Source organism: Triticum urartu, chromosome 7A, assembly GCF_056163025.1.
Source record: "Triticum urartu cultivar PI428250 chromosome 7A, HENAU_Tu73, whole genome shotgun sequence".
In the NCBI taxonomy this organism is placed as follows: Eukaryota; Viridiplantae; Streptophyta; class Magnoliopsida; order Poales; family Poaceae; genus Triticum; species Triticum urartu.
In genome coordinates this window covers 158,958,581-159,030,669 of record NC_141879.1, presented here as the reverse complement: position 1 = coordinate 159,030,669, position 72,089 = coordinate 158,958,581, and the positions used below count along the sequence as shown (strand labels likewise).

Sequence of the window (72,089 nt, the reverse complement as noted above, 5' to 3'; positions counted from 1 at the left end):
TGTCGGTCGTATGTCAACCTCGGGAAGTACCAAGAATGGTGCAAATCATCCACCAACGGCTGCATAAACACACTCAAATTCTTCCCCGGATATTCAGGCCCCGGAATTATAAGTGACAGGAACATGGTCTTGCGTTGCATTATGGCGCCGGGAGGGAGATTCAGCGGAATAACAAATACGGGCCAACAGCTGTATGGATTAGACGACATACCATATGGATTGAACCCATCACCTGTTATAGCAATTTTGACATTCCCAGCCTCGGCTGCTTCCTCCGGGTACTCTATATCGAATGACTTCCATGCTTCACCTCCTGATGGATGTACAATTTTTTTTGGATTGTACCTTTTCCCTTCCTTGTGCCACTTCATCATTTTGGCAGACTCCTCGGTGATGAAAAGGCGCTGTAGTCTTTTTATAAAATCAAGATACCGAAGAACCTTCACAGGGATTTTTAGCTGCTGCTTCTGACCATGCTTATCGACCACCTCAATATACCGAGAGGAACCGCACTTCCTATAGTACTTGTCATCCGCATACTCATGCCTAAACAAAAGGCAATTCTTTGGACAAACATGTATTTTCTCATAGTCCATCGAGGGCGCCTTCATGATTTTCTTCGTACCGTACATGGTTTTCGGCAGTTCATGGCCCTCAGGCAGGCTGTTAGCCCACACTCCCAGAAATGCTTCGAAGCAACCTCGGCTACAGCCGTACTCAGCCTTGACTGCCATCAGTTGCGAGATGGCATCCAGCACAGACAGCTTGGCACCCTCATAGAGAGGTTTGTTTGACGAGGCCAAGATTTCCAGGAAGGCCTTTGCGGTTTCCTCCGGCTCCTCCGGTTCATTCGCTGAATGTGACGGAGGTGTCGGCTGTGCAGCAAAGACATCATCTAGCATGTCTCTAACCCCATCGTCCTCATAACCAGCGACGCGTTGTCGTATCACATCCTCTCTACCACGGTCCCGCTGGGCAAAGTTTATCGGCATATTAAAGTTGGGCATAAATCCATGCGTGCGAAGGTGCTTAGTCATCTCACTCTTATCTCTGCGGATACGCCTCTTACATCTGGCACACGGGCATTCTGGCACCATCCTCATTGGACTACGGAATATCTCTTTCAAAAACACATCAGTTTTCTCGACCCACTCTGTTGTTACTTGATTCCGACGGAAAAACCCACTATACATCCACTGATTATCTGCCATCTCTACTTTATTGGAAGCCACACAACAAAATTAAGGATTCATTTAAATTACTCACATCAATATTTTATTTTTTACAAGGTTGACGAGAAACGACATTTAATCCACCTACATCTCTAATAGGTAAAGATGGGTCCTAATCCCACCCGAGAATGTGTAGATTGAGTACGTTGTCCATGCTCTACCCCATTCCGAGACAAAATTTCGGCAGCACCTCCCCGCTGTTCTCCAAATACACGTCTCGGCAAAATGCCGAGAGAATGTGCATCCGGAGAACAACAGGGAGGCGCCGCCGAAATCCTGTCTCGGAACGGGGTAGAGCATGAACAACGTACCCAATCTACACATCCTCGGGCTGTCCGTGGAAAGCGCTGGACAATCCGAAAGAGCTGCGGTGATAAATATGCAATTGAATGCATATTTATTGATGCAACCCTTTCGGACGGGAGACCTAGGTTACGCGACTTGATGTGAAAATTTAATCTAGTTAAAAGAGGCTAGGAGGTGAAGGTGGATTCGTAGCTCACCCTCCGCTGTAGAGGAAGTAGTCGAGCAGCGGCAGGATCACGGACCAAACCCAGACGACGAAGGCTCCAGGGAGATGAATACCACAAAGCCTGTAAATTTTACCGAGTCAAAAAATTTGACGGCACCACATCACATAAAGCATTGACACTTCAAACTATGAAAAAAAATCATATTGCTAATGACATCTTGATACTTCAAATCCTAATTTTCATGATACTTCAAATCCTAATTTTAGATCATCATGATACTTCAAATCCTAATTTTCATCAAGGGTCAAATTTTGTTCTTCAATTTTTTAGCAAGATCATCATGATAAAATAACTACTCATCAGATACCAATTTTGTCAACATCACAAAATGAAACTATAGCTATTTGACAACATCTCAAAAATACCAATTTCGTTCTTCAAATTTGAAAACATTTGACAACATCACTAAATTGACCAAAGCTATAACAAGCAGTATACATTAATCCATCCATTCATCCATACAACATGCATCTATCACAAAACAAGCAGTAAAAAAATGCAAAAAAATGAAAAAAAAAGCTCACCGGGGCGGCCGCGGCCGGTGAGGCAGGGGCGGCAGGGGACGGTGAGGCAGGGGCGGCCGGGGCAGCGGCGAGCAGGGGGCGGCGGTGGAGGGCCGAGGCGGGGCGGCCGGGGACGGGCCGGGAGGGCAGGGGCGGCCGGGGACGGAGGGCCGGGCGTGCGGGCCGGCAGGAGCCGCGGCCGGCGCGCGGTCAGGGGGAGGCCGGGGCGGTGTTGGGGTCGGGGGAGGCCGGGGCGACGCAGCGTGGTCGGGGGAGGCCGGGGCGGCGCAGCGTGGTCGGGGGAGGCCGGGGCGGCGCAGCGCGGTCGGGGGAGGCCGGGGCGACGGCGGGTGGAGACGACGACGGGGGAGGCAGGGGTGGAGACGGCGGGGACGGCGGGGAGACGGCAGGTGGAGACGGCGGCGGGGATGGCAGGGGCGACGGCGGGTGGAGACGGCGATGGGGGAGGCAGGGGTGGAGTGGGCGGCGGCAGGCGGCGGGGCCGAATGCGGCGGCGGCGGATCGGGGTCGGGGGCGAGCTGGGGTCGGGAAACGACTGGACGGGGAGCGCCCGGGTATGGATAAGTTGACCTATGCCGACGGCTTAGCCGTCGGCATATATTAATCATGCCACGTGGCATGTATGCCGACGGCTAAGCCGTAGGCATAGGTATATTCCTTTTTTTTAAATATACGTTCTTGAATTTTTTTGAATGATACATGGTATATAATTATATTAAAAATGATACATGGTATACATATTTTTTACATGCATGAACATTATTTAAAATGTACCATACATTTTCTTTAATGATTTGAAACATTATTTTTAATTACATGATCCTTTTTTTTATATTGTACAACAATTTTCTAAAATATCACGTATATTTTTTTCTGAACCAGATTTTTTCTATGGTCAGCAACATTTCTTTATGACATAATTATTTGCTAAATTGTACTAACAAAAAATGTACATTGTGTTAATATATTTCGAAATAAATTGAGGGGGACAACATTTCTTTATGATATAAATATTTTATATGGTCTCGTGAAAGGTGATACATAGGAGAGCAACTGACTGAGGGGTACCGTTACCGAGTACCTGATCCGGTAACTATGCGAGTGCCTGATCCGTCTACTACCGTGTCATCGCCGTCCGTGAGGGGGGGGCATGCCCCGGAGACGCGTGCCGCCTCTTCGGACATGCCACCACACCACCCCGCATGTATGAGGGACCGGTGCGATGCTCCGGTGGCATTGCTACCCCCCAGGCCCCCCTCCCGCCCAACCCTGTAGCGTTTGACCACGGGATCTAGCCCTTTGACTTTGCACGGACGGGCTTTGACCAGCGGACCTCCCCGTCCGGTTGTGTTAGGTCAGCCCATAGGAACACTTTGGAGCAACAACCGGGCCAGACCCACAGCAAGATCCCCTCCATGTAGACACGACACGCCCGTTTCCCCCCTCCAGGTGCCGGCGGCGGCGCCGTCCGTGAGGGGGGGGCACACCCCGGACACGCTCCGGTGGCATTGCTACCCCCCAGGGCCCCTGTCCCGGCTAACCCTGTAGCGTTTGACCACGGGATCTAGCCCTTTGACTTTGCACGGACGGGCTTTGACCAGTGGACCTCTCCACCCGGTTGTGTCAGGTCCGCCCATAGAGACACCCGGGAGCAACATCCGGGCCAGACCCACAACAAGATCCCCTCCGTGTAGACCCTACGCGTCCATTTCCCCCCTCCAGGTGCCGGCGGCGGCGCCGTCCGTGAGGGGGGCCACGCCACGGAGACGCGTGCCGCCTCTTCGGACATTTCACCACACCACCCCGCATGTATGAGGGCCCGGTGCGATGCTTCGGTGGCATTGCTACCCCCAGGCCCCCCTCTCGCCTAACCCTGTAGCGTTTGACCACGGGATCTAGCCCTTTGACTTTGCACGGACGGGCTTTGACCAGCGGACCTTCCCACCCGGTTGTGTTAGGTCAGCCCATAGGAACACTTTGGAGCAACAACCGGGCCAGACCCACAGCAAGATCCCCTCCATGTAGACCCGACGCACCCGTTTCCCCCCTCCAGGTGCCGGCGGCGGCGCCGTCCGTGAGGGGGGGCACACCCCGGACACGCTCCGGTGGCATTGCTACCCCCCAGGGCCCCCGTCCCGCCTAACCCTGTAGCGTTTGACCACGGGATCTAGCCCTTTGACTTTGCACGGACGGGCTTTGACCAGTGGACCTCTCCACCCGGTTGTGTCGGGTTAGCCCAGAGGGACACCGGGGAGCAACATCTGGGCCAAACCCACAGCTAAATCCACTCCGTGTAGACCCGATGCGGTAGTTTCCCCCCTCCAGGTGCCGGCGGCGGCGCCGTCCGTGAGGGGGCCACGCACCGGAGACGCGTGCGGCCTCTTCGGACATGCCACAACACCACCCCACATGTATGAGGCGCGGTACGATGCTCCGGTGGCATTGCTACCCCCCAGGGCCCCCGTCCCGCCTAACCCTGGAGCGGTTGACCACGAGATCTAGCCCTTTGACTTTGCACGGACGGGCTTTGACCAGTGGACCTCTCCACCCGGTTGTGTCAGGTCCGCCCATAGAGACACCCGGGAGCAACATCCGGGCCAGACCCACAGATACATCCACTCCATGTAGACCCGACGCGTCCGTTCCCCTCCTCCAGGTGCTGGCGGCAGCGCCGTCCGTGACGGGGCCACACCCCGGAGATGCGTGCCGCCTCTTCGGACATGGCATAACACCATCCGGTTGTGGTAGGTCATCCGATATATATGAACACTTGGAGCAAAGTCCCCTTCGTATAGACCCGATGCGGCTGTTCCCCATTCCAGTTGCCGGCTGGCGGCGGCACCGTTCGTGAGGGGGGTCACACCGCTCTGTACAGAACCGAAAAATAATGTATGTATGCTTATTAACACATACTATATGTAAGTTAGTTAAATAATAATAATAAAGAAAACAGTGAAGAAAAAGAAAAAAAAACTATATGTATGCTTACTATATGCTTATTAACACATACTATATGTATGCTTATTAACACAATCTATATGTATGCTTATTAACACATGCTGTATGCTTAATAATAATAATACTATATGGAAAAAAAGAAAAAAAGAAAAAAAAACTATGCCAGTGCAGATGGACAGCGCCCCGGATCGATGACGTGTCATCTATGCCGACGGCTGCCGTCGGCATAGGTCCTGGTCGGTGCGCTATGCATCGGTGACGTGTCACCCGTATCTATGCCGACGGCCACCCGTCACGGCCGTCGGCATAGATTTGACGTCGTTAGCCGGCCGTGATGAGTGTTGTCGGCGGGCCCGCATCTATGCCGACGGCCAGTATATGCCGACGGCAGCTGTAGGCGTAGTCCGGGATAAGCCGACGGCTGTGTTGTGCCGACGGCTGCTGTCGGCGTAGACGGGGATAGCCCGACGGCCATTGTACGCCGACGGCCAGGATCTAGCTGTCGGCATAGCTCGGATTAGGCCGACGGTGGCCGTCGGCATACATTTGGCTGTCGGCTTAGAGCCCTGTTCCGGTAGTGCTTATTTTGAATTAAATTCCAGATAATTCCAGATATTCCTATACCACACACACACAGGAGATGATTTGTTCACACTTCACAGTCTCGAGCATATGCTTTATAGAACTTTAAAAGTGTCTAATGGTATTGCGAAAGTAAAAAGAGATGGAACCAATACATACTGCAACATCTAAGAAAAATCCTAGTAACTAATAATACAGCGTAACTAGCTTAACTCAAGGCTCTGGAAAAAGCCAAGTTGGAGACCATGGACCTTCGCCGGCTGTGGACTCCACTACCGTCTCCGACAGCAATGGCGTCACTGTCCGGTCTCTCATGTTGTATACCCCAGAGTCTTGAAAGGCATTCTCACAATTCCCCCCGTTTATTTTTGAAACGAAGGGCCTGCCCGGCTTTAAGTTAAGAAAGGCCAAACCAGGCTGACTAGATCCTTTCTTCTCCTTTAGAAAGTAGATGCAATCTTCTTCGACTCCGGTGCCGCTAGATTGACCTCCGGCACTGGCAGGGAGGGACTCGGAGCACCCTTGGCTGACGAAGAGCGCGCGCCCCATCAATGTATCGACTTCGGTCCAGCGTGCACAGCCGCTGCTGCTCAGGTCCGTTGCTTCCAATACCTTGAAGTGTCGAGTCAGCTTCAAAGGTCCCCAGTCTCTCGGCCACCGCTCGCTGATCCTTTGTTCGACCATCAGCAGCCGATCGCCGGAGACGACAAGGTAGTTCCGCTGCAAGTAGAAGTCGGTCAAGTTAGGATCATACCATGCCTCCTGCCCTACTAGGGTGCCGTGGATGGTTGTCTGCTCGTGGCCGTCGTCCAGGACACGAAGCTCATGCTGACGATATCGCCCCACTTTTGTGGTGAGGAGGGCGTAGATCTTTCCTTTGAAGATGGCAATGTCGCTGACGAGGCCGCCTTCAGGCTCCGCCAACTCCATCGTGGAGCACCTCGTGATGTCCCATGGCTGCCCACGAGTAGAGATGATGACTTTTGCGGTCCCGGAGTTTTCTGACTCCACTAGAGCGGCGATGAGGTGATCGGACGCCACCACCTTCCGGACGACGGGCTTTCCCTGGAACCATAAGGCGGCCTCGGGGACAGGGGTCGTCGCCGAGGGGGAAGGGTTCATCAGGGAGCACCTGCCGTCGCCGTGCACGAGGAAGAGCCTGCTGCCGGTGGAGGCTCGGACGGAGACGCCGTCGTCCGCGACGGGCAGGCGGTGGACGGCGCCATCGGGGAGGCTGCGGAAGGTGCCATCGCAGAGGGCGATCCACGGGAGCAGCGGGGGAAGCGGGCGCAGCAGCCGCGCGTTGGAGCGCCATGGGCGGCAGACGGCGGCGAGGCGGACGCGGTCGGCGTGCGACGGCAGCCGCGAGAGCACGACGCCCAGCAGCTCCGGCTGGAGGTCCGGCCATGGGCACCGGAGAGACGAGCTTGATGACGCGGCCATCGTCGTGTGGTAAGTGCGGATGCGTCCTCTTTAAACAGAGCGATCGATCTGAAGACGAGTCCGTTCTAATTTAGGAAGTTGTTTTTCTTGCGGATCTCGTGGTTGGTTCAATCCCGCTTTCTTCGGTGGCTTTTCTTTCATCAGTTGAGACCAGGCTATGTACTATAGTATGTAGGAGATCCAAGCGTCAGCTTCACCTCACCGGCGTCTTCTCCAGCAACGGTTGATTCACCGGTTGATGCGCTGGTGCCTGGTGGAGCCGCGGGAGGTGCCAAGAAATCGCTTCTGTATCCGTAATTCCGTATGCTAACACTACGTACAAATTTCTTCCATCTTTTGAGATCAGAACTTGTTCTCCTTTACGCAGTGTACATCGTTATCTCCTTTTGAGATCAGAACTCATTATCTGTGCAGGGGCTATTGTCTGCCTTTTGTTTTCTTATATTTGTCAATACTCTTCTTTTTAGGGATGTCAATAGAATCTCTTCGTGTCCTTTTTATGTTTCACAAATGCTACAAGCAAGCCAAAGGGACTACATACATACTACATACATACATAGGATTTGAGGTATACCTTATACACACAATCATACACTAACCAAGTATTTGAGGTATACCTTATACATAACCATACACTAACCAAGTATTTGAGGTATACAAATCCTTGGTGATCAGGATTCAGGGGCTAGTGCGACCCCCAAGTATTTTTGCCTTGTGAGGAAAAAAATGAAATTAAAAAGCCACTCAGACAACACACCAAGTTTGCTACAATGAAAGACTTGCACATTCGGATGCACCCCAAGATCATACATATATAGGAAACTAAGAATCAAGATCACTGAATAAAGATATGCAGATCGTGTTAGGAACCGCTTCCCTGCGTGGAACATGCAGCAGAAAAATGTTGATGTTTTTGCATTTGTTGCTTTGGAACTTATTAGTTTCTGTCATTTGGTTTCTCCCCCTTCCCGGGGAGAGCGGAAAAACCTGACCTGGCCTGTGTAAGCCTGTGGTTTCATTCAATGGAACCGGGGAGTGCTCCCTGTTTTTCTAAAAAGAAAGATAAGCAGATCTAGGCTAACTGGTTGATCCCGAAGTTGTAGCACAGAAAGTTGGGAGTACATATGTTCCAGCTTCCAAGAAAACAGAATTAATCCTGCTAGGTTGATCACATAGCTACCCAAGGGAAAACCCTTGTCGAACACCACCGCCCAACATGTTGTAGCCGTGCTGCTGCTGTCCCTGACATCAATGGCGTGATCATCTCATTCCTGATGTTGTACGTGCCGGAGTCAAGAAGCAGAAGAGTTCGAGCAGGGATAGTCCACATGAAGTAGATGCAATCCTCTTGGTATCGACTGCATTCTCCAGCGGGCAGGGAGCCAGGACTAGGAGCCATGTTGGCCAAGAAAGATCGCATGGCCGCGCAAATCAACCCTTCTCCATTGACCTGGCTGCTGTGCAAATCTGCCAAAGAGACCTCAAGTACAGCCTGATTTTATCTTCGAACACATCGTCGCTTGCCGAATTAGCCATGGCGTGAAACCACCTAAATCACCCAAAGAGTCAATTATGTTCTCGATGGATAACAAGGTCTCGTCCCACTCAAATGTTGAAAGCTGGCCAAATCTACTCAATGCGTACAACTTTCCATCAGAGAATGCAAATCCACTCTACGCTACATATAATAGTCATCCTTTTGGCTTGCTTGCAACATTTTTGTGAAACATGAAAATTCCATAGAATTTTTGGAGAATTTGAATCCTTAGGAACTATTCCTATGTTGGTTGTTTGATTTGTAGGATTGAATCCTATAGGATTTGGAATCAGTTCATTTCATGAAGAACCAAACATCTACTCCAACCTTTTTTTTTACAATTCCTTTATTTTGCTATGGCATCAAGCACTCTTTAGTCTATAGGATTTAAGTGGGCATGCCACTCCAATTATGTACTTTTCCTTCATGCATTTTGAAATTCCTGCAAATCAAAGAGGCCCTTAATCATCTTTTTTTCTTCTAAACCCAAGATATTGCCACGGAGGACAGAAGAGGCCCACCAACCACGGGGTGGCCCAACCCTACTCCTTAGAGTTGTTCTGCAATATAGGGCGCATCACCATCTTAGCACACATGGCAAGGACTCCGCTGCCTACATAGCGTATGATTCTTATATTTGGCATGTACAGATCGACAAGGAATCTACTATTGTACGTAGCGTAGTTTTCATAGGACTACTCCAAACTAACTTGGATCATGTAACCCTACCCTCTGGCCATCTATATAAGGTTCAGTAGGGACACAACCATCGAACCAATACCCTCGTAGCTTGTTTGGTTGGGGGTGATTAGATCAAGAGAATGAGAACTGAAGGGGTACGAGACATCAAGTCTATTGTGAGCGCGCCGTTCATCCGTGCGTGCGTGCCACACCATCAAGGGAATGGGAATTGAAGCCGACATGCGTGCCACACCGCACGAGACCACCACTTACTTTTTGAGGGGAGGAAAACCCCATTGTGAGCGTGGCGACACCGCTATGAGCCAACATTCAGCGGTGCTGGCAAGGGCGGGACGACCAGAGTCGGGATGTCATGGCAGACGTCGCTGCAAGTGAGCGGGTGTTGCAACCAAGGGCCTGCTAGGTTTTGTAGCATTACCTGTCTTCAAGGAGTTGTCATACTGCCATGGAGCATCGTTGGGTCTCCCTTATTGTAATGGAGCATTACTGGTGCTACGATGGAGCATCGTCGGGCCATTAGAGTATCACTGGTGTTGTGTTGGAGCATTTTGTCGAGCCGCCGGAGCGTCACCGGTATTGCGATGGACTTGAATAAACATTAGTTGAACATCATCTCACACAGTACGGGCTTGCAATCCATCACCCCTAATCAAGAGAGTTGGATAAACCATACCACGCCGCATAACAACATGTAAGAAGATGTTGAAGTCGCCACGCCAATAGCCCCTCGAATGCTCTCCTTGATGGACATGTCAATAATGGCCAAGATGAAAAGAGAATCAACAAATCTGCTGGCATAACTCTCACAGGTCTTTCATCGATGCCAGATCGAACATTATTAGGTAAGGAGAGACCGGAGAGAGCTTTCCAATAAGTCATCGCCACCACCGCCTCGTCAATGCTGCTAGAGGGAAAAACCATAAAGAAAACAAAAACAAAATGGACGGATCCCCACTCCTCTTGCCGTCGACAAGGCCGTCGGACGAGGTAGGAGGGGGTCCAAGGCAGCGGCATGGAGGAGACCTTTGATGGCGGAGGCTAGGGTTGGGAGCAGGAGCCTGGCTAGGTGGGCTAGCACTTGTTTTCTTCGTCTTTCACTCTTCATTTTACAGAGTACTCCTCCGTTGGAGCTACGGTTTAGGGGACCAAAACATGCACCTTTTGCAATGCCGGAGGTCGTCATTGGACTTGCTCTACCCTCGGTGAAAAGCCTTCGTCCTCGACGGCAGCTGGTTGCCCATAGGAGGCCATGGCCACCATTTGTCTCGACGGCATTGATTCTCCGAGGGGGGTACATCCGTACATGTACAAGGTGGGCGCGCAACTGGCTTCAATTTTCCCTTTTGTCCGGTGTTGTTTTGGGCCCCCGATTTCTTTCCATCTTTCCCGCCGGCGGCGGCGCCCGGCGCCGGCTCTCAGGCCTCGAGGGCCTCCGCCTCCTCCCCGGACTCGTGCATGCGGCGGACCTCCTCGGCGCTGCCCAGGTGCCAGCCGTCGACGAACACCTTCGGCAGCCCGCCGGCGAGGGCGTCGCCGAGCGCGTCGAGCAGCTCGTCCTTGTACCCGTCGTGCACCAACAGATCGCGCTCGTCGACGTGCACGCCGTAGCTGGACAGGGGCGTGCTCGCCGCCCAGCAGTCCTCGTACGTCTCCCAGATGCTGCGGAGACTCGTCAGGTACACGACTACCCGCCTCGTGCTCTACGGGCCTACGGCGGCGGCGGCGGCCGATTCTTTTGTGACTTGCTATCGATCCTTTGCTAAAGCACGTCGAGCCGCAACAGCACGACGCCGGCAAACACCTGGATTTTCTCCTTTACGGCTCCTTCGTCGTGCACGACAGCGGCTTCCGGAAGAGGCGACGGCTCCACGAGCGCCTCCCGGAATGCCGATCGGACTCCGGGTTGGACTCCGGCGATCCGCACGCTGACTGCACCAATTAAAACATAGAGATGGACATAGAGAAAGGTGAAATGGAATAGCTATAATTTAGTTTGACTATTAGCAAATTTAAGCTATACGAAATAGAAAGTACCTATCCGCAAAAAAAAGTACCAGGCTAAACAAAAATTCTTATTCAATTTTTAAAACTCACTAGGCTCATACAAATACATTATGCTCTCTAATAATGGTCCATAATTTGTAAGGCCTCACAATCAATTGAGTCTCTAATTTAAAAATTAGGTTATCTGATTTTGACTGGGTCTAACAATTTTTAAAAATCTCTCCCATTTAATTTTTTCAATTCACTATGCTCCTTAATTAGGAGTTTTTCATCCGATTGAGCTATTCAGGATTTGGTTTATGATTTTAATTGGGTTAGCTATTTTTCAAATCAATCGACTGCAATAAGCCTATGAAGACATATCAAACCCGTGCACCCTCTCATCATCTAGAAAAATAAGAAGCGTCAACATGTGATATTGTAGCACAAATATAGTGCATGCAGACACCGGTGCAAAAAATGTCTCCAAATAAATATGGGTTGATTAGCATATAACACAGAATCACATCGCGAAAGATCAATCAAAGCACTGCACTATAAATAAAAATAAAACACACTCCATCGTCTCCCCACTCACCGAACCAAAGACTCCCTCGGTTTTAAAATATAAGGTTTATTTTTTAAAAAAGAAGTCAATTTCCTTTAACTTTGACAAAGTTCAAAGACAAAATATCGACATCTACAATACTAAATAAATGAAATATGAAAATTCATTTCATGATGAATCTAATGATATCAATTTGATATTATGGATATTGATATATTCTCTACAAATTTGGTCAAACTTAAAGAGGTTTCACTTTTGAAAAAACTAATACACCTTATATTTTGAAACAAGGAGAGTAATTTTTTTATGACAACCCAAAAATACCAATGGCGCAGCAAAGCGCGCCAACCCTTATAGTCCATATGATGATTTCAAGTTCAAGTGATCAAAGTAAGCCACGCATATGAAATTGTATAATGATGTTTACTTGTTTGTAGGGAAGGTAATGACCTCTAGGGGTGGGTGTTACCACGAAGGCTCGTCCTGTTCTTCTTGAGATATCACTGCGAATTCGATTTCTAGCCAATAGTGGTAGACGTTGAAGCAATCTTCATACATTTACGAATAATGGGGTAAATCACAAGTGGATTCCGCTCCGGGTACTCCTGCCCCCTAGGATAATTCGACCTCCAAGATTAACAAATTGTTAATGAACTCAAAGGGACCCAAATCCATATATCATGAGCTCCTCCCTCTTTCCCCTCAAAGGGGTGGAATGATTTGACTAAGGGTGAGGGTGTGGTGGTTATGGAGCTTTTCAGTTTTGAAAAATGGAGTATGAGAGGGAAAGATGTTGGGGAATGTAGTATTTCAAAAAGTTTACCTACAATCACGCAAGATCTATCTAGGAGATGCATAGCAACGAGAGGGGAGAGTGTGTCCACGTACCCTCGTAGACTAAAAGCGGAAGCGTTTAGTAACACGGTTGATGTAGTCGAACGTCTTCGCGATCCAACCGATCCAAGCACCGAACGTACGACACCTCCGCGTTCAGCACACGTTCAGCTCGATGACGTCCCTCGATCTCTTGATCCAGTTGAGGACGAGGGAGAGTTCCGTCAGCACGACGGCGTGGCAACAGTGATGATGAAGTTACCGGCGTCGGGCTTCGCCTAAGCACTACGACGATATGACCGAGGTGTGTAACTGTGGAGGGGGGCACTGCACACGGCTAAGAGAAGACTTGGTGTGTCTTTGGGGTGCCCCCTGCCCGCGTATATAAAGGAGGGAGGGAGAGAGGCTGGCCCCCTAGGGGCGCGCCAAGAGTATGAAGTCCTACTAGGACTTTCAAGTCCTAGTAGGAATCTCTTTCCTTTTAGGAGTAGGAGATAAGGAAAGAGGGAAAGAGAGAGGGCGTAGGAAAAGGCAACGGGGGCGCCGCCCCCTTCCCCTAGTCCAATCTGGACCCATGGGGCGGGCGCGCGCCACCTCCCCTTGGCCTGCCTCCTCTTTTCCCGTATGGCCCAATAAGGCCCATTACTTCTCCTGGTGAATTCCCGTAACTCCTCGGTACTCCGAAAAATACGAATCACTCGGAACATTTCTGATGTCTGAATATAGCCTTCCAATATATGAATCTTTACCTCCCGACCATTTCGAGACTCCTGGTCATGTCTGTGATCTTATACGGGACTCCGAACAAGCTTCAGTCATCAAATCACATAACTCATAATACAAATCGTCATCGAACGTTAAGCGTGCAGACCCTACGGGTTCGAGAACTATGTAGACATGACCGAGACACATCTCCGGTCAATAACCAATAGCGGAACCTGGATGCTCATATTGGTTCCTACATATTTTACGAAGATCTTTATTGGTCAAACCGCCTAACAACATACGTTGTTCCTTTTGTCATCGGTATGTTACTTGCCCGAGATTCGATCGTCGGTATCTTCATACCTAGTTCAATCTTGTTACCGGCAAGTCTCTTTACTCGTTCCGTAATGCATCATCCCGTAACTAACTCATTAGTCACATTGCTTGCAATGCTCATAGTGATGTGTATTACCGAGAGGGCCCAGAGATACCTCTCCGATACACAGAGTGACAAATCCTAATCTCGATCTATGCCAACTCAACAAACACGATCGGAGACACCTGTAGAGCATCTTTACAATCACCCAATTACGTTGTGATGTTTGATAGCACACAAGGTGTTCCTCCGGTATTCGAGAGTTGCATAATCTCATAGTCATAGTGTGACGCCCCAAGACCGGAGCTTCAGATGCCTTCCATGTTTTCCGAGTTTCGTCGTGTGAGTTGTTGGTTTGTTGCATTCATCATTGCATCATGTCATCATGTCTGTCGCATGCCCGTCACCTCCTTATGCTCTACCCCGCCCCTGCGCCTCCTCCATGGCCTCCCTCCTTGCTGCCATGGACCCGAGGGTCGAGCTTGCCGCCCCGCCGCGTCGCCAAGGCCGCCGGGCATCGCAGCCTACTGGCCTACCTCCCCTGCTTCGACATCTACAGCCACCTCGCCGTGGCCTCTCCGAGGTCTGCCCGCGTTGACGCCTCAGGCCTCCATCGATCCACCCATCCATCCATGCCCGGAGCAGCGCCGCCCTCGCTGGAGCACGCGCCAAGTTTTCCTCCGCCGGTCAGTCCGCCTCAGCGCCTCCTCCCGCTCGCGCCTCCCCCTGTAGCTCCTCTGCTCTGCCCATCCTCTGCCTCGTCTCCATCGACTGACCGCCGCCAACCATCTTTTGCATGCTCGCCGTCAGCCGCTGTCGACCTCGCCGCCTTCCTGCATGTGCATGCCTCGCTGCTGGTCTCGTGCCAGAGGTCCTGCTCCTCACGGCCATGGTGTCCGTCGTGGCTGTACAGTGCTGTCACCTTGCTGCTGCTTCGTCACCCGCCTCCCTTCGTTGACCACCAAGAACCGATGCCTTTTGTGTTGCTTCGTTTGGATGCGTCAAGTTCCTCTACTAGCCGTGCACGCCTATGGATTCGTCCAAGTTCCGATGATGCTTTTGTAAAACTACACTGCGGAGACCAAGACTGGCAAGTCCACACGGGAGCCCGAACGACTACTTCCACGATGATGCGAGTACAAGTACCCTCGACGTGTTTTTCGCCAAGTACCGCGACACCCAGATCCCTCGGATATGTCAAGTTCAACTAACATTGCAAGAATGAGACCGGCGGGTCCGAAGACCCCAAGTACCATGACAACCCTGAAGGGATTCGAATTCGTCAAGTTCACCTTCGAAACGTGTACCACTACCGCCGCCCGAACATCTACAGAACATGTACCACAACCATCGCTCAAGACCCGTGAACGACTATTGATGACCCTCCAAGTTCGTCCACGATTGCCATGTACAACTGCCGTCGCCGTGAACAACTACTCCCACTACCATCACCGAGTACCACTACTTCCCACGACGACCGGGAACGACTACACCGCGTGACCCAAACCACCCCGAATGCATGATCCAATGGTATAACCGCCGAGATGACCTTCCGAGAACGAATGTTTGAGATGCATGAGATGCTCGTGTTTGCACCGTGTCAGAAAAATGTCGCTTCCATGTTCCTCCTCGTTGCCATGCCGTCCACCCGTGGGAACCCAGTAACCAGGAGCACCCCGCCGTTCATCGCATGACACGCTCCCGTCACATCTTCTTTGCACCGACATCTCAATCGAGTTACCAGAACCGGAATGTTGCCGTGGCACCATTCCCGTTATCGTTGCCGTGACACCCCTTTCGTTTCCGCCACGATGACAAATGCTTATTCATGCTCATATCAACATTTTCATAAAAATTGCATAAACTTGAACATGCCATCCGCTTCATGATAATAACATTTAAAATATTTAAAATTATTGTTGCATTAAATTGCTAATGCATATGGGGTTTTACCGGAATTGTTGTTTGTTGTTCCGGCCTCATTTAAACTTGCCTAAACCGTTAATTTAATTATGCTTCACCTCTTGCCATGCTTAACGACATTTCATATTGTTGGGTACATAAACGAGAGTGAACCAAATAATTGATGCGGTGTTTCGTCAATATGCAACTCGTTGCATATTGAGCTCCACTTAATTTTTAGGATTGTTTGTGCATTTTGCCATGCCATGCCTCTTTAAACCGGACATGCATCATACTTGTGCGCATCATGCCATGCTTATGTGATGCTTGTCTACTTTGTTGCTTGCTTCTTTCTGGGTTGCTTCTCTCGTTAGCTTCGGTTTAGTTCCGGAGTTGTGAGGATTCGTTCGACTACGTCCGTTTGTCTTCTTCATGGACTCGTTCTTCTTCCTTGCGGGATCTCAGACAAGATGACCATACCCTCGAAATCACTTCTATCTTTGCTTGCTAGTTGTTCGCTCTATTGCTATGCCGCGATACCTACCACTTGCTATATCATGCCTCCCATATTGCCATGTCAAGCCTCTAACCCACCTTTCGTAGCAAACCGTTGTTTGGCTATGTTACCGCTTTGCTCAGCCCCTCTTATAGCGTTGCCAGTTGCAGGTGAAGGTGAAGTTTGTTCCATATTGGAACATGGTTATTGTTGGGATATCACAATATCTCTTACTTTAATTAATGCATTTATATACTTGGTAAAAGGGTGGAAGGCTCGGCCTTATGCCTGGTGTTTTGTTCCACTCTTTGCCGCCCTAGTTTCCGTCATACCGGTGTTATGTTCCTTGATTTTCTGTTCCTTACGCGGATTGGTGTTATGGGAACCCCTTGACAGTTCGCTTTGAATAAAACTCCTCCAGCAAGGCCCAACCTTGGTTTTACCATTTGCCTCACCACCACCTACTTTTCCCTTGGGAGTCGCGCTCCCGAGGGTCATATTTATTTTAACCCCCCAGGCCAGTGCTTCTCTAAGTGTTGGTCCGAAACAGAGCCACTTGCAGCGCCACCTCAGGGAAACTTGAGGGTTGGTTTTAGTTGTACGTAGTGTTCATCCGGTGTTGCCCTGAGAACGAGATATGTGCAGCTCCTATCGGGATGTCGGCGCATCGGGCGGTCTTGCTGGTCTTGTTTTACCATTGCCGAGATGTCTTGTAACCGGGATTCCGAGTCTGATCGGGTCTTCCTGGGAGAAGGAATATCCTTCGTTGACCGTGAGAGCTTGTGATGGGATAAGTTGGGACACCCCTGCAGGGTATAAAATTTCAAGAGCCGTGCCCGTGGTTATGTGGCAGATGGGAATTTATTAATATCCGGTTGTAGAGAACTTAACACTTGACTTAACTAAAATGCATCAACCGCGTGTGTAACTGCGATGGTCTCTTCTCGGCGGAGTCCGGGAAGTGAACACGGTCTTGTGTTATGCTTGAACGTAAGTAGTTTCAGGATCACTTCTTGATCACTTCTAATTCACGACCGTTGCGTTGCTTCTTTTCTCGCTCTTATTTGCGTATGTTAGCCACCATATATGCTTAGTGCTTGCTGCAGCTCCACCTCACTACCCTTTCCTACCCATAAGCTTAAATAGTCTTGATCTCGCGGGTGTGAGATTGCTGAGTCCTCGTGACTCACAGATACTTCCAAACAGTTGCAGGTGCCGATGATACTAGTGCAGGTGACGCTACCGAACTCAAGTGGGAGCTCGATGAAGATCTGGGTCGTTGTTGTGTTTTGTTTCCTTTTCTGATCAGTAGTGGAGCCCAGTTGTGACGATCGGGGATCTAGCATTTGGGGTTTTTTTCTTTTATTTTGGTTCCGTAGTCGGACCTTGATTGTATTCTGGATGATGTATGACTATTTATGTTTTGTGTGAAGTGGCGATTGTAAGCCAACTCTTTATCCCATTTGTTGACACGGAATTTCGCCAAAGTAAAGTATGGTGCAATAGCTACTATAAAAATATAAATTAATCCGAGTGGCAAAAATGATGAATCACCCAATGGGAAGAGCAAATGACTTTGTTTAACTTTGACCGCTTACTAGAAAATAGCAGGCGCGGAAATAAAGGAATGAACCAAATATCAATATATAATTGTTGAGCACTTACATTGGCTTAGAATATGAAAATATCGGGTATTCACAAAGTTGGTAAAATGAATAAAATCTCCATAAAAGGTTTTATTCTCGATGAAATAATAACCATGAGACGCAAGATTATAGACGGCGCTAATATCTTTACATATTAGACCACGTGAAATGTCAACATAAAATCATCGCGGGCGACGCTTATTTCCCAAATATTAAACCATGCAATATACATGGGCATTATTTCATCGCCGCTAATAAAATATCACGGCGACATAGGAAAAGAGACGCACGTCATTCCTAATGAAATATGGGTATGAGGGATATAACGCCACATAAAAAATACATTTTCCATGTATTTATATACGGCATGTCACACTAAGAAAATAATTCTCAATGTCACATTAATAGTTGATTAAGCCTAGCTCATTAAAATATGCTGGATGACGTCAAGGCCCATAGGTTAATTAGTAAAAGAAGGAGTTTAGCCCACATGAGCTAACCACGTACGTAACTTGCCAGCCAAACCACACAGTTGGAGAAATTAGTGATTAAACAAATAAAAAAAGAAGGAGGCAGCCCCATGCTCACACGATCTCACCCACGAACTAGAGAACGTGGGCGCGTCCCTCCGTTGATTTCCTCCGTTGCTCCCTCCTATAAATACCTCCAAAGGGCCTGCTCTTGGCGCTCTCTTTTCCCTGATCGCTCCACTGCGCTGCCGCACACTGCTGCTCTTTTTTTCCTGATCGCTCCGCTGCGCTGCCGCACACTGCTGCTCTCTTTTGCCCCGGCCGGCCGCTGCTGCTCTGCTGCTACTTTCCCTGCTCATATTCTTGATCTCTGGCCTCATGCTGCTGCTGCTGCTGCTGCTGCAAGGCCGTCGTCCGGTCAAAAGCCTGAGAAAGGTAGACAAGGTGGGCATCATGATTCTCCTCTAATCTTCTTGCTCCTCCCTATATCTCTCATCATGTTCATCTTTCTCCTTGGTTGATCATTGTGATACAAACCAAGGAGCATGCCCATGTGTCCTCATCTTGACATCTTGCCTTGGCTGATCATCGCGATACGAGCCAAAGTGCAATTATGTTCAGGAAAGGAAAATTTGTCCTTGGTTGATCATCTTGATACGAACCAAGGAACATATCTCACGTATTTTCATCTCGACATTTTTGCCTTGCCTGATCATCATGATACAAGCCAAAGTGCGAATATGTTTAGGAGAGGAAAATTTGCCCTTGGTTGGTCATTGTGACACAAGCCAAGGAGTATTCTCCATATATCTTCACCTTGATATTTTGCCTTGGCTGATCATCGTGATACGAGCCAAAGAGCACTTATATTTAAGAGAAGAAAATTTGTCCTTGGTTGATCATTGTAATACAAACCAAGGAGCATTCTCCATATAGCCCCATCTTGACATTTCGCCTTGGTTGATCATCATGATACAGGCCAAAGTGCGAATATGTTTAACAACAACAAAAATACTCCTTGGCGGATCATTGTGATACAAATCAAGGAGCATACAACATATAATTTCTTCTTGTAATTTTTTTGCCTTGGTTGATCATCGTGATACAAGCCAAAGTGCGATTATGTCAAAGAGGATAAATTTCACTCCTTGGTCGATCATGGCGAACCAAAACTAAGGAGGATATATTTTCCCTTCCATCGTAGATGAGAGTGACGCAAAGGTAAAGCTTGGGGAAAAACAAATATGAAACATACCCAAACCCTAGATGATCATCTACATAAAATCATAGAATAAATATGTGCCTACAAAATGCACTCTTCATTTGTTTGAGTTGCACAAAATAAGACAATGTAAATTGTGCATGTACCTCTATACCTAGTGCATAAAAATGTATAAATCGGGTGCTTGCTAAATTATATTTGAGGCCTCTTGTTGGTTACACTGCGGACATACATGCTATGCCACGTCAGTAGTAATACAAACAGGAAGGTACAAATGGCATATACATCTGTCATATAGATGATGAAATGAGCATACTCTAATGCATATAGAATATGCTAAGTGAAATCTAACGGGTAAACATGAGATAATAAAAGTGTTAGTTGTCTCATTTTGCACTAAAATATAGCATGCCCATAAAAAGAAATGTGTAGGTTAAGTTAAAAGTATAATCCTACATATCTAAAATATGAAACCTAGAGCGTACAGACTCTATGCAACACGTATATACTGCCCACTGATGGTTAGAGTATATACATGTAACCCATTAAAAAAATAAAGGATATTGCATCTAGCTCGCTTTAGTAGATGCTATCATCAAACATATCAAATCAAACAAGATAACATATTGGATGGTTCTGATATTGGAACCCCCCTTTTTTCTTAAATTTCCATGCATGCGCATAGGCTAACATGGAGTAAATCATCATCTCATGCATGGTCATATATGCATCAATAAAAGATGTAGCATGCATGTATTAAGTGGATACTCTGCTAGTCGACTTATCACTCGTTAAAATGAAATGACCTGAAAGTTGATTAAGATAGCCGCATGGTCATACTAGCATATGTTGGTTAAGTCGACTACACAAATTAGGTGTCCGATGCAAAAAAACACACATTGCACTCGTACTCTACGTACTACTCATAATAGTACAAGGGTAAAAATTTAAATGAACAAGACACATGATAACTTGAAGAAGATCGAGGATGCTCCCCCGATCGAGCACACCGGCGTCAACGACAGCGAGGAGGAGCGACTTTTCTTTATCATTTTGTAGTAGTCATGTGTTGCAATTCTATGTAATAGGATAGTTGGAATTCTTAATCAGGGGTTTTCTCTTCGGAGATGTAATTAACAGAATTTTTATGTAAATGTAAGAATTCTGGAAATAAAGTACCTGCAATGTTTGATTCTATTTTTATTTTTTGCATTTAAAATTCACTCTATATCAATGACGTGGATGCGTGTTTTCACGCCTGCCATTTTCCCGTCATCAGATTCTGGCACGCCCGGTGGGACATATTTCTCCCCTCATCTTTGAATTCCAACATTGGATTGCAACATATGAATTCCCATAGTACATAAAGCATAAAACATTATGTACCATATACAAAAAGAAGTCAAAGAAAAATAATATATGGTTTTCTTTGTTTTGAAGGTATGGAGGGCCAAGTGCAGCAGTTTGTGACCCTTCGCTTCGGTGACCTTTGGCTTGATGTGCCAATTGGTCCTATTGTGACCTCACTAAGTGAAAGTTGGAAGACTACTGCTGCATCTCCAGTTGTACCAGATCAAGAAGAGGTCACTTCTCCACCAATGGAGGGGTTCACACCTATTTTGTCAAAGTCTGCAAAGAGGAAAATGAGGGCTGCTAGAAAGAGGGTTGCTCAGAGTTCTGCAAGAGTGGTTACTCATGCTCCAGTGTCAGTAATGAAAGGAAAGATTGTTGAAGCAGGGCCATCCATCCGCCAGCAGTCCAAGGACAAGGGAAAGAAAGTGGTGTTTGAGAAATCCGAGTTTTCGCCACTTGTTTACAAGGGAAAAGAGAAGATGGTGGAGACACCCAACTCCAAACTACCTGGGAAAAGAGGCGGCGTTGCGGTCATATTGCCGTCAGCGTCGTCTTCAACAGGAAGGCCCACCAACGCTCGGAATATACTTCGAGCTGATGCTCCTGAGTTTGTCCCCTCACTGGCCCATAAACCTAGTGAGGAACGCTTGGGAATTATGCAAAAACGTTCCCTGGAATGGAAGGGAGTGTGCCTTACATCTAGTGACCTCAAAACAGGCCACGTAGATCCAACATCTGCACCGTCAGTTCCTCTGTGTGAAGAAGCACCCATCTTACGAGAGTCCTTTGAAGGTTCATTTGATCCAGTGCGGCATCAACGGCGACAGAGAAATGTCCGTCGATCTTGGATTGATCTTCCAGCTGCCGTAGGTCAAGATGCGGCGAGCCGACACCGTTCTCATGTGAGCAAGTCTGTCAAGGGGAGATGGAAAAACACTCGTCCAAAGATCCAAGTTCAGAATCCAGATGACTCATATGTTGTTAAATGCATATGTCAAGCAATAAGGTCACAGCTCCCTGGTGCATCCACATCACAAAACGATGAGGGTGGCGCCATCATGCGACTGGCGGAGGCCCTGGCCCAACGACCCGAGTACCAAGAATTCATTCAGCAACATCCTGAACATCAAGAATATGTGAACCAAGCTGCTCGTGTCCGTTCAAGAAGGGCGGCGTACAAAGAAAGAGAAAGGGAAGTACGGGCCAGGTCTGGGTCAAGCAAAGTCCAAGGGGCAGAACACGCTCCATCAGATGAGGACAGTCGGGCTAAAGTGAACAAGTGGCTATCAAATCCATCAAATGAGGTGGCCACGAGCTTGTCTCCATGGCCCTCTCGTAAGCAGACCAAGAATAAATCATTCGAAGTGTTCCAAGCAATGCCAATTGGTGTCAGGGCGGCGTCGGACAAGACCAGCGAAACATCCTCCACATCAACACATTTCAAGAGGAAGAAGGCACGCAAAACTGTCGTAGAAGGTCCTCGTCGTAAGACACGAAGCCAAAAACGTTCAGATCATGAAGAGCTTGGGTCTAGGTATGGTGGGTCTTATAATCCCCTATCGGACAGTACCCCTTGTCCTTCTGAAAATGAGATAGAACTCCACCATGGTGCAGAGCATACAGAACAAGTCCTAGCCGCGAATGAAACTCGTTCGGTTGAAGAGCAATTGGCCAACCTTACGGCAGCACTTCAGCAAAAGGAAGATGAGCTCGCAGCCCTTCGAATTCAGATGAGCAATAACCAGAATAAAGGAAATGAAGGGGATGGTGGCGCAAGTGCTAGCAGCCAACATGGAGGAGCAGGGCTTAACCTTGAGGCGATCCAAAGAATGATCGCTGAAGGGTTAAAGTCGCAGTTGATGCAAACTCAGTACTCGATGAGGCCAGGGTATGTTAAGCCGTACCCACCTGATGTGGATTTAGTTCCTTTCCCGACAAATTACAGGCAGCCACAGTTTAGTAAGTTCAATGGGAGTGGATCTCCCCATGAGCACATAGCACACTTCCTTGCTGCTTGTCAGGATACAACTAACAACGGAGCACTTCTCCTTAGGCAGTTTGTACAGACATTGTCTGGGCCTGCCTTCACCTGGTACAGCAAGCTACCTCCAAGCTCTATAAAAACGTGGGAACAAATGCAAAACTCATTCCTCGAGCGGTTTTATAGCACGCAGAGGACAGTGGGCATAACTGAGTTGACCCAAACTGAACAAGGGTTCAACGAGAGGGCGGCTGATTTCATAAATAGATGGAGAAACCTAAGTCTTCATTGCCCACAACCAATCACTGAGCCAGAAGCAGTGCGTATGTGCATGAACAATCTCCGCTCGGAAGTGGCTGTCCAGTTACAAGGAGTGAGACCCCTCACATTTGAAGAGTTAGCATCAAAATCCACGGATATAGGAAATTTTATGCAGCTTGTCACTCGTCGAACAAAAACGACATTCAACAAGCCTACAGACAAAGGTGGTCAGCGTGAAAAGTTGCCGATGAAACCCAAGTCTGCACAAGCCATGGAGACAACGGCGGTAAAACCTCAGCTTCAGCCCGAAAGATCACCTATAGGGAATCAAGGGCAGCGAGATGCACAGGTTGGTAGGAGGCCAACTCTTAGCGAATGGCAAAACAGGGAGTATTCTTCTCCTGTAGAAGAAATTGATGACCTTTTCACTGGTTTAAAGGATTTGAGTCTAATAGAACTTCCCAGGCCCAAAAGGCCAGAAGAAGCTTCAAAATTTAATGACCCAAATTTCTGTCACTACCATCGCATTTTGGGCCATACACTCAAAGATTGCTTTGTTGTGAAGAATATCATCCAGAAAATGATCGATGAGGGGACTATTGATGCGGATCTCCTCAAAAGCATGACAAAGGGAAAGAAAAAGGCTTCAGCAAATGTCGCCACCCTCCAGGATGATGCGGTGAGTTCTGCGTCTTCAAATATGAAGGGTACTTATGATGATGCATTACTAATTTCCAAATGTGGATGTTCTCCTATGATAATTCCAGGCCTTGCCAAATCGCAAGATCAGCATAGAGGAGAGGCTTACATTCCTTCAGCAATGGTGCAGCCCAAGGTTGGGGGCCACGGCGGTCAAAACGCCGTGTACTACCCCGAGTGATGGAAGAAGCTCCTCCTCTGCGCTTCGCACCGAAGATATATCAGCACACCACGAAGCGCGAGAGAATACGAAGTGAAGAATTCAATGTTCTCACTATTGGTGTGTTCGAGGATGATGGCGAGTCTCTATGCTTCCCTGACGAAGAACCATTAGAAGTTGATCAGGTTCATCTTAGATCAGGTCGTCAATTAGCAGACCCTCACCCCCACCTAGAAAGGAACCAAAAAGCAAGGATGCAGTTCCAAATGATTCGACGGACCCTGCCTGTAGGGTGCCAGTCAAGTATGATGTAATCGCACATTTGAAGAAAATACCAGCTATGCTTTCTGTGTATGATGCTTTGTGTCTTTCATCTGATATGTGTAAAGCTCTTGTCACGGCACTCACGTTTCCAGAAGACTACGGAGTAGAAGTATCTCAAACTAAGGTAGAAGAATCTGAAGTCCTAAATATGACGTTCACAGATGAGGATATGTTGTTAGGCCCCAAGAAGCACAACAGACCTCTTCTCATGTTTGGCGAAATTGATGTATTGCCGATAAATCGCATAATGATAGATGGTGGGTCAGCTATAAATCTGCTACCATTGCGTACACTCAAAAAAATTGGGTATTCCAAGAGAGATTTGAGCAAGTCTAACGTGGTTATACATGGATTTAACCAATCAGGGCAAGAAGCTATGGGTACCATTTCGTTGGTTTTAAAATTGGATACATTATCCACATACGTGAAGTTTCACGTGATTGATGCGGCCACATCATATAATGCATTGCTTGGACGCCCATGGTTACATGAGAATCAAGTTGTGCCATCCACTTTACATCAGTGTATCAAATATATAGATCGGACAGGTGATACAGTCAGAATATTTGCTGATAAGAAGCCATTCACAATAGCTGAATCTTTCTATGTTGATGCAAAGTTCTACTTCGAGCCTGTTGATAAGGTGCAAAAGCCAAAATCCTGGAAAATACCCGAGTCAAATGTGGTAGAACAAGAGGTCGCAGAACCCTCGTCAAAGAAAAAGACCTACCAGTATATACCAAGCAACCAAAGGAAGAAGGGTGACCCAATATTTCGTGTCATAGACAAATCCCATGACATGAAAGGTACTAATTTCCCTACGTCTTTACCTCCTTTGGTACAATATAGAATAAAACAATCCCAAAAAGAGCCGCGTCATTCAAACATTGGTGAAAGTGAAAATAAAAATATAACACAAATATCTATGCTTAACAAAGATGATGAATCTTTACCCATTTCTTTGTATGATAACAGGGTCTTGTACATGATGCAGCAAATGGGTTATGACATTGCCACTGGGCTGTCCCTATGTGATGGCCGGGGACAACTAGCACCATTCGAAAAGGTGTTATCTCAAGAACAACTCGAAGCTCTGCACGAAGACCATGTTTTAAAAGAAATGAAGCATGGGTTAGGATATGAGGTTTGTATGGCTTCGGCTGAGTATACGGACATGACGGAAGCATCTCCAAAAATGGAGGATGGCAACCAATGCACCGTGGATGACTTGGAAGAAATAAATATTGGTACGGCTGATGACCCTCGTCCAATTTTTATTAGCAAACATTTGTCCCAAGAAAATAAACTAAAATATCATGAGTTCCTGCGTGCAAATAGAGATGTATTCGCTTGGACTTATGAAGAAATGCCTGGGTTGGACCCAAACATAGCCGTCCATCGCCTTGCTGTGCGAGATGACGCCACACCAGTGAAGCAAGCTCAAAGAAAATACCGGCCTGAAATACTTCCACAAATAGAAGCCGAGGTCGACAAACTCATAGCCGCAGGGTTCATTAGAGAAGTCAAATACCCCATATGGGTCTCTAGTATTGTACCCGTTAAAAAGAAGAATGGTCAAACACGCATATGTGTAGATTTCAGGGATATGAATAAAGCATGCCCCAAAGATGATTTCCCAATACCCATCTCTGAAATACTAGTCGATGCTACTATGGGGCATTAAATATTTTCTTTCATGGATGGTTGTTCCGGCTATAATCAAATTAAAATGGCACCTGAAGATGAAGAGTTAACAGCATTCCGCACACCTAAAGGCATATATTGTTATAAAGTCATGCCTTTCGGATTAAAAAATGCTGGGGCTACATATCAACGAGCAATGACAATCATCTTAGACGGGTTGTTATATGTGATTGTTGAATGCTATATAGACGACATAGTTGTGAAATCAAAGCATGAACAAGACCACTTGAAACACCTTGAAATGGTTTTTGAGCGTCTTAGACAACATAATCTAAAAATGAACCCCATGAAGTGCGCGTTCGGAGTTTCCTCTGGAAAATTTCTCGGTTTTGTGGTTACAAAAAATGGTATTCAGATCGACCCAAGTAAAATCAAGGCGATTGTTAAGATGCCACCACCCACTAACTTACATGAACTGAAGAGTTTCCAAGGCCACCTAGCATATATTAGGAGGTTTATCTCAAATTTATCTGGGAGATGCAAACCTTTCTCGCGACTTATGAAGAAAGGAGTCCCTTTTGAATGGGATCAAGCATGCCAAAACGCATTCCTAGAAATTAAGAAATATTTAATAAATCCTCCTGTTTTAGGCGCACCGATTAAAGACCGACCATTAATTCTCTATACTGCTGCAATGCCTACTTCATTAGGTGCACTCCTGGCACAAAATAATGATGCAGGAAAGGAAACGTCCCTGTATTATCTTAGCCGCACCTTGGTAGGGGCCGAGTGCAACTATCCAGACATGGAAAAAATATGTCTCGCACTGGTGTTCGCTGCACAAAAATTGCGACACTACATGTTAGAACACACTGTACATTTAGTCTCAAGAGCAGACCCACTCAGATATATCTTAAGTAAAATGGTACTCTCAGGGAGACTAGCTAAATGGGCGATGCTTTTGTCACAATTTGACATCACATATATACCGCAAAAGGCCGTAAAAGGCCAAGCTTTGGCTAACTTCCTTGCGGCACATCCGATCCCAGATGATTTTCCTATAGATGATGACTTGCCAGATGAGGATGTATTCGCCACGACCGTTAAAAAATCAACATGGCAAATGTACTTTGATGGCGCTTGCCGGCAATCTGGGTCAGGTGTCGGAGTCGTTTTCATTACACCTAATGAAGGGGTGATTCCGTACTCATTTACCCTAACTTCGGCGGTGTCAAATAATTCAGCCGAATATGAAGCTCTTATCATTGGGCTTGAAATAGCAATAAACATGGGGCTCGATACGCTCTCTATTTATGGGGACTCACAATTAGTGATTAATCAACTGATGGGGACCTACATGGTAAAGAAACAAGAATTGTTACCATATTTCAAAAGGGAAAAAGAGCTCCTAGCTATGTTCAAAGATCTAAATATTCAGCACATAGTTAGAAATCAAAACGAAAAGGCTGACGCCTTAGCCGGTTTAGCTGCAAGTATGTCACTAGACTCACATGAAATGATGGACGTACACATAGAGGAACGAAGGTTATTGCCAATATTTGTTGAAGAAGAAGAAGAAACGGTAATATCTTCTGCAATGACAGCTGATATATGTGAAATTGAGGTAGGGGATTGGCGAGCACCATTCCTCTAATATCTACTTCATGGATACCTACCTCTTGATACTAGCGAAAGATCTAGAATCCGCAAAAGATCAATCCATTACACATGCATCAATGACATACTCTATAGGCGTTCCCATGACGGCATATTATTGCGCTGCCTTGCTGGAAATGAAATTATGGAGGCCTTAAACGAGGTGCATGCTGGAATATGTGGCTCGCACCAATCAGGCCCTAAATTGCACTACCAATTAAGGCGTCTAGGCTACTACTGGCCTACAATGTTTGAAGACGCCACTAAATTTGCAAAGAAATGCCATGAATGCCAAGTGCATGCTGACTTTATACATCAGCCGCACGAACCACTCCATGCGACAAATATGTCTTGGCCTTTTGAAATGCGGGGAATGGATATAGTTGGGCCAATTCATCCACCATCGTCCAAAGGTCACAAATTCATTTTAGCAGCAACAGATTATTTCTCCAAGTGGGCTGAACTTACACCACTAAAGGAAGACAAAGCGGAGAATGTAGAACATTTTATAAGAACACAACTCATATATCGTTTTGGCGTTCCTTCCCGGATCATGTCTGATAATGGAACTCCTTTTAAAAACAAACAAGTGGATAAGTTATGCTCCAAGTTTAAGATAGACCATCATTATTCCACGGCATATAATCCAGCCGCCAATGGACAAGCAGAAGCTTTCAACAAAACCCTCTGCAAGTTGCTAAAGGAAGTTGTATCAAAAAATAAGCATGACTGGCATGAAAAGCTTCTCGAAGCCTTGTGGGCTTACAGAACCACAACACGCACGCCGACAGGAATGACACCTTATTCCTTAGTATTTGGAGGAGAAGCCATTCTACCTTTGGAGGTACAGATCACGTCATTGAGAGTTGCTACACATGAAAATTTGTCAGAAGGAAAATTAGTACAATTACGCCTCGATGAATTAGAGAGACTAGAAGGTAGACGACTTCAAGCTCTGCAAAATCTTGAGGAATATCAAGCTAGGATGTCGCGAGCATTCGACAAACGAGTCAAACAAAGGTCGTTCAAACAAGGAGATTTAGTTCTGGTTGTCATTCGTCCCATGAATATCACGCGACGGATGAAAGGAAAATTTGAACCAAAATGGGAAGGTCCCTTCGTCATAAAAGAGGTTTATTCTAGCGGCGCAGAATCGTATCACCAGATGGGAAATACTCGCCGGCACCGGTAAATGGGAAATTCCTTAAGCGTTACTATGCATAAAAAAATACACTCCATACCTTCACGAGTCTAAACTGGGGCACATAAAAAAATACACTCCATACCCTCACGAGTCTAAACTGGGGCACATAAAAAAATACACTCCATACCCTCATGAGTCTAAACTGGGGCACATAAAAAAATACACTCCATACCCTCACGAGTCTAAATTGGGGCACATAAAAAAATACACTCCATACCCTCACGAGTCTAAACTGGGGCACATAGAAAAAATACACTCCATACCCTCACGAGTCTAAACTGGGGCACATAAAAAAAATACACTCCATACCCTCATGAGTCTAAACTGGGGCACATAGAAAAAATACACTCCATACCCTTACGAGTCTAAACTGGGGCACATAAAAGAAATACACTCCATACCCTCACGAGTCTAAACTGGGGCACATAAAAAAATACACTCCATACCCTCACGAGTCTAAACTGGGGCACATAGAAAAAATATACTCCATACCCTCACGAGCCTAAACTGGGGCGCACAAAAAAACTAATTACTCCAACGACTTACGAGTGTAAACTGTGATGCAAAGAAAAGAAATCATCAAGCGTACTCCATACCCTTAAGAGTATAAACTGGGGCACGTAAAATTTTACTCCGATATCCTACGAGTCTAAACTATGGCGTAAAAAAAAAGATTCCAAATTCTCATAAGCTTAAACTGTTGTACGAAAGGGCAGTGTATATAAAAATATAAATAAATTTGTAAAAGATAAAAAATGAACAATGAAATAAAGTAATAAAGCTTCAAGCAAAAAAATGTAAATAAATAAAGGGGTTACCCAAGCTAGTTCATGCAATTAGCACAGAGTATCCATTCCACACAGAAAGCAGGGCTATACGAATAACATTGCATAGTCCATCAGTACACATGAATAGATCCCATGCAAACATACACGAATGGTGCTACTGGCATGCGAGAAAACCCAAGAAAATGGGTTTGCCGATTGGCCGCCTTATGCAAGTCTGAGTAAAAAATGTAAATAGACAATATGTCTGATTTATTAAGAACAAAGAAACTCAATTGGACATGGAGCGCCACTCCTTCAGACTTCTAATAATAGACTTGGCTTCGTCCTCCAGCGTCGATGTCTTCCCTTTAAGAGCCTCCAATTCCTCGGAAGCTTTCACATTAGCTTCGAGCAAATCTTCATGCAACTTCTTGGCTTCAGCTTGCTTGGCGGAACGGTCTGACTCCAGTTGCTTGACCCTTTCTTCAGCTGTACACAACTCAACGGTAGCTTCTTGTAGTTGAGCGGAGAGGGCCTCCACACGTTCCTTCTTCTCAGCTTGTTTCTCCAGCATGGATGACATCTCTTCCGCTGAAGTTTTCAGAGACGCTTCAATGGATTCAGCCCTCCTCTCTGCTGAGTAACAAATTCAGACTTTTGCTTTGATTGACCCTCAATGGTTCTGCGGGCTTCTTGCACTGTATCTGAGATCGAGACAAATTTTTCCCAAGCCGCGCGAACAGGGGCAATTTGAGGAACAATATCACCAACCGGGAGCATCGACCAAACTGCCTGGAAAATCTCATGGCGCTGAGAATCTGTTAATGTAGGGGCATCTAAAGCTTCAAAAGCATTCTGCAGCAACAAATCGATAGCATCCAGAACTGGCTTGGTAATAGCGGAAATATCCATGGATGGCGCTGAAATCTGTGTCATTATTCCCTCGCCACTGACGAGATTAGAAGCTCCTTCCGTATCACCTGGCGATAAGGAGGGGCAAGATAAATGATATTGCAATGAAGTTAATAAATAGAAAAAGATACAAAGGACGAATAAAGCTACCGTGCGTAGAGATAGGCGAAATGTTTGAAATATCAGCCTGCGAGGCCACGCCTGAGTATATATACGTAGGGGGAGTTGGAAGATTAAGAGAGGGTTCTGATATATCAAAATCCTAAAACGATAGATCAGAACCTATGACATTATCATCAGTCCCTGTATCATCAAGTTCATGCATAAAATCAACCAACTCGTCAAGATTACATGGGCTTTCTCCAAGAGAAATTTCAGTCTTCCTTTTTACACCAGGTCTTTCCTCCCCACCGGAAGAGATTATTGCATTTGGACTAGGTTCCTCTGAGTTCCTATCAACCAAAATGTCAGTACCCTCCTTCCTTGCATTTAAACGTGTGCCTGATACTGTCACGTTTATAAGTGGCCGGGGATTGGAAGAGGAACTTGCAGCAACATCATTTGGATTATTTTTCCGCTTCTAAAAAATAGCAAAAATAATATCAGTTAGTAAATAGTGGTGTTGGCGCATAATAGTAAAAAAAAAGGTATACATATATATATATATATATATATATATATATATATATATATATATATTACCTGTTGCAACAAAGGTGGCGGGGCATTGTTATCCAAGTGGTAACCTCTTAAGATGTCCCTCCAATGATTCACTGCCGGCATTTCTCTCGCCTCAATAGCTGCAAGATATTCCTCTTGCCGTTCAGCAGACACCCTCTTTACTACGACAAGATCCCCTTCCAAAATCTTGCGAGAAAAAAATATGTTTCTTCCCATTATTCACATATTTGGCAAGCCTTTCTTCATAGGAATCTCGCCCGTGCATGTTACCTTGACGAAGCTGGCCTAGAACGCTGGTGAAAGGTTGGATGAAAATGGTCCACCAGTTTGTCCATGCCACCGAGGAATTGCCCACAAAATCTTTGTTGGGAATATAGTGAGGCTGTTTCGGATTCGAGCGCAATAAATGCCACCAGTGTGCATAAGCAACACTAATGTCATCTATTATATATAAACTGCGCAATGGAGTATATGGTACTTGCTGATCCAATTTGAATTGTCGAGCCACCCGGTCGGGATGATACGGCTCAACAATGCACAAGTCGTCATCATAATCGGACCTTCTCCACGGTAGCATCCCTCGACGGATGGAAATGGTGAATGCTTTTTGCAACCAACGAGTGCTAGCCAAGTCAGAGAAATTTGAGGGGTACCACACAATACTCTTGTGTTTCTCGAAGAAATCGTGCGCCCTTTCAGGGCTAAAATCGTGTGGAATCCTAAACATAGTCCCCACCATAGATAATTTCCCTGGACAAAGCTTAGGAGTTGGAAATTTTCTCACTTTTGCTCGTTTACCAAATACATTCTTCAGATAAACCCCCATCCAGCCGATAATGAAATGGACGGGCCATCCCCTAATCCGGTAGCAGGGTCCTACAGGATGGGTGCTGATGCGACGAAGCGAAAAATAGATAGAACAAAGTGCTGGTGGAGCTAATGAAATTCGACGCCCTAGAGCGATCCAGGACGCCATCACAAGGACGCCAGCGCGAATGTAGGCTCCCTCGCCAATGACAACAAAGTAGCACAACCAAACAACAATGTACGCCGCGGCATACAAGCGGACCTCATGAAGAGACGCGAAAGGAACGAAATGGTCTCGCCGGTTGTGAAAATAGTCACACCAGACCTGGAAAGTCACGTGGCCGCCATTGTTCTTGGCAAGCTGATCATGTGCGGATAATAGGTCCGGTAAGAAGTCAGGGAATTGGCAAAGGGAGGGGTCTAGTGCATGTTCTGGTGGGATAAATTCTTCATATAAGTCTCCATCTAGAGGAAGACCAGCCATTTGATACATATCAAGGAGTGTAATAGTACGTTCACCACATGAGAATAGGAACGTGTTGGTTTTTGGATTCCATTTTTCTAACAGAGATCTTAGCAAGGCAGGTGAAATAGAATAATCACCCAAAGAGCAGTAAATAGCTCCACAAAGGTAATCTGAACCTTCACCAAGCCCTTTTAGGGAAAAAGAATGATTTCGTAAAATGTTTGCCCCCTATTCATTATAGCCTGAAGGACGTGGCATATACTCAATATCATGACGTTCCCAAGTCAGACCTTTGGATACCATCCTAGTACCCAGACATAAAGCTGTATCTGTTCGCGGTGAAGCCGCCAATGGGTAATATGAATAAGCTAGTTTGGACTATCTCGCTCGCCAACCGCGAGGACCGTTGTCGAGTTCACCCTTTGGTATACTTATAGCTTTAACTATGGGGCAGTCTTGGTCATCGGAGCTAGGTTCATATAGTTTCTGTTGCTTGGCTAGCTCGACAAAGGATAGTCGATGTGAGAGAACCGTGGGCGATTTCTGCGCCATCTCTATACAAAAGAATATACGTGTGTCGGTACAGGTACAAGTTGTGTTCAAAACAACAAAATAAATGAACCATGGTAAATGAATGGAAATTTTACCACGGAGGCGATAGCCCGAGCGAAGCCAGCCCTTGATGAAGAAGAAAGGATTTGCACTCTACAAAAAAAGGATGATGATTGTTAGTGCTAAAAAAATTATGCAAAGGTCAAATATCAGCAAAATGAATTATCCTCCAAAAAAAGAGAGATACATGCATAAAGCCCAATCTAGGGTTTCTGGAATGTCAACTTTGAAAGGGTTGATAGATGCAAAACTTTGAAAAAAAGTTTATATATGCAAAACTTTGAAAGAGTTGATAATTCTTGCATCAAATAAAGGGGGGCTTCATTGATCTCACAGTTTGTACGTCGGACCAAGTTCATATAAACTTGCCGGCACGTCAATTGCGAGAAAGATATATGTGTGTAGCTTAAAAATGAGCTCTACAGTTTGTACGTCGGACCAAGTTCATATAAACTTGCCGGCACGCCAACTGTGAAGAAGATATAAGTTTGCATCTTTAAACGACCATCTTTTAAATAAATAAATAAATAAAACATTGATCTCACAGTTTGTACGTCGGGCCAAGTTCATATAAACTTGCCGGCACGCCAACTGTGAAAAAGATATACGTGTGATCTTTAAACGAGCATCTTATATAAACTTGGAAAGAGTTGATAATTGCCGCATGAATAAAGGGGAGTTTCGTTGATTGTATGACATATCTCACAATTTGTACGTCGGACCAAGTTCATATCAACTTGCCGGCACGCCAATTGTGAGAAAGGTATACATTTGATCTTTAAAACGAGAATTGTAAGTATAAAAAAATATTGATCTCTACAATTGTACGTCGGACCAAGTTCGTATATAACTTGCCGGCACGTCATTGCGAGACCAAATTTCCGCATATATACGGGACAAGATGTACAGGCGTTCATGGCCTAAAGGAGGTTACGTGCATGGGTTCATCTATAAATTATTCATCCAATCTCTGATGCTGGTATGTGTATAAAAAGAATAAAAAGACAGTAGGTATAGTACCTAAAGAGAGAGCAGGTATACGTCCGAAACTAAAATATAGTTGTTTTGCCAGATTGTACCTAAACCTTCCTGCAATATTGAAGGAACAAAAATTAAGGGGCAATCAGAAGACGTAAATCATGCACGTAGATGTCTATCTGAATGAACTAAGTACAAACTTACCAACGTAAGATCTGTGCTTCAGCGGCAGATGCTAATCTTTTTCATACAAAGAAAGGAAGGGAGTCAGAGATGAGAATCATCCGAAAGAATGATGAGAAAAAGACAATTAATGAGTGCACATCATTGCGTACCCAGTAGTCCAAAGAATAGCAGGTCAATCATAAGAAAGATCTGGACTTTGGGTTATGCGTGAGGTAAATAGAGTCCCCTTGCCAGACGATAGGAAGAAGATATATATAAGGAAAGGTATGCGCTCCGGCCGGACGCAACTACAACTACATGGCGGAAGGCCAGCGTCTTGTAACAAATTTTGAAGATTGAGTCCTTATCCAACGAAGGGACTAACAAACTTTCAAAAGGCAGGGCTAGATAAATATCTAGCTGGATATTTTAACAAAATAAGTGTGTCGCCCACACTAAGAAAAACGTTCGCGATATATATATGAAACGGAATATGTCTACATATATTTTCGTCTACATATATTTTCGAGTTCTGAAAGTGAATCAGAGAAATATTCCCTTCCAAAACTCGAGGGGCATCTGTTGACACGGAATTTCGCCAAAGTAAAGTATGGTGCAATAGCTATTATAAAAATATAAATTAATCCGAGTGGCAAAAATGATAAATCACCCAATGGGAAGAGCAAATGACTTTGTTTAACTTTGACCGCTTACTAGAAAATAGCAGGCGCGGAAATAAAGGAATGAGCCAAATATCAATATATAATTGTTGAGCACTTACATTGGCTTAGAATATGAAAATATCGGGTATTCACAAAGTTGGTAAAATGAATAAAATCTCCATAAAAGGTTTTATTCTCGATGAAATAATAACCATGAGACGCAAGATTATAGACGGCGCTAATATCTTCACATATTAGACCGCGTGAAATGTCAACATAAAATCATCGCGGGCGACGCTTATTTCCCAAATATTAAACCATGCAATATACATGGGCATTATTTCATCGCCGCTAATAAAATATCACGGCGACATAGGAAAAGAGACGCACGTCATTCCTAATGAAATATGGGTATGAGGGATATAACGCCACATAAAAAATACATTTTCCATGTATTTATATACGGCATGTCACACTAAGAAAATAATTCTCAATGTCACATTAATAGTTGATTAAGCCTAGCTCATTAAAATATGCTGGATGACGCCAAGGCCCATAGGTTAATTAGTAAAAGAAGGAGTTTAGCCCACATGAGCTAACCACGTACGTAACTTGCCAGCCAAACCACACAGTTGGAGAAATTAGTGATTAAACAAATAAAAAAAGAAGGAGGCAGCCCCATGCTCACACGATCTCACCCACGAACTAGAGAACGTGGGCGCGTCCGTCCGTTGATTTCCTCCGTTGCTCCCTCCTATAAATACCTCCAAAGGGCCTGCTCTTGGCGCTCTCTTTTCCCTGATCGCTCCACTGCGCTGCCGCACACTGCTGCTCTTTTTTTCCTGATCGCTCCGCTGCGCTGCCGCACACTGCTGCTCTCTTTTTCCCCGGCCGGCCGCTGCTGCTCTGCTGCTACTTTCCCTGCTCATATTCTTGATCTCTGGCCTCATGCTGCTGCTGCTGCTGCTGCTGCTGCTGCAAGGCCGTCGTCCGGTCAAAAGCCTGAGAAAGGTAGACAAGGTGGGCATCATGATTCTCCTCTAATCTTCTTGCTCCTCCCTATATCTCTCATCATGTTCATCTTTCTCCTTGGTTGATCATTGTGATACAAACCAAGGAGCATGCCCATGTGTCCTCATCTTGACATCTTGCCTTGGCTGATCATCGCGATACGAGCCAAAGTGCAATTATGTTCAGGAAAGGAAAATTTGTCCTTGGTTGATCATCGCGATACGAACCAAGGAACATATCTCACGTATTTTCATCTCGACATTTTTGCCTTGCCTGATCATCATGATACAAGCCAAAGTGCGAATATGTTTAGGAGAGGAAAATTTGCCCTTGGTTGGTCATTGTGACACAAGCCAAGGAGTATTCTCCATATATCTTCACCTTGATATTTTGCCTTGGCTGATCATCATGATACGGGCCAAAGAGCACTTATATTTAAGAGAAGAAAATTTGTCCTTGGTTGATCATTGTGATACAAACCAAGGAGCATTCTCCATATAGCCCCATCTTGACATTTCGCCTTGGTTGATCATCATGATACAGGCCAAAGTGCGAATATGTTTAACAACAACAAAAATACTCCTTGGCGGATCATTGTGATACAAATCAAGGAGCATACAACATATAATTTCTTCTTGTAATTTTTTTTGCCTTGGTTGATCATCGTGATACAAGCCAAAGTGCGATTATGTCAAAGAGGATAAATTTCACTCCTTGGTCGATCATGGCGAACCAAAACTAAGGAGGATATATTTTCCCTTCCATCGTAGATGAGAGTGACGCAAAGGTAAAGCTTGGGGAAAAACAAATATGAAACATACCCAAACCCTAGATGATCATCTACATAAAATCATAGAATAAATATGTGCCTACAAAATGCACTCTTCATTTGTTTGAGTTGCACAAAATAAGACAATGTAAATTGTGCATGTACCTCTATACCTAGTGCATAAAAATGTATAAATCGGGTGCTTGCTAAATTATATTTGAGGCCTCTTGTTGGTTACACTGCGGACATACATGCTATGCCACGTCAGTAGTAATACAAACAGGAAGGTACAAATGGCATATACATCTGTCATATAGATGATGAAATGAGCATACTCTAATGCATATAGAATATGCTAAGTGAAATCTAACGGGTAAACATGAGATAATAAAAGTGTTAGTTGTCTCATTTTGCACTAAAATATAGCATGCCCATAAAAAGAAATGTGTAGGTTAAGTTAAAAGTATAATCCTACATATCTAAAATATGAAACCTAGAGCGTACAGACTCTATGCAACACGTATATACTGCCCACTGATGGTTAGAGTATATACATGTAACCCATTAAAAAAATAAAGGATATTGCATCTAGCTCGCTTTAGTAGATGCTATCATCAAACATATCAAATCAAACAAGATAACATATTGGATGGTTCTGATATTGGAACCCCCCTTTTTTCTTAAATTTCCATGCATGCGCATAGGCTAACATGGAGTAAATCATCATCTCATGCATGGTCATATATGCATCAATAAAAGATGTAGCATGCATGTATTAAGTGGATACTCTGCTAGTCGACTTATCACTCGTTAAAATGAAATGACCTGAAAGTTGATTAAGATAGCCGCATGGTCATACTAGCATATGTTGGTTAAGTCGACTACACAAATTAGGTGTCCGATGCAAAAAAACACACATTGCACTCGTACTCTACGTACTACTCATAATAGTACAAGGGTAAAAATTTAAATGAACAAGACACATGATAACTTGAAGAAGATCGAGGATGCTCCCCCGATCGAGCACACCGGCGTCAACGACAGCGAGGAGGAGCGACTTTTCTTTATCATTTTGTAGTAGTCATGTGTTGCAATTCTATGTAATAGGATAGTTGGAATTCTTAATCAGGGGTTTTCTCTTTGGAGATGTAATTAACAGAATTTTTATGTAAATGTAAGAATTCTGGAAATAAAGTACCTGCAATGTTTGATTCTATTTTTATTTTTTGCATTTAAAATTCACTCTCTATCAATGACGTGGACGCGTGTTTTCACGCCCACCATTTTCCCGTCATCACCATTCTTATTCAGTACATGAGATTGTGTGAAGATTACCCCTCTTGCGACAAACCTACCATGCGACTATGCCTCTAAGTCATGCCCCGACACGTGGGAGATATAGCCGCATTGTGGGTGTTACAAGTTGGTAATCAGAGCCATCCCCGACTTAGGAGCCCGCTGCTTGATCGAATCGCTGACGTTGTTGAGTCTATAACAAAATGTTTTGAGCCTTAGGATTATATATATCGGAGAGTAGGATTCTTTTTACTCCTCAGTCCCTTCGTCGCTCTGGTGAGGCCTCCTGACGTAGAAGTTTTGACTCTTCTCTCCTCAAATTTCACGATTTTTTAGGATCACGCGGGTATCTTGGAATCGTTCCGATGGTTTTTGTGACGAGAACATTGTTCTTGGTGCCTCCTGACATTTAGGGGTTGTGGCAGTGTCCCAAGGAGTTGAGCTCCGAGGTGTTGTCGTCACAATTTTATCGTTGCAGTTCTGGAATACCTGAGTTCACCGACATCGAAAATCTCTTTTATGCAGTTGTTGGTGAGATAACCTCGACGCCACCCAGTACTGTGGCGGGAGTTCGGGATTATTGCCATAACTCATATAACGGATGCTTTTTGAAGGTTGAGGTAAATGATTTCCGAAGGTTTCTTGGTTATGTGTTGAAGGATGGATACAGCTGGATGTAGGATTTGCTAGTTTTGGGTGAGATATTATGCTTCCCCTGTATCCCCAACACCTGATTGCGTAACCAGAAAGTTTCGGGAGTTTATAAGTGGGAATTCAAGTATATCGTAGGATATCTTTCCAAAAGACACATGATACGATATGGGGTCTATCATATGTTTGTTTCCGGCTTATTTTTTTTCAAGCCAATCTTTTGTTTTGTTTTGGTTTGTGGTATTCGAGTTGCTTCAATGTCAAGTGTTGATTCCATACCTTTCCTAAGTGGTGTTCTCTTACTTCTATATGAATACCAATCCTTCTTGATCATCGAGGTTGTCATGTCAATTCTTTTCAACTGGCGTCTTTCTCTTCAAGTGGATCCGATCATTTCAACATTCGCAAGATCACCTCTCAGTTTTTTTCCAACGGTGTTTGTTTTATCCGTCCCAAGTTGTCTTTGTTTTTTCCCGCCCTCCCACCCTTTTTCTTCAAGGATTCAGATTTCTTAATCAAGTATCCATTTTACTCATGTGAAGTCTCTTCATTATTTTCAATCAAGGTTCTTATCCGATGATTCTCAGGAAGATACTAACGGAGCTTCAAGTTCATCATTCTTCGTTCTATTTCTTCTCCGGTGGATTCAGTTCAAGCTTTGTCGATCATATCTTTTCCTCGTTTCAAATGTTTTCTCATGCCGGTGCACCTCTTAATCATCCACTTCTCGCTATTCAATTGTTCCGGAGTACTGAAGATATATCAGAAGATTCAAGTTTCCATTCTCAATTCGCTCTAGTTCTTTTGAGGATGTTATCTCATTCAAGACATTTAAATCAACCGGTGCAATCTCCCTTTCAATTAATCATTCAACGGTGTATCTTTTGAGTGGGCCCTAACCCACAGGTCTTTTCCTAGGATCTTACCTGACTCTTCTAATTTTCTCGGAATTACTCTCAAATTCATTTTCCAAGTTTGACGTAAGAATGAATTATCATCAGTCTTATGTCTTTCTCCAAGATCTTTCAAATTCTTTCATCATTGGTTCAACCTTTCTATTCTTCATTCCGGAGTGTCTCAACAATTCATGGTGGTGTTTCTTGTCGTCATTCTCCGATTTTGAAGACCGAAGAAGAGTTTCTCTTAAATCTTGGTCCGTTCTCTTGAAGATTTGTAGTTCAAGCTTGATGCCATCCTCTCATAATTGTTTCGGATTGTGAGAATTCTTTTCACCCATCCGGAGCAATTCAAGATTCTTTTCAGTTTTATTCTCCGAAGGCCATCATTTCAGGTTTATTCATTCTCAGCTTTTAGCCCTCATTCTCCAAACCTTACTGGTGCATCATTCAATTATTCTCTAATCAGCTCGGGATCTCTTCGTTATCTTGTATCTAAATTGATTCAAGTACCTTCGTTCATTTTCTAATTCCTCCTGGTGATTCGTTCTCTGTTCTTCATTCGTTTTCAATTCTTATGGTGGTCCGTTCAAGATTTCTCTCCCTTTGTTCTCATATTAATTTATTCGTTGTTTCAATCCTACCGGTGGATTTTTGAAGACCTTCCCAAGTTTGCGCCATATCTATCTTAATCCTTTCTACGAGAATAAGTAGTATGCCAAATCTGTTGCTTGTCATCAATTTAAATTGGTGAAGTATACGCATAACATAATTCTTATTGTTGTTTCATCCAAGTGATCTAATTTCTTCTTTGCAGAGCTGTTCATCATGTCACATTCTCGGTTCCAGATGCTTCATCTTTTCTTTCCGGAGTTCCAAGTTTTTCTCGGTTATATCACCGCGAAGCTCCATCTAAATCATTGCAAGGATTCACCTTGTGTTTTCAACTTCTCTTTCCTTTTATCATCCTTTTATTGCTGGAGTTCTTCATGGAGGCTCTACTTGGTGATTCGTCAAGGATTCCTTCCATTTCTTCATTTGTTCTTCAAGATTTCTCTCGGAGTTAAGATCCACCAAGCTATACTCTAAAAATAAACATGGTGTTCAACACATGACTTATTTGAGGAGTTCAAGCATTCTTCATCTTGCATCCGAAGTGCAATTCTTTCTATCTTATCTTTTGAGGTGGTGTTATGTCATTGTTGATAATTTCCCTTCGTGTTTCATGATTCACAAGTTTTCAAGAGTGACATATCTAAATCCATCATTTTCTCTTTGCTCAAGACATCTTTTCAATCCATCAATCTCTTCATTGGAGTTATATTGGGTTATATTTCACCTAATGCTTTCCCTAAGGATTGTTGCTATTTATGGTGCTGATAAATGACCCAAGTTCTTCATCTATCCTCCCGGTGAAATAAGTTTCTCGTCTCCTTGTTCAATATCAATCCAATCTATTGTTTTTCGTTAGTGGCAGAATTTCACCTCAAGATTTCAAGATGTTTTCCATAAGCCCACAACAAGCTTATCCTTTCGTTGTTGATAATTTTGAGTTGTGAAGACCATGTTCTTTCCTTTGCTTATCCATTCAACCGGAGTGTTGTGTCATCCCTCCAAGTTCTTTTCATCTTATCAAGTTTTATTCTCTTTTCTACCGGAGTGCTGTCCAAATTATATCATTCTTATGCCTTCTCTATCTTGTTTTAACCGGAGTGTTGTGTCCTCTGCTCAAGTTCTTTTCATCTTATCAAGTCTTACATCTCATCAACCAGAGTGCTTGCAAGTACTTCTTGTCCATTGCAACCTTTTTCTTATGTCTTTCAACCTCGTAAGGTTCTAGTAATGTTCCTTGTTCCTCTTTTCTAATAGAGTGTTTTCAACATTGTTCATCTTCGTTGTATTCGTTCTTTCAATTTGTTTCAACCTCGCAAGGTTCTTTGGTTTCACTCATTTGTCAAAGAAGCAACTTAGTTTTACCTCTTCTCTTCCTCTTCCGTTTCTCTCCGGTGCCATTCCTAGGATCTCGGGTCGAGATCCTCTTATAGTAGTGGAGTGTTGTGACGCCCCAAGACCGGAGCTTCACACGCCTTCCATGTTTTCTGAGTTTCTTCATGTGAGTTGTTGGTTTGTTGCATTCATCATTGCATCATTCGCATTGCATCATGTCATCATGTCTTTTAATTTTGTAAAACTCAACTAAATAAAATGCATAGATCTTTGATCTATTTAAATCGAGGGAAGGGTGACTTCTCTTTATAACATATCCTCCCGATAGTAGGGAGCTATATTAAATATTTCTTTAATTTGAAATTCACCATAACACACTTGCAAAAATCCCAATGCCTTTGTTATCACAACTCTTGGCCTCTAACTTTGCCATATATCCTTTTGTCATTTTCTGGAGCTCCACCTAAATTTTCAACATTTTTGGACACTTCAAACCCATTTGAATTAAATTCAAACGAGTTTGAATTTTACATCTTTCAATCTTCGCCTTTTCTATTTTCTCGGAACAAGCATATTTTTGTGAGTCCGGGGAAATTATCCCCGTGCCCAAATTCCTTCTCCAACCTTTTATTTCTCTCATTTTCTTTCTTTGTTATTTGCTGTTTTGGCAAATAAAGAGAAATGTGTGAGAGAGAGGAGTTCAGCCTTGCAGGCCAGCTGGCCACTTGGGCCTCCAACCAGGCCGGCCCATTCTTCCAGCGTAGACCACCAAGGCCCAGCCGGCACCCTCAAGGCCTCAATCCCTAGACCGATCGAACCCCCTTTTTTCCCTCGATCTTTTCCTCCAGCGCCGCCATCTCTCCCTGTGTTCGATCCCATCTCCCGCTCCCTCTCGTCCCCTGCGACGCCACTCTACCGCCGCCCGATTCCCCGTGCTCGGTCCCCCCCAGCGACGACGGAGCCTCCTCCCGCTCGCGCCCCTTCTCCTCCTCTGCCTGGAGCGTGCGCAGCCGCGCGCCCCTGCCATCCCATGCCCGTCGCCTCCTTCTGCTCTACCCGGCCCCTGCGCCTCCTCCATGGCCTCCCTCCTTGCTTCCATGGACGCGGGGGTCGAGCTTGCCGCCCAGCCTAAAGTCAAGCAGAGGATGATATCCAAGACAGGATATAAAGTAGAAAATCACTTAGGTAAAGGGAGAGCAATTCCATGACATTACCCAAACAATGGTGTTTGGATAATTGAGCAAGAAGCATTCAGCATTGGGCTAAAAATGTTCTTGCTGAAAATCGGAGTACCATAGACATGCTTCGAGATAGCATTGACATGGTATTCAAGCAAAGGTCAGACTTTGGATACACGAAGGATTCATCAGGAACAACTTGTAGAATAAGTCTTACAATTTCCTCATGGAAGAATGGATAACCCTGCAGAAAAGGAAACTATAACAATAGGTCCTCTGGCCAGGTGTGCTAGGATGACATCACCTTACCGGGTCATATAAGGAACAATGTTATGACTCTTGGAAAAATGTTCCTACCATCATATCTGACCGAGATTCAGATCTGATTGGTGTCAGGATAACTCAGACTCAGGATGCCTGAGAAGAAAGGTGCAACACAATTTGTCGCGATGACATTGTAAGATTCTCGGGAATTAAACTACGGAAGCGAGTTCCGAAACAAGAGTTCATCATTAAACCAAGGAGAGGATGAGAAGGTGGCTGATGGACTCAGCGACACTTCGTCGAGACTTCCAAAAGGTGGTTTCCACAATTATGTGAACAAGGAGATAACATTAGTCAGATCTAATGATATAATGATGTATGCTTGAGGAAAACATACACAGTTAAACATTGCTTAAAAGGTGCACCCGAAATATGGGCTTAGGTAGCATGATCAATATTTAGAATGGTGATTCAATAACCAATGGTCCAAGAATGAAATATCGACCATTAATATCAAAGCATTAGGGTTGCTAGAAGTGCAGAATCACAACAGTTCCGTTGACTGCATCCCGGTTAGAATCAACACGGGGACCAAGAAACAAAGGGATACGGCGATAAGTATCACCGTATCAAGAATTGTTATGAGGTGGAGCAAGTCTCACAACATCCTTGACATAAAAGATAGTAATACTTCAAGGGAGAATATAATGCAAGCTGGATAGCAGGTTGCATCAATAACAGAACGAGTTTGTGATGAAAGAATGGTAAGGGTGTTGTTGATGGTAACACAAATCATCGAGGGGTAAGGATGGTATTTCTCATCGGGAAGTCGATTGATATCATGGAAGATCTCATTACGTTGAGGATGATCACGACACATTTGTCGAAAGTTATCTTGAAGATGTAATTAATCAGCGACGACAACAAGTCAAAGGAATGATGAAACGGAAGGTTATTGGAACACGGGTACAACACAAACTCGAAATCAAGCTTTCTGTTCAAGGTGAAATGATATGATGAGGAAAATTGATGTAAGCTTAGCTTATCATCGAAAATTGTGCTACAGGAAGAAGGACCAAGTAGCACAGTTAAAAGTTTGCACGATAATGATATAGCCGATAAGGCTTGGAAATGACTTTAAGGGTTATTAAACTCGTAAGCAACGAGAATTACTTAGAGTTACTGAATCAGAGTGCGGAATCAATTCACTTATCGATCTTCTCGGTTGACGACAACCAAGAACTCGTGGAGTGACTCTGATAGGGAAAGGTGTTACTCCAGCACAAATTCATAAGAAGTAGTGCAATGGCATGATATCCTCGAGATACCAGGGGGATAATACTCGAAGGCATATCAAATGAAAGGTTGAAGTGGGGTGTATTGATATATAGAAGACTAGCGCTTTAACTTGTCTGAGAAGTGGAATCAGAGGAAGAAATTATGGTCGGAACCACAATCATAAATGATCGAACCACGGGTACAAGATGAACTTCTAACAAGGGGGTAATTATTTTTACGAGCAGCTTCCACGATAAGTTCTACATCGTGTCCATGGGCATGAACACAAAGTTCAAGGTCGACTCCCACTTCTCCAATGCATAACCTTTCATTCACTTCTCGTTTCTTTTCGAAATGGCATTAGTTGTTGAAAGTTTTACCTGGTGCAATACCAGATAAGTAGGACCTGTGAAATCTTTCGAGTTTGCACAGATTAGGGAAGGCATTGGTTCAACCCATCGGGGCCTCTTAGGAACATATACCACAAGCTTCAAGAGTAAATATCACCAGTTCGAAAGCAGAGCATGGTTGGCAAAAGGAGATGATACAATTTACAAAGGCATTATGTATCGGAGAAAGAACTCACAAGGTGATTAATTATGAAGGACACTGTCGGATAATAATCCAACAGTGGATATGGTGATCCACAATGGAGCTGATGTGAGTATCGATACCCAATCAAAGGAAGAAAGAATGCAAATGCATCGATTTGTAGAACATCTGAATAATTCAACATCTAAATAGGAAGGAATTATGATATTCAAATCAAGGGATCAGGAGCAAATGCTGTGATCAAGGATGGATAAGTCGACTAGACTTAGGGGTAAAATCGATGGCAATCTGATTGGCCGAGAACCAGCTCATGTTCGAAAGACGTCTGAGCCGGAAGATAATTTATAAGGATCAACTGATGATTGCGTGCATTCGCACACATATAGAATCAACGGACTTAAAATGATAGTGAAAAAGGATGCCAATAGGATTACTAGACTTATTGGGTTAACCATAATGCAAGCAAGTAAGAATTTCTAGAACAACATGTTGTTGAGGATTTTCGAAAGATCGAATAGTATTTCGAAGACTTTTGTGAAATACATGAACAACTGGGGAATGAGCGGATACTCGATAAGTGCGAGAATTATCAGCAGGGGTATTCAGGTGACAAAGAACAGCAAGGTAGTAAGCTCAAAGGATTATCGAAACAACGGCGAGTATTTCAGGGTATCTTGTAATAACAAGACCAATTGGGGATGAATGTAAGAATAACAGCTGCAAGTAGTTATCCATAAGGGTTGACGGTGGAAGGGGAATTGCAAACGCGATGAACACAAGTTCTCGGGTTAACAGCGGAGAGTATCTTCAGGGCCTTCACGTGCAGCAGACGATCATCAATAATAAGGGGCTCTCCGGGTGAAAGTGATAACGAGATCCTAATGTTAGATTTAGCAAAATTCATCTAACCGAATAGAAGAGAGATCAGAGTCCCAGAGTATAGACAAGGAGTAAAAGATCCTAATACCACCCAATGGCGACGTGGGCCCGTAAGGCACACAACCATGTTAGTAAAAGTTTTTGCAATGTCTAGACTCAACTTCGCCCAAGGAGCGTGAAAGGGGGATTCCTACAGGCAGTTGGCTCTGATACCAACTTGTGACGCCCCCGATTTGACCGTACACTAAACATACACGTAAACGTGTACGATCAAGATCAGGGACTCACGGGACGATATCACAACACAACTCTACAAATAAAATAAGTCATACAAGCATCATATTACAAGCCAGGGGCCTCGAGGGCTCGAATACAAGAGCTCGATCATAGACGAGTCAGAGGAAGCAACAATATCTGAGTACAGACATAAGTTAAACAAGTTTGCCTTAAGAAGGCTAGCACAAACTGGGATACAGATCGAAAGAGGCGCAGACCTCCTGCCTGGGATCCTCGCAAACTACTCCTGGTCGCCGTCAGCGGGCTGCACGTAGTAATAGGCACCTCCCGAGTAGTAGTAGTCGTCGGCGACGGTGGCGTCTGGCTCCTGTACTCCAACGTCTGGTCGCAGCAATCGGTAGAAGGGAAAGGGGAAAAGAGGGAGAAAGCAACCGTGAGTACTCATCCAAAGTACTCGCAAGCAAGGAGCTACACTACATATGAATGCATTGGTATCAACTGGAATAAGGCTATCATATGTGGACTGAACTGCAGAATGCCGGAATAAGAGGGGGATAGCTAGTCCTTTCGAAGACTACGCTTCTGGTAACCTCCATCTTGCAGCAGGAGAAGAGAGTAGATGGTAAGTTCATCAAGTAACATCGCATAGCATAATCCTAACCGATGATCCTCCCCTCGTCGCCCTGTGAGAGAGCGATCACCGGTTGTATCTGACACTTGGAAGGGTGTGTTTTATTAAGTATCCGGTTCTAGTTGTCATAAGGTCAAGGTACAACTCCAAGTCGTCCTTTTACCGAAGATCATGGCTATTCGAATAGATTAACTTCCCTACAGGGGTGCACCACATAACCCAACACGCTCGATCCCATTTGGCTGGACACACTTTTCTGGGTCATGCCCGGCCTCGGAAGATCAACATGTCGTAGCCCTACCTAGGCACAACAGAGAGGTCAGCACGTCGGTCTAAATCCTATGGTGCAGGGGTCTGGGCCCATCGCCCTTTGCACACCTGCATGTTGCGAACGCGGCCGGAAGCAGAACTAGCCCCCTTAATACAAGAGCAGGCTTACGGTCCAATCCGGCGCGCGCCACTCAGTCGCTGACGTCACGAAGGCTTCGGCTGATACCACGACGTCGAGTGCCCATAACTGTCCCCGCGTAGATGGTTAGTGCGTATAGGCCAGTGGCCAGACTCAGATCAAATACCAAGATCTCATTAAGCGTGTTATTTTGAAATAACCGCGAATGCCGACCAGGGCCAGGCCCACCTCTTTCCTAGGTGGTCTCAACCTGCCCTGTCGCTTTGCCACAAAGATCCACACAGAGGGCTGTTGGGACAAAGGTCCTTTAAGCCCCCAATCCATGAATCACTCGCGGGTGCTCCACAAGCCGACCCGTCTTTAGTCACCACAAGTATCATGTATAAAGTGAAGGAAATATGCCCTAGAGGCAATAATAAAGTTATTATTTATTTCCTTATATCATGATAAATGTTTATTATTCATGCTAGAATTGTATTAACCGGAAACATAATACATGTGTGAATACATAGACAAACTTAGTGTCACTAGTATGCCTCTACTTGACTAGCTCGTTAATCAAAGATGGTTATGTTTCCTGTTGTTATTTGATTAACGAGGTCACATCATTAGTTGAATGATCTGATTGACATGACCCATTCCATTAGCTTAGCACCCGATCGTTTAGTATGTTGCTATTGCTTTCTTCATGACTTATACATGTTCCTATAACTATGAGATTATGCAACTCCCGTTTACCGGAGGAACACTTTGGGTACTACCAAACGTCACAACGTAACTGGGTGATTATAAAGGAGTACTACAGGTGTCTCCAAAGGTACATGTTGGGTTGGCGTATTTCGAGATTAGGATTTGTCACTCCGATTGTCGGAGAGGTATCTCTGGGCCCTCTCGGTAATACACATCACTTAAGCCTTGCAAGCATTGCAACTAATGAGTTAGTTGTGGAATGATGTATTACAGAACGAGTAAAGAGACTTGCCGGTAACGAGATTGAACTAGGTATTGGATACCAACGATCGAATCTCGGGCAAGTAACATACCGATGACAAAGGGAACAACGTATGTTGTTATGCGGTCTGACCGATAAAGATCTTCGTAGAATATGTAGGAGCCAATATGGGCATCCAGGTCCCGCTATTGGTTATTGACCGGAGACGTGTCTCGGTCATGTCTACATTGTTCTCGAACCCGTAGGGTCCACACGCTTAAGGTTACGATGACAGTTATATTATGAGTTTATGCATTTTGATGTACCGAAGTTAGTTCGGAGTCCCGGATGTGATCACGGACATGACGAGGAGTCTCGAAATGGTCGAGACATAAAGATTGATATATTGGAAGCCTATGTTTGGATATCGGAAGTGTTCCGGGTGAAATCGGGATTTTACCGGAGTACCAGGAGGTTACCGGAACCCCCCGGGAACCATATGGGCCTTAGTGGGCTTTAGTGGAAAGGAGAAAGGAGCAGCCCAAGGTGGGCTGCGCGCCTCCCCCCTCCCCTAGTCCTATTAGGACTAGGAGAGGTGGCCAGCCCCCTCTCTCTCTTTCCCTCCCCGAGGAATCCTATTCCAACTAGGATTCGGGGGGGATCCTACTCCCGGAGGGAGTAGGACTCTCCTGGCGCGCCCCTTGTGGCCGGCCAGCCTCCCCCTTTAGTCCTTTATATACTGAGGTAGAGGCACCCTAGAACACACAAGTTGATCCACGTGATCTATTCCTTAGCCGTGTGCGGTGCCCCCAGCCACCATATTCCTCGATAATACTGTAGCGGAGTTTAGGCGAAGCCCTGCTGCTGTAGTGCATCAAGATCGTCACCACGCCGTTGTGCTGACGGAACTCTTCCCCGACACTTTGCTGGATCGGAGTTCGGGGATCGTCATCGAGCTGAACGTGTGCTCAAACTCGGAGGTGCCGTAGTTTCGGTGCTTGATCAGTTGGATCGTGAAGATGTACGACTACTTCCTCTACGTCGTGTCAACGCTTCCGCAGTCGGTCTGCGTGGGTACGTAGACAACACTCTCCCTTCTCGTTGCTATGCATCACATGATCTTGCGTGTGCGTAGGAATTTTTTTGAAATTACTACGAAACCCAACAGTGGTATCAGAGCCTATGTTATTTATGTTGATGTTATATGCACGAGTAGAACACAAGTGAGTTGTGGGCGATATAAGTCATACTTCCTACCAGCATGTCATACTTTGGTTCGGCGGCATTGTTGGACGAGACGACCCGGACCAACATTACGCGTACGCTTACGCGAGACCGGTTCCCCCGACGTGCTTTGCACATTGGTGGCTTGCGGGCGACTGTCTCTCCAACTTTAGTTGAACCAAGTGTGGCTACGCCCGGTCCTTGCGAAGGTTAAAACGGAGTCTATTTGACAAACTATCGTTGTGGTTTTGATGCGTAGGTGAGATTGGTTCTTGCTTAAGCCCGTAGCAGCCACGTAAAACTTGCAACAACAAAGTAGAGGACGTCTAACTTGTTTTTGCAGGGCATGTTGTGATGTGATATGGTCAAGGCATGATGCTGAATTTTATTGTATGAGATGATCATGTTTTGTAACCGAGTTATCGGCAACTGGCAGGAGCCACATGGTTGTCGCTTTATTGTATGCAATGCAATCGCGATGTAATGCTTTACTTTATTACTAAACGGTAGTGATAGTCGTGGAAGCATAAGATTGGCGAGACGACAATGATGCTACGATGGAGATCAAGGTGTCGCGCCGGTGACGATGGTGATCATGACGGTGCTTCGGAGATGGAGATCACAAGCACAAGATGATGATGGCCATATCATATCACTTATATTGATTGCATGTGATGTTTATCCTTTTATGCATCTTATCTTGCTTTGATTGACGGTAGCATTATAAGATGATCTCTCACTAAATTATCAAGAAGTGTTCTCCCTGAGTATGCACCGTTGCCAAAGTTCGTCGTGCCCAGACACCACGTGATGATCGGGTGTGATAAGCTCTACGTCCATCTACAACGGGTGCAAGACAGTTTTGCACACGCAGAATACTCAGGTTAAACTTGACGAGCCTAGCATATGCAGATATGGCCTCGGAACACGGAGACCGAAAGGTCGAGCGTGAATCATATAGTAGATATGATCAACATAACGATGTTCACCATTGAAAACTACTCCATCTCACGTGATGATCGGTTATGGTTTAGTTGATTTGGATCACGTGATCACTTAGAGGATTAGAGGGATGTCTATCTAAGTGGGAGTTCTTAAGTAATTTGATTAATTGAACTTAAACTTATCATGAACTTAGTACCTGATAGTATCTTGCTTGTTTATGTTGATTGTAGATAGATGGCTCGTGCTGTTGTTCCGTTGAATTTTAATGCGTTCCTTGAGAAAGCAAAGTTGAAAGATGATGGTAGCAATTATACGGACTGGGTCCGTAACTTGAGGATTATCCTCATTGCTGCTCAGAAGAATTATGTCCTGGAAGCACCGCCAGGTGCCAGGCCTGCTGCTGGAGCAACACCAGATGTTATGAACGTCTGGCAGAGCAAAGCTGATGACTACTCGATAGTTCAGTGTGCCATGCTTTACGGCTTAGAATCGGGACTTCAACGACGTTTTGAACGTCATGGAGCATATGAGATGTTCTAGGAGTTGAAGTTAATATTTCAAGCAAATGCCCGGATTGAGAGATATGAAGTCTCCAATAAGTTCTATAGCTGCAAGATGGAGGAGAACAGTTCTGTCAGTGAGCATATACTCAAAATGTCTGGGTATAATAATCACTTGATTCAATTGGGAGTTAATCTTCCGGATGATTGCGTCATTGACAGAATTCTCCAATCACTGCCACCAAGCTACAAGAGCTTCGTGATGAACTATAATATGCAAGGGATGAACAAGACTATTCCCGAGCTCTTCGCAATGCTGAAAGCTGCGGAGGTAGAAATCAAGAAGGAGCATCAAGTGTTGATGGTTAACAAGACCACTAGTTTCAAGAAAAAGGGCAAAGGGAAGAAGAAGGGGAACTTCAAGAAGAACAGCAAGCAAGTTGCTGCTCAGGAGAAGAAACCCAAGTCTGGACCTAAGCCTGAAACTAAGTGCTTCTACTGCAAGCAGACTGGTCACTGGAAGCGGAACTGCCCCAAGTATTTGGCGGATAAGAAGGATGGCAAGGTGAACAAAGGTATATGTGATATACATGTTATTGATGTGTACCTTACTAGAGCTCGCAGTAGCACCTGGGTATTTGATACTGGTTCTGTTGCTAATATTTGCAACTCGAAACAGGGACTACGGAATAAGCGGGCACTGGCAAAGGACGAGGTGACGATGCGCGTGGGAAACGGTTCCAAAGTCGATGTGATCGCGGTCGGCACGCTACCTCTACATCTACCTTCGGGATTAATATTAGACCTAAATAATTGTTATTTGGTGCCAGCGTTGAGCATGAACATTATATCTGGATCTTGTTTGATGCGAGACGGTTATTCATTTAAATCAGAGAATAATGGTTGTTCTATTTATATGAGTAATATCTTTTATGGTCATGCACCTTTGAAGAGTGGTCTATTTTTGATGAATCTCGATAGTAGTGATACACATATTCATAATGTTGAAGCCAAAAGATACAGAGTTGATAATGAAAGTGCGACTTATTTGTGGCACTGTCGTTTAGGTCATATCGGTGTAAAGCGCATGAAGAAACTCCATACTGATGGACTTTTGGAACCACTTGATTATGAATCACTTGGTACTTGCGAACCGTGCCTCATGGGCAAGATGACTAAAACACCGTTCTCCGATACTATGGAGAGAGCAACAGATTTGTTGGAAATCATACATACCGATGTATGTGGTCCGATGAATATTGAGGCTCGTGGCGGATATCGTTATTTTCTCACCTTCACAGATGATTTAAGCAGATATGGGTATATCTACTTAATGAAACATATGTCTGAAACATTTGAAAAGTTCAAAGAATTTCAGAGTGAAGTTGAAAATCATCGTAACAAGAAAATGAAGTTTCTACGATCTGATCGTGGAGGAGAATATTTGAGTTACGAGTTTGGTGTACATTTGAAAAACTGTGGAATAGTTTCGCAACTCACGCCACCCGGAACACCACAGCGTAATGGTGTGTCCGAACGTCGTAATCGTACTTTACTAGATATGGTGCGATCTATGATGTCTCTTACAGATTTACCGCCATCGTTTTAGGGTTATGCTTTAGAGACGGCCGCATTCACGTTAAATAGGGCACCATCAAAATCCGTTGATACGACACCTTATGAACTATGGTTTGGCAAGAAACCAAATTTGTCGTTTCTTAAAGTTTGGGGCTGCGATGCTTATGTGAAAAAGCTTCAACCTGATAAGCTCGAACCCAAATCGGAGAAATGTGTCTTCATAGGATACCCAAAGGAGACTGTTGGTTACACCTTCTATCACAGATCCGAAGGCAAGACATTCGTTGCTAAGAATGGATCCTTTCTAGAGAAGGAGTTTCTCTCGAAAGAAGTGAGTGGGAGGAAAGTAGAACTTGACGAGGTAACTGTACCTGCTCCCTTACAGGAAAGTAGTACATCACAGAAAACTATTTCAGTGACACCTACACCAGTTAGTGAGGAAGCTAATGATAATGATCATGAAACTTCAGATCAAGATACTACTGAACCTCGTAGGTCAACCAGAGTAAGATCCGCACCAGAGTGGTACGGTAATCCTGTTCTGGAAGTCATGCTACTAGATCATGATGAACCTACGAACTATGAAGAAGCAATGATGAGCCCAGATTCCGCAAAGTGGCTTGAAGCCATGAAATCTGAGATGGGATCCATGTATGAGAACAAAGTATGGACTTTGGTTGACTTGCCCGATGATCGGCAAACAATTGAGAATAAATGGATCTTCAAGAAGAAGACTGACGCTGATGGTAATGTTACTGTCTACAAAGCTCGACTTGTCGCGAAAGGTTTTCGACAAGTTCAAGGGGTTGACTACGATGAGACTTTCTAACCTGTAGCGATGCTTAAGTCTGTCCGAATCATGTTAGCAATTGCCGCATTTTATGATTATGAAATTTGGCAGATGGATGTCAAAACTGCATTCCTGAATGGATTTCTGGAAGAAGAGTTGTATATGATGCAACCGGAAGGTTTTGTCGATCCAAAGGGAGCTGACAAAGTGTGCAAGCTCCAGCGATCCATTTATGGACTGGTGCAAGCCTCTCGGAGTTGGAATAAACGCTTTGATAGTGTGATCAAAGCATTTGGTTTTATACAGACTTTCGGAGAAGCCTGTATATACAAGAAAGTGAGTGGGAGCTCTGTAGCATTTTTGATATTATATGTGGATGACATATTACTAATTGGAAATGATGTAGAATTTCTGGATAGCATAAAGGGATACTTGAATAAGAGTTTTTCAATGAAAGACCTCGGTGAAGCTGCTTACATATTAGGCATTAAGATCTATAGAGATAGATCAAGACGCTTAATTGGACTTTCACAAAGCACATACCTTGACAAAGTTTTGAAGAAGTTCAAAATGGATCAAGCAAAGAAAGGGTTCTTGCCTGTGTTGCAAGGTGTGAAGTTGAGTAAGACTCAATGCCCGACCACTGCAGAAGATAGAGAGAAAATGAAAGATGTTCCCTGTGCTTCAGCCATAGGCTCTATCATGTATGCAATGCTGTGTACCAGACCTGATGTGTGCCTTGCTATAAGTTTAGCAGGAAGGTACCAAAGTAATCCAGGAGTGGATCACTGGACAACGGTCAAGAACATCCTGAAATACCTGAAAAGGACTAAGGATATGTTTCTCGTATATGGAGGTGACAAAGAGCTCACCGTAAAAGGTTACGTTGATGCAAGCTTTGACACTGATCCGGACGATTCTAAATCGCAAACCGGATACGTGTTTACATTAAACGGTGGAGCTGTCAGTTGGTGCAGTTCTAAACAAAGCGTCGTAGCGGGATCTACATGTGAAGCGGAGTACATAGCTGCTTCGGAAGCAGCTAACGAAGGAGTCTGGATGAAGGAGTTCATATCCGATCTAGGTGTCATACCTAGTGCATTGGGTCCAATGAAAATCTTTTGTGACAATACTGGTGCAATTGCATTGGCAAAGGAATCCAGATTTCACAAAAGGACCAAGCACGTCAAGAGACGCTTCAACTCCATCCGGGATCTAGTCCAGGTGGGAGAGATAGAGATTTGCAAGATACATACGGATCTGAATGTTGCAGACCTGTTGACTAAAGCCTCTTCCACGAGCAAAACATGATCAGCACCAAGGCTCCATGGGTGTTAGAATCATTACAGTGTAATCTAGATTATTGACTCTAGTGCAAGTGGGAGACTGAAGGAAATATGCCCTAGAGGCAATTATAAAGTTATTATTTATTTCCTTATATCATGATAAATGTTTATTATTCATGCTAGAATTGTATTAACCGGAAACATAATACATGTGTGAATACATAGACAAACTTAGTGTCACTAGTATGCCTCTACTTGACTAGCTCGTTAATCAAAGATGGTTATGTTTCCTAACCATGAACAAAGTGTTGTTATTTGATTAACGAGGTCACATCATTAGTTGAATGATCTGATTGACATGACCCATTCCATTAGCTTAGCACCCGATCGTTTAGTATGTTGCTATTGCTTTCTTCATGACTTATACATGTTCCTATAACTATGAGATTATGCAACTCCCGTTTACCGGAGGAACACTTTGGGTACTACCAAACGTCATAACGTAACTGGGTGATTATAAAGGAGTACTACAGGTGTCTCCAAAGGTACATGTTGGGTTGGCGTATTTCGAGATTAGGATTTGTCACTCCGATTGTCGGAGAGGTATCTCCAGGCCCTCTCGGTAATACACATCACTTAAGCCTTGCAAGCATTGCAACTAATGAGTTAGTTGCGGAATGATGTATTACAGAACGAGTAAAGAGACTTGCCGGTAACGAGATTGAACTAGGTATTGGATACCGACGATCGAATCTCGGGCAAGTAACATACCGATGACAAAGGGAACAACGTATGTTGTTATGCGGTCTGACCGATAAAGATCTTCGTAGAATATGTAGGAGCCAATATGGGCATCCAGGTCCCGCTATTGGTTATTGACCGGAGATGTGTCTTGGTCATGTCTACATTGTTCTCGAACCCATAGGGTCCGCACGCTTAAGGTTACAGTTATATTATGAGTTTATGCATTTTGATGTACCGAAGTTAGTTCGGAGTCCCGGATGTGATCACGAACATGACGAGGAGTCTCGAAATGGTCGAGACATAAAGATTGATATATTGGAAGCCTATGTTTGGATATCGGAAGTGTTGCGGGTGAAATCGGGATTTTATCGGAGTACCGGGAGGTTACCGGAACCCCCCGGGAACCATATGGGCCTTAGTGGGCTTTAGTGGAAAGGAGAAAGGAGCAGCCCAAGGTGGGCTGCGCGCCTCCCCCCTCCCCTAGTCCTATTAGGACTAGGAGAGGTGGCCGGCCCCCTCTCTCTCTTTCCCTTCCCGAGGAATCCTATTCCAACTAGGATTGGGGGGGGGGGAATCCTACTCCCGGAGGGAGTAGGACTCTCCTGGCGCGCCCCTTGTGGCCGGCCAGCCTCCCCCTTTAGTCCTTTATATACTGAGGTAGAGGCACCCTAGAACACACAAGTTGATCCACATGATCTATTCCTTAGCCGTGTGCGGTGCCCCCAGCCACCATATTCCTCGATAATACTGTAGCGGAGTTTAGGCGAAGCCCTGCTGCTGTAGTGCATCAAGATCGTCACCACGCCGTCGTGCTGACGGAACTCTTCCCCGACACTTTGCTGGATCGGAGTCCGGGGATCGTCATCGAGCTGAACGTGTGCTCGAACTCGGAGGTGCCGTAGTTTCGGTGCTTGATCGGTTGGATCGTGAAGACGTACGACTACTTCCTTCACGTCGTGTCAATGCTTCCGCAGTCGGTCTGCGTGGGTACGTAGACAACACTCTCCCTTCTTGTTGCTATGCATCACATGATCTTGCGTGTGCATAGGAATTTTTTTGAAATTACTACGAAACCCAACATAAAGTATATAGTATATACCCGTGATCACCTCCCGAGTGATCACGGCCCGATAATATAGCATGGCAGACGGACAAGAATGTATGGCTACTGATGATAAACTAGCATCCTATACTAAGCATTAGGATTGCAGGTAAAGGTAACAACAGTAGTAGCAAGGACAGGCTATGCATCAGAATAGGATTAACAGAAAGCAGTAACATGCTACACTACTCTAATGCAAGCAGTATAGAGGAGAGTAGGCGATATATGGTGATCAAGGGGGGGGGGGCTTGCCTGGTTGCTCTGGCAAGAGAGGGGTCGTCAACACCGTAGTCGTACTAGGTAGCAGCGGCGTCGGTCTCGGTGTCTAGCGAGAGAAGAGGGGGAAGAAACAATAAATATATCGCAAACAAATGCATGACGATGCATGACATGACAAAGTGTGATGCTAGGTGTGCCCTAACACGGTACGAGGTGGTACCGGTGAAGGGGAGAACATCCGGGAAATTATCCCCGGTGTTTCGCGTTTTCAGACAGATGAACCGGAGGGGAAAAGTTACGTGATTGCTATGCTAGGGATGCGTGGCGGAAGAACGGGCTGCGTATTTGGATTCGTCTAGTCGTTCTGAGCAACTTTCATATACAAGGTATTTTCAACCGAGTTAAGGATTATTTTATACTGATTTTTAAAGTTTAATTTATTTTCCAGAATTAACATATTATTCTAATTCGGGTTGACTAAGTCAATTTGACTAGTCAAAAGGGATGTGTGGCCCACATGTCATAGACTATTCACCTACACAAATAAATAAATCTAACTTATTTAAAGTGGGGCCTACATGTCATCTACTACTAGACTAACTTAGCACTAAACTAGTACTACTACTAACTAAGCCTAGCAACTAATTAAGTAGGGCCGGCTTGGGCACAGCCGTGCACATACAGTCACGCTGTCACGCACACAACACACTCACACAGAATGCTAGAGGTTAAATCAGTTTTCTGTTAACAGAAGATAGCATTTTGTGATTTTTGTAGGAATTAATTCACGCATTATTTGAAGCAGGTCCAATGGAACAAAATGAAGCTTGTTACATCTACTTTTCGTTCATATAATTTTTACCCATGTTAGGATTTATCTTATCGCTGTTCATGGGCTGTTTAAAGGGCTAGACATTGTAGAAATACAAAAGCTAGCTAGCGCTACAGTAACTGAATGTTACTGTAGCAGCAGCAGCATAGGCAGAGTAGCAGCGGCAATGGGGCAGCAGCGGCGAGGGAGGCCAGCCGTGGCTGCGTCAGGCAAAGGCGGGCGACGGCCGCGGCAACAGCGGCAGCCAGCACCAGTTACAAACGGCGGCGGCAGGCGAGAAGCAGCAGCGGAGCATGCAGAGCAGCCGCGGTGAGCGCAGCAGCACAACGGTAGGAGCAGCTCGCAGGGGCGCGCGTGTGCGGCAGCGGGTGGACAGGCGTTGCGAGGTGAGTGCGGTGGCGCGCGCGGTTCGAGCAAAAGTGACAGGAGTTGGCCACAACGACGACGTCGGGCGGCGGCGGTTGCGAGCTTGCGACGGGGACGGTGCTGCAGTGCGCGCGTGAGTAAACGAGGAGGCTAGGCGAGGCCTAAGCGATGCGGTGAAGCAGATGGGTCGCAGCACGGGGCCGTTTGGTCGCCGGAACGAGGCCGGCGACGAGCTACGCGGCGGCGAGCTCGGGCAAGTTGGGGGCGGCGCGTACAGCAAGCGAACGGCGACGAGAGAGAGAGGGGAGGAAGAGGGGGCTCACCGAGCGGCACACACGGTGGCCCTTGGGGGATTAGTAGCAGCAGAAGGTGTCGCCGGAGTCGGTGAAGAACGAGGGCAGTCGGAGATGGGGACGAAGGGGATCCGGTGCTTTTGTGCCTCCCAGCTCCAGTTGAGGCTACCAGTTGAAGGAGTCGATCCCGGCGGAGCTCATCGACAGGGTCAGCGGGCACGGGGCCGCCGTTGGCCGTGACAATGACGGAGGACGGCGGCGATGCGGAGGAAGAAGACGACATAGTGGGCGATGCTGCGGTGGCTCCTGGCTCGGTCCAGTGGGCGAAGACGATGTAACCGGGCACGGTGGGGTTCGTGGACGGACTAGCTAGGCTCGGGGGCAACGGGGAGCGCGAGGACCATGGAGGCCATGACGGTAGAAGCTCGGCCTTGCATCAGGAGGAAGAAGGGGGCGCGAGGAAAAGAGGAAAGTGAGCTAGGGTTTTCCCAAGGCGTCGGGGTGGAGTTCTTATCTGACCTAGGGCTACAGTGGTGTCGCGGTGGCAGCATCCGTGCGGCGCACAGCGACGGACGGCGATGGTGTGCTCAGGCTCCGAGCGGTGACGAGTAGGGGAAGAAAGGCCGAGGTAGGTGGATTGGGCCACACTGTGGCTTCGGTCGGGCCGAGTGCACAGTCTAGCTTTGCCATTTATCCTTTTCTTTTTTCTGTTTTTATTTTCCCTCTTTACATTTTTTTGTTTCTTTCTAGTTTTATTTATTTCAGTTTTATAAAATACCAAGTTAGCACCTAAAGTAGTATCATTAATACAGGCCACTGCCAAACCTAGTTTGATACCAAAACAAGTTAGTTTAATATTTTTATAATTTAAAAAGCAATTAAATTGTTATTTCAGCCACTGTTTTTTTATTTAGCTTAGGGGATTTAAACATTTTGAAAAAGGTTGGTTCCATCACCAAAATAAGTTAGGGATTATTTGCCACATGATGAACACTTTAGTTTTCATGTTTGAGAATTTTAGAATTCCACTTACTATTTGAATTTGAATTTGAACCGGATTTGGATCAACGTGAGATTAGTAACAGTAATAGTGGTGACGTGGCATCATTAGCATGGGATTACTGTAGCTTAATTATCCGGGCGTCACAAGCATGCATGTATGTTGAACCGTTATGTGATGAAGTCGGAGCATGATTTATTTTTTGATTGTCTTCCTTATGAGTGGCGGTCGGGGACGAGCGATGGTCTTTTCCTACCAATCTATCCCCCTATGAGCATGCGCGTAATACTTTGCTTTGATAACTTGTAGATTTTTGCAATAATTATATGAGTTCTTTATGACTAATGTTGAGTCCATGGATTATACGCACTTTTCTCACCCTTCCACCTTTGCTAGCCTCTCTAATACCATGCACCTTTCGCCGGTATCATACACCCACCATATACCTTCCTCCAAACAGCCACCATACCTACCTATTATGGCATTTTCATAGCCATCCCGAGATATATTGCCATGCAACTTTCCACCGTTCCGTTTATTATGACACACTCCATCATTGTCATATTGCTTAGCATGATCATGTAGTTGACATCGCATTTGTGGCAAAGCCACCATTCATAATTCTTTCATACGTGTGACTCTTGATTCCTTGCATATCCCGGTACACCGCCGGAGGCATTCATATAGAGTCATATTTTGTTCTAAGTATCGAGTTGTAATTGTTGAGTTGTAAGAAAAATAAAAGTGTGATGATCATCATTATTAGAGCATTGTCCCAGTGAGGAAAGGATGATGGAGACTATGATTCCCCCACAAGTCGGGATGAGACTCCGGATGAAAAATAAAAAAAGAGAGAGAAAGAAAAGAGGCCATAAAAAGAGAAAAGGCCCAAATAAAAAAATGAGAGAAAAAGAGAGAAGGGACAATGTTACTATCCTTTTACCACACTTGTGCTTCAAAGTAGCACCATGATATTCATGATAGAGAGTCTCCCATGTTATCACTTTCATATACTAGTGGGAATTTTTCATTAAACTTGGCTTGTATATTCCAATGATGGGCTTCCTCAAATTGCCCTAGGTCTTCATGAGCAAGCAAGTTGGATGCACACCCACTTAGTTTCTTTTGCTGAGCTTTCATATACTTATAGCTCTAGTGCATCCGTTGCATGGCAATCCCTACTCACTCACATTGATATCTATTGATGGGCATCCCCACAGCCCATTGATACACCTAGTTGATGTGAGACTATCTTCTCCCTTTTGTCTTCTCCACAACCACCATTCTATTCCACTTATAGTGCTATATCCATGGCTGATACGTCTCCAACGTATCTATAATTTTTTATTGCTCCATGCTATATTATCTACTGTTTTGGACAATATTGGGCTTTATCATACACTTTTATATCATTTTTGGGACTAACCTATTAACCCAGAGCCCAGTGCGAGTTTCTGTTTTTACCCTGTTTTAGGGTTTCGAAGAAAAGGAAAATCAAACGGAGTCCAATTGACCTGAAACTTCACGGAACCCATTTTTGGAAGGAAAGAAGCCCAGAAGACTTGGAGTGCACGTCAGGGGACCTTCGAGGAGGCCACAAGGTAGGGGGGCGCGCCCTCCACCCTCGTGGGCCCCTCGTGGCCCCCTGACATACTTCTTCCGCCTATATATCTCCATACACCCTAAAACGATTGGATAGCACAATAGATCGGGAGTTCCGCCGCCAGAAGCCTCCGTAGCCACCGAAAGCCAATCTAGACCCGTTCCGGCACCCTGCCGGAGGGGGCAATCCCTCTCCGGTGGCCATCTTCATCATCCCGGTGCTCTCCATGACGAGGGGGGAGTAGTTATCCCTCGGGGATGAGGGTATGTACCAGTAGCTATGTGTTTGATCTCTCTCTCTCTCTCTCTCGTGTTCTTGAGGTGATACGATCTTGATGTATCGCAAGCTTTGCTATTATATTTGGATCCTATGATGTTTTCTCCCCCCTCTACTCCCTTGTAATGGATTGAGTTTCCCCTTTGAAGTTATCTTATCGGATTGAGTCTTTAAAGATTTGAGAACACTTGACGTATGTCTTGCCGTGCGTATCTGTGGTGACAATGGGATACCACGTGATTCACTTGATGTATGTTTTGGTGATCAACTTGCGGGTTCCGCCCATGAACCTATGCATAGGGGTTGGCACACGTTTTCGTCGTGATTCTCCGGTAGGAACTTTGGGGCACTCTTTGAGGTTCTATGTGTTGGTTGAATAGATGAATCTGAGATTGTGTGATGCATATCGTATAATCATACCCACGGATACTTGAGGTGACATTGGAGTATCTAGGTGACATTAGGGTTTTGGTTGATTTGTGTATGAAGGTGTTATTCTAGTATGAACTCTAGGGCTGTTTGTGACACCTATAGGAATAGCCCAACGGAATGATTGGAAAGAATAACTTTGAGGTGGTTTCGTACCCTACTATAATCTCTTCGTTTGTTCTCCGCTATTAGTGACTTTGGAGTGACTCTTTGTTGCATGTTGAGGGATAGTTATGTGATCCAATTATGTTATTATTTTTGAGGGAACTTGCACTAGCGAAAGTATGAACCCTAGGCCTTATTTCCATGCATTGCAATACCATTTACGCTCACTTTTATCATTAGTTACCTTGCTGTTTTTATAATTTCAGATTACAAATACCTTTATCTACTATCCATATACCACTTGTATCAGCATCTCTTCGCGGAACTAGTGCACCTATACAATTTACCATTGTATTGGGTGTGTTGGGGACACAAGAGACTCTTTGTTATTTGGTTGCAGGGTTGCTTGAGAGAGACCATCTTCATCCTACGCCTCCTACGGTTTGATAAACCTTAGGTCATCCACTTGATGGAAATTTGCTACTGTCCTACAAACCTCTGCACTTGGAGGCCCAACAACGTCTACAAGAAGAAGGTTGTGTAGTAGACATCAAGCTCTTTTCTGGCGTCGTTGCCGGGGAGGTGAGTGCTTGAAGGTATATCTTTAGATCTTGCAATCGAGTCTTTTAATTTCTTGTTTTATCACTAGTTTAGTTTATAAAAGAAAACTATAAAAAATGGAATTGAGTTTGTCTCATACGCTTCACCTTTTTAATATCTTTCGTGAGTATGATGGAAAGGATAATTGTGCTCAAGTGCTAGAAGAAGAAATCTATAAAATGTTTGGCACTAAATATTTGAATGATGAGCATGATTGCAATGTTGTCAGTATGAATTCCTTGAATATCCATTATGCTAATGATATGCAAAGCCACAAGCTTGGGGAAGCTATGTTTGATGAAGATGATATTTTTCGTCCCCCAAGTTTTGATGAGCAAATTTATTATGATGAAAGCATGCCTCCTATCTATGATGATTATTGTGATGACACGTATGCTTTAAAGAATAATGATAACAATGAACCTTGTCATCTTGATCTTAATTTTCAATCACATGATAGTTATTTTGTTGAGTTTGCTCCCACTATTATTCATGAGAAGAATTTTGCTTGTGTGGAGAGTAATAAAAATTCTATGCTTGTAGATCATGAAAAGAATGCTTTATGTGATAGTTATATTGTTGAATTCATTCATGATGCTACTGAAAATTATTATGAGGGAGGAATATATGCTTGTAGGAATTGCAATAATATCAATTTTCCTCTCTATGTGCTTAAAGTTTTGAAGTTATGCTTGTTTTACCTTCCTATTCTAGTTGATTATTGTTCTCATAAGTTGTTTGCTCACAAAATCCCTATGCATAGGAAGCATGTTAGACTTAAATGTGCTAGTCATATTCTTCATGATGCTCTATTTATGTTTCAATTCTTACCCTTTATGTGAGCATCATTGAAATCATCATGCCTAGCTAGGGGCGTTAAACGATAGCGCTTGTTGGGAGGCAACCCAACTTTATTTTTATTCCTTGTTTTTTGTTCCTATTTAGTAATAAATAATTCATTTAGGCTCTGTTTAGATGTGGTTTTATGCTTTTAATTAGTGTTTGTGCCAAGTAGAACCGTTGGGAAGACTAGGGGAAAGTCTTTGCGATCAGGCTGTAAAAAACAGAAACTTTAGCGCTCACGAGAATTGCTGCCAGTTTTTATTAGAGAGTGCTATTGAGTTAATTATTTTTGCAGATGATTAATAGATAAATTCCTCGCGTCCAGAAATTTATTTGAGGATTTTATGAGTTCCAGAAGTATATGTTTGATCCAGATTACTACAGGCTGTTCTGTTTTTGACAGATTCTGTTTTTGATGTGTTGTTTGCTTATTTTGATGAATCTATGAGTAGTATGTATCGGAGGGTATGAACCATAGAGAAGTTGTAATACATTAGATATTACACCAATATAAATAAAGAATGAGTTCATTACAGCACCTTATGATGGTGATTTGCTTTCTTCTACTAACGGAGCTTACGAGTTTTCTCTTAAGTTTTGTGTTGTGAAGTTTTCAAGTTTTGGGTAAGGATTCGATGGACTATGGAATAAGGAGTGGCAAGATCCTAAGCTTGGGGATGCCCGAGGCACCCCAAGGTAATATTCAAGGATAGCCAAGAGCCTATGCTTGGGGATGCCCCGGAAGGCATCCCCTCTTTCGTCTTCGTTCATCGGTAATTTTACTTGGAGCTATATTTTTATTCGCCACATGATATGTGTTTTGCTTGGAGCGTCAATTTATTTTGTTAAGATTTTCTTGCTGTTATTTAGAAAAATGTTTTGCATCTTTTATTTTAATAAAAGTGGCATTGATAGCCTTTACTATGCCTATGTTACAAGTCTTCATGTTGCTGTTTGAAAACAGAAAGTTTACCGCTGTTGCAATAATTCCCTAGAAAATTCAGAATGTGATAAAATGTTGAAACCTTTTGCATATTAAGTTCTGATAAATTTACTACAGTGGGAATTTTCTTTCATAATTTTTGGATCTAGGGAAGTATGGATGTTTCTGCATTCTTTACAGACTGTCCTGTTTAGGCAGATTGCTGTTATGTTTGCATTGTTTGCATATGTTTGCTTCTTTAATGATTCTATTTGAGGATAGGACTATTAAATATGCAGAGGAATTTATTATGCAATGTTGAATAATAATTTTAGTGATTTTCTACAGTAGAGTATGATAAGGTTTTTGCAATGTGTTATGCTAACTTATCTCACGAGTCCTTGTTGAGTTTTGTGTGGATGAAGCTTTTGAGATTTAGGGAGACCGTGATATGAGAGTAATTAAGGAGACACAAAAGCTCAAGCTTGGGGATGCCCAAGGCACCCCAAGATAATATTTCCAGAATGCTCAAGCATCTAAGCTTGGGGATGCCCCGGTTGGCATCCCACCTTTCTTCTTCAACAACTATCGGTTAGTTTCGGTTGATCCTAAGTTTTTGCTTCTTCATGTGATGTTTTCCATTCTTAGAATGTCATTTTATTTTGCTTTGCTTTCTGTTTGAATAAAATACCAAGATCTGAAATTCTTAAATGTTAGAGAGTCTTCACATAGTTGCATAATTATTCAATTACTCATTGATCTTCACCTATATCTTTCGGAGTAGTTTGTTGTTGCTCTAGTGCTTCACTTATATATTTTAGAGCATGGTGGTGGATTTGTTTTATAGAAACTATTGATCTCTCATGCTTCACTTAGATTATTTTGAGAGTCTTAAATAGCATGGTAATTTGCTTCAAATCCTAGTATGCTAGGTATTCAAGATTTGTAAAATTTTCTTATGAGTGTTTTGAATACTAAGAGAAGTTTGATGCTTGATGATTGTTTTGAGATATGGAGGTAATAATATCAAAGTCGTGCTAGTTGAGTAGTTGTGAATTTGAGAAATGCTTGTGTTGAAGTTTTCAAGTCCCGTAGCATGCACGTATGGTAAACATTGTGTAACAAATTTGAAACATGAGGTGTTATTTGATTGTCTTCCTTATGAGTGGCGGTCGGGGACGAGCGATGGTCTTTTCCTACCAATCTATCCCCCCTAGGAGCATGCGCATAGTACCGAGGTTTTTGATGACTTGTAGATTTTTGCAATAAGTATGTGAGTTCTTTATGACTAATGTTGAGTCCATGGATTATACGCACTCTCACCCTTCCATCCTTGGTAGCCTCTTCGGTACCGTGCATTGCCCTTTCTCACATTGAGAGTCAGCGCAAACCTCAAAACAGCCACCATACCTACCTATTATGGCATTTCCATAGCCATTCGAGATATATTGCCATGCAACTTTCCACCATTCCGTTTATCATGACACGTTCATCATTGTCATATTGCTTTGCATGATCATGTAGTTGACATCGTATTTGTGGCAAAGCCACCATTCATAATTCTTTCATACATGTCACTCATGGGTCATTACATATCCCGGTACACCGACGGAGGCATTCATATAGTCATCTTTGTTCTAGTATCGAGTTGTAATCATTGAGTTGTAAATAAATAGAAGTGTGATGATCATCATTATTAGAGCATTGTCCAAAGTGAGGAATAAAAAAAAGAGAAGGCCCAAAAAAAGAGAAAGGCCATAAAAAAGAGAAAGGCCATAAAAAAGAGAAGGCCCCCCAAAAAAGAGAAAGGCCATAAAAAAGAGAAGGCCAAAAAAAATGAAAATGAGAGAAAAAGAGAGAAGGGACAATGCTACTATCCTTTACCACACTTGTGCTTCAAAGTAGCACCATGATCTTCATGATAGAGAGTCTCTTGTTTTGTCACTTTCATATACTAGTGGGAAATTTTCATTATAGAACTTGGCTTGTATATTCCAACAATGGGCCTCCTCAAGTGCCCTAGGTCTTCGTGAGCAAGCAAGTTGGATGCACACCCACTTAGTTTCTTTTGTTGAGCCTTCATACATTTATAGCTCTACTGCATCTGTTGCATGGCAATCCCTACTCCTTGCATCGACATCAATTGATGGGCATCTCCATAGCCCATTGATTAGCCTCGTTGATGTGAGACTTTCTCCTTTTTGTCTTCGCCACATAACCCCCACATTATTCTATTCCACCCATAGTGCTATATCCATGGCTCGCGCTCATATATTGCGTAAAAGTTTATAGGTTTGAGATTACTAAAGTATGAAACAATTGCTTGGCTTGTCATGGGGGTTGTGCATGATGAGAGCACTCTTGTGTGACGAAAATGGAGCATGACTAAACTATATGATTTTGTAGGGATCAACTTTCTTTGGCCATGTTATTTTGAGAGGACATAATTGCTTAGTTAGTATGCTTGAAGTATTATTACTTTTATGTCAATATGAACTTTTATCTTGAATCTTTCCAATCTGAATATTCATGCCACAATTAAGAAGAATTACATTGAAATTATGCCAAGTAGCACTCCGCATCAAAAATTCTGTTTTTATCATTTACCTACTCGAGGACGAGCAGGAATTAAGCTTGGGGATGCTTGATACGTCTCCAACGTATCTATAATTTTTGATTGCTCCATGCTATATTATCTACTGTTTTGGACAATATTGGGCTTTATCATACACTTTTATATCATTTTTTGGGACTAATCTATTAACCCAGAGCCCAGTGCCAGTTTCTGTTTTTACCCTGTTTTAGGGTTTTGAAGAAAAGGAAAATCAAACGGAGTCCAATTGACCTGAAACTTCACAGAACTCATTTTTGGAAGGAAAGAACCCCAAAAGACTTGGAGTGCACGTGAGGGGACCTTCGAGGAGGCCACGAGGTAGGGGGGCGCGCCCACCCCCCTGGGCGCGCCCTCCACCCTCGTGGGCCCCTCGTGTCCCCCTGACGTACTTCTTCCGCCTATATATCTCCATATACCCTAAAACAATAGGATAGCACAATAGATCGGGAGTTCCGCCGCCAGAAGCCTCCGTAGCCACTGAAAGCCAATCTAGACCCATTCCGGCACCCTGCCGGAGGGGGCAATCCCTCTCCGGTGGCCATCTTCATCATCCCGGTGCTCTCCATGACGAGGAGGGAGTAGTTCTCCCTCGGGGCTGAGGGTATGTACCAGTAGCTATGTGTTTGATCTCTCTCTCTCTCGTGTTCTTGAGGTGATACGATCTTGATGTATCGCGAGCTTTGCTATTATATTTGGATCCTATGATGTTTTCTCCCCCCTCTACTCTCTTGTAATGGATTGAGTTTCCCTTTTAAGTTATCTTATCGGATTGAGTCTTTAAAGATTTGAGAACACTTGATGTATGTCTTGCCGTGCGTATCTGTGGTGACAATGGGATACCACGTGATTCACTTGATGTATGTTTTGGTGATCAACTTGCGGGTTCCGCCCATGAACCTATGCATAGGGGTTGGCACACGTTTTTGTCGTGCTTCTCTTGTAGGAACTTTGGGGCACTCTTTGAGGTTCTATGTGTTGGTTGAATAGATGAATCTGAGATTGTGTGATGCATATCGTATAATCATACCCACGGATACTTGAGGTGACATTGGAGTATCTAGATGACATTAGGGTTTTGGTTGATTTGTGTCTTAAGGTGTTATTCTAGTACGAACTCTAGGGCTGTTTGTGACACCTATAGGAATAGCCCGACAGATTGATTGGAAAGAATAATTTTGAGGTGGTTTCATACCCTACTATAATCTCTTCGTTTGTTCTCCGCTATTAGTGACTTTGGAGTGACTCTTTGTTGCATGTTGAGGGATAGTTATGTGATCCAATTATGTTATTATTTTTGAGGGAACTTGCACTAGCGAAAGTATGAAACCTATGCCTTAATTCCACGCATTGCAATACCGTTTACGCTCACTTTTATCATTAGTTACCTTGCTGTTTTTATAATTTCAGATTACAAATACCTTTATCTACTATCCATATACCACTTGTATCACCATCTCTTTGCCGAACTAGTGCACCTATACAATTTACCATTGCATTGGGTGTGTTGGGGACACAAGAGACTCTTTGTTATTTGGTTGCGGGGTTGCTTGAGAGAGACCATCTTCATCTTGCGCCTCCGACGGATTGATAAACCTTAGGTAATCCACTTGAGGGAAATTTGCTACTGTCCTACAAACCTCTGCACTTGGAGGCCCAACAACGTCTACAAGAAGAAGGTTGTGTAGTAGACATCAATGGCTCACGCTCATGTATTGCGTGAATATTGAAAAGTTTGAGAACACCAAAAGTATGAAACAATTGCTTGGCTTGTCATCGGGGTTGTGCATGATTTAAATATTTTGTGTGGTGAAGATGGAGCATGGCCAGACTATATGATTTTGTAGGGATAACTTTCTTTTGCCATGTTATTTTGAGAAGACATGATTGCTTTGTTAGTATGCTTGAAGTATTATTATTTTCATGTCAATATTAAACTTTTATCTGGAATCATTCGGATGTGAATATTCATACCACAATTAAGAAGAATTACATAAAAATTATGCCAAGTAGCACTCCGCATCAAAAATTCTATTTTTATCATTTACCTACTCGAGGACGAGCAGGAATTAAGCTTGGGTATGCTTGATACATCTCCAACGTATCTATAATTTTTGATTGCTCCATGCTATATTATCTACTGTTTTGGACATTATTTGGCTTTATTATCCACTTTTATATTATTTTTGGGACTAACCTATTAACCGGAGGCTCAGTCCAGAATTGCTGTTTTTTTTGCCTATTTTAGGGTTTCGAAGAAAATTTATATCAAACGGAGTCCAAACGGAATGAAACCTTCGGGAACGTGATTTTCTCACCGAACATGATCCAGGAGACTTGGACCCTACATCAAGACACAAAAGAGGAGGCCACGAGGTAGGGGCGCGCCTACCCCCCCAGGCGCGCCCTCCACCCTCGTGGGCCCCCTATTTCTCCACCGACATACTCCTTCCTCCTATATATACCTACGTACCCCCAAATGATCAGATACGGAGCCAAAACCCTAATTCCACCGCCACAACTTTCTGTATCCACGAGATCCCATCTTGGGGCCTGTTCCGGAGCTCTGCCGGAGGGGGCATCGATCACGGAGGGCTTCTACATCATTAGCATAGCCCCTCCGATGAAGTGTGAGTAGTTCACCTTAGACCTACATGTCCATAGTTATTAGCTAGATGGCTTCTTCTCTATTTTTGGATCTCAATACAATGTTCTCCCCCTCTCTTCACTACAAAAAATACACTTCCGTGATGATACGTGTTTGTCACAATAGGTCGCGATTTTTGCCATGCATGTACATCCATGACAAATTTATGACGGAATCAAGATAGTCATACCTGTGCTGTCGTAGAAGTGTTCCATGACATTGCGAAAATTATCATCACGGAAGTGTCCACTTCCATGATGATAAATCGCGCGTCACAGAAGTTCTTTCGTCAAGGGTGACCGACACGTGGCATCCACCGTAACGGAACGCCGTTAAGCTATTGGGTCGGGTTTTGGATCCGATAACCCGTTAATAGCCCCGACCAATGGGAAATTTCCACGTGTAAAATTCTTATTGGCCGGACGAAACATGTGTCAGCTCGTCAGTGGGTCAGATAGGCGCCTATGATATGTCGACACGTGCCACGGCCCACCACTGGCCCATTTAGCTTACAAAGCCGGCCCATTTGACTTGGTCAAAAGTTAACGGGCTGGCCCATGAAAAGCCTGTTAATGATCTCTTCGTAAATAGCCCATTTTACGACCCGTTAGGCCCTAAAGGAAATCGTCCCAACAACGTTATGTGGGCCGTCGAATATAACACCAGCCCATTTCACTTTCGGCCCATGTATGGCCCACGTCGTCTTTCGTCCCATATGAGGCCTTCGTATCTTTCGGCCCTTTACAGGCCCACGGTGACTCTAGCCCATAATGAACAGTAATTTTCTTTATACCCGTTAACGGCCCGTGATTTACATGGGCCGTTTCCAGCCCGTGTTAGCTTTCGGCCTATTGACGACCCATACGTTCTTGGGCTCCTTTTCAGCCCTCGATTACTTCCGGCCCGTTACTGGCCTGTTCCCCTAATGGGCCAAATTCGGCCCATGGCAAGAGTCGGCCCGTTACTGGCCTATTCCCCTAATGGGCCAAATTCGGCCCATGGCAAGAGTCGGCCCGTTACTGGCCTGTTACCCTAATGGGCCAAATTCAGCCCATGGCAAGAGTCGGCCCGTTTCTGGCCTGTTAACCCGTTGCGCCGTTTCCAGCCCGTCCTATATTCTGGCCCATTAACGACCCGTTATGCCTGTGACAAAATTAAGCCTTTGCTGTCCTACGGCCTGTTACCGTGCTGGGCCGATACCAATTACGCCCGATTACGACCCATGTAGACCCATTTATCCGACGGCCTGAGGCCCACCGATTACAGGCCCATTTATCGACGGCCCGTAGGAGACCCATGGATCCTACGGCCTGTATATGGCCCATGGTAGTTGCGGCCACTAGCAAACCAGGGAAAAAGAAGACTAGGAAATAAATAAGGCCGAAACTAACGCTAGGCTATTAAGGCGATTGTGCAGATTACATCCACTCGGCATCAAAGATCGCCACCAGTGCAAATATAGGGAACACCCTACACTATACAAAAATGGCTTGCTGTTTTCTTCAGCCGGTGGCTGCACATTAAGAATAAATTTTGTATCGCACCAAAACAAATTACAACTATATAACAAAAGGAAGGTTGGCATAAAACTTAACAGTCTAGCAGATAAATGCACCACCAGAAGTTCAGAAGCTCAGTTCATTTGACCTGACTGTTACGTTTTCATGTTGTATTGTCCGATGGAGCACCATAACCCTCGCCTTCATTTCCCCTAGGCTCCAGAACAACATAGCAAATGTCTGATAGTCTGGTTTCAAAACCATGCATATCTTGACGACATTGAGCAATGTTTCTCCTTGTTTCACAAAGGGTCTCTGTTAGGGAATGGACTTGTGTCTGGAGCGCAGATACGACATTGCTTTGAGCTTGCATATCTTGATCATGAGGCAGTTTGGACGATATTGCCTTAACAACCAACCCAGTATTACGCAGGAACATGCTTTTGGCACTGTTAGTGGACATGTACTGACCCATGATACGTCTCCAACGTATCTATAATTTTTGATTGCTCCATGTTATATTATCTACTGTTTTGGACTATATTGGGCTTTATTTTCCACTTTTATATTATTTTTGGGACTAACCTATTAACTGGAGGCCCAGCCCAGAATTGCTGTTTTTTGCCTATGTCAGTGTTTCAGATAAACGGAATATCAAACGGAGTCCAAACGGAATAAAATCTTCGGGAACGTGATTTTCTCACCGAACGTGATCCAGGAGACTTGGACCCTGCTCCAAGGAACAAAAGAGGCGGTCACGAGGGTGGGGGGCACGCCCCCTGCCTCGTGGGCCCCTCGTTGCTCCTCCGGCGTACTTCTTTCTCCTATATATACACATGTACCCCCAAACGATCAGAACGGGAGCCAAAAACCTAATTCCACCGCCGCAACTTTCTGTATCCATGAGATCCCATCTTGGGGCCTGTTCCAGAGCTCCGCCGGAAGAGGGCCGTCATCAGGAGGGCTTCTACATCATCCTAGCCCCTCCGATGAAGTGTGAGTAGTTTACCTCAGACCTTCAGGTCCATAGTTAGGAGCTAGATGGCTTCTTCTCTCTCTTTGAATCTCAATACAAAGTTCTCCCCCTCTCTTGTGGAGATCTATTCGATGTAATCCTCTTTTTGCGGTGTGTTTGTTGAGACCGATGAATTGTGGGTTTATGATCAAGTCTATCTATAAATAATATTTGAATCTTCTCTGAATTCTTTTATGTATGATTGGTTATCTTTGCAAGTCTCTTTGAATTATCCGTTTGGTTTGGCCAACTAGATTGGTAGTTCTTGCCATGGGAGAAGTGCTTAGCTTTGGGTTCGATCTTGCGGTGTCCTTACCCAGTGACAGAAGGGGCAGCAAGGCACGTATTGTATCGTTGCCATCGAGGATAACAAGATGGGGTTTATTTCATATTGCATGAATTTATCTCTCTACATCATGTCATATTGCTTAAGGCATTACTCTATTTTTAACATAATACTCTAGATGCATGCTGGATAGCGGTCGATGAGTGGAGTAATAGTAGTAGATGCAGAATCGTTTCGATCTACTTGTCACGGACGTGATGCCTATATACATGATCATGCCTAGATATTCTCATAACTATGCTCAATTCTGTCAATTTCTCAACAGTAATTTGTTCACCCGCCGTAGAATACTTATGCTCTTGAGAGAAGCCACTAGTGAAACCTATGGCCCCCGGGTCTA

At 44.5% G+C, this 72,089-nt stretch overlaps 1 protein-coding gene and 3 pseudogenes across 1 annotated transcript; 1 reads left to right on the top strand and 3 right to left on the bottom strand.

The window, feature by feature from the left end:
• Window positions 1-6,042: 6,042 nt before the first annotated feature.
• Window positions 6,043-7,272, bottom strand: LOC125518561 (uncharacterized). Its single transcript, XM_087537721.1, has one exon. The coding sequence runs from the start codon at window positions 7,270-7,272 to the stop codon at window positions 6,043-6,045; it is 1,230 nt and encodes a 409-aa protein (XP_087393847.1).
• A 13,883-nt stretch (window positions 7,273-21,155) lies between these two features.
• On the top strand, window positions 21,156-24,188 carry LOC147958741 (uncharacterized; annotated as a pseudogene).
• Window positions 24,189-30,051: 5,863 nt separating this feature from the next.
• LOC147958740 (uncharacterized) lies at window positions 30,052-30,698 on the bottom strand (annotated as a pseudogene).
• A 238-nt stretch (window positions 30,699-30,936) lies between these two features.
• Window positions 30,937-33,180, bottom strand: LOC147958739 (uncharacterized; annotated as a pseudogene).
• Between the last annotated feature and the right edge of the window lie 38,909 nt (window positions 33,181-72,089).

Excerpts from the sequence above, each read along its gene's own strand:
- LOC125518561 (XM_087537721.1), bottom strand. The coding sequence starts at position 7,272 with ATGGCCGCGTCATCAAGCTCGTCTCTCCGGTGCCCATGGCCGGACCTC.